This window comes from Caloenas nicobarica, chromosome 2 (assembly GCF_036013445.1).
Source record: "Caloenas nicobarica isolate bCalNic1 chromosome 2, bCalNic1.hap1, whole genome shotgun sequence".
NCBI lineage: Eukaryota > Metazoa > Chordata > Aves > Columbiformes > Columbidae > Caloenas > Caloenas nicobarica.
The window spans coordinates 119,268,824-119,340,912 of NC_088246.1; the positions used below are offsets into that span (position 1 = coordinate 119,268,824).

Genomic DNA, 72,089 nt, shown 5'->3' on the forward strand with positions numbered 1-72,089 from the left:
ATTTTTTCAAAGCTCAGGAATTCATTAATTCTTTGGAGAGTGCTAGGGAAATCTATCCGGATTACTGAATGCCTTACTATCTATCAGCCCCTTTCACTCCAGTGTCACAGGAGAAGCTTACAGGTTTTCATGGTCAAAGTCAGATTTTCCAGCCTATCTGAGCATTTTTGTCATGTAGAAGCAGTTTTCTTTCTAAATAAAAACAAATAAAAGGGAATGGAGCAGAGAATAAGGAGCTTATCTATGTAAAACAAGTATAAGTGTGAGACCACATGGAAGAGAAAGAAAAATACTGTAGAGCAGTTGGAAAAATCCTTGACATAAACAAGAGTATTAGTGGGACATGTTTATTCTTGACCTGAACACTGTAATGCTTCCAAGCAGGGAACATGCTTTCATTAAAAATAGGCATTAATTCTAATTCTTCAGAGATGAATTTCAACTGATGTGGAATTCAGATAAGCCTTAAAGTATTTACATATTTGAGGATTATCTAATTTTTTCCATAAATGGGGGTCTCATACTTCTTGGCTTCCATGAGGCTGAGGTTATTGTGTACACTACGGACTCTTTGCTCTTCTCCGGCCCCTCTCACCCTGTATGCTGGGTGACCACCCCTTCTTCTGGGTTTTGTGTGTCCTCCTTGCCCCCAAACAGCCTTATGCTATCCCTATATTAGCTATGTAACCCTACTATTTCTTCCACACCAGGATTCCTAAATATCTCTTTCTGAGGAGTTTTCAGTGACTCTGAGGAGTTTTCAGCGACTCTGTTTATTCTTTTTTTTTTTTAAAAAAAAAAAAAAGCAGGGCTTTTATGTTATTGCTCTGTGCTAAGGCTCTGTGTTGCACCACTTTCCTTGTGGCATGTATCCTACTAGCAGTCTCTGGGAGCTGCCCTGTTTCCAGCTCCTCATGGCAACTTCCCTGCTCCTTCAGAAGGCCTAGAGTTTCCCACTTACTCCTTCATGCTCATTTGAGTCACCTTGTCATTTCACATTCCCTTTTTTTTTTTTTTTGTCTGGGTTAAGTTATCCAGCTCATGAACTTCAGAGTCCCATTGCACAGAAAAGGTTTAACAACCACAGACAACACTCAATCAGTACTTGTTGGATGCTCAGCAGTTACCCATCCCCTTTTTCCTCTTCCCTGCCACAATCACAGATTTTCAGTCTCCACCAAGAGAGAATCATTCTTCTCAGCCAGCTATTCCAAATTCCTGAGCCCTCACACACATTTTATGGAAAGCACTAGCATATTGTGCTAATAGATTGAGGCTGACAAAGGAAGGAGGAAAATCGACCAAGCATTGGTTTCACTGGGCTGTAGTAACTTTAAATTAGGTTCATATGGGATTTTAATAGAATTCTGTATAAATTCTAGATGCTCCATGGCCTTCCAATCAGAGTAATAATAAAACTTTTTTTTTTTTTACCTTCTTGCTGAGTTCACTTGTATCTTAGAACTTAGGCAAATAACCTAATTATCTGCAAAATGTGTGAATGGAGATTCACAAACATACAAAGTGTAATTTCTCTTCAGAATGGTGCTCCTGCTAACAGTCAAAGCATCCCTATCTAGGCTATGTATGGGATGGTGAGAGTTGAAAAAAACAGCAAATGAAGGAGAAGAAAGAAAACAAAGCAAAACAAAACATTTGGGGTTAGAATTTTCCATGTTTTGTATTCCCTTTAAAAACTATCTGCCAAAAGGTCAATGTTATAAAAGAGGAAATTAAAATAGATAATATGGCCAGCTGAAATGTATTATCCCTGTAGACCTGATTTTTCAGAAACTGCTACCTTGCAGGAAAACCTAGGAAAAATAATTATTTTTTGAAGTAGTTCTCCTATAGGACAGTAATTTCACATGCAGGCAGGTGCCAATATCATTAGCTCCTTAGCATTATTTCCTTGCAGAACAGCTGACAGCAAATGACAGGACAGTCTACTTGCATTAGAATACAGGTAATTTCCTGATATACAAAGCTTTACTGCTTCAGATAAATATTTACAAACATGAGAGGAAAATAATGAAGTCAAATGTCAATACACAGATCTAAGAGCAGTATTTGCCTTTCCAAGATCTGAATACAACCCACAAGCACTGGATTGCAGCATGATTCGTTACTGCTGGGCACCTTGCATTGACTTTTACATGAATGCAAAGTAAGCATAGAATGCTATCTACATACCTGCTTGCTTTGCTCTAAGTGCAAAGGGCACTTTGATCCCAGTTTAGGAGATTACTGTATTATAGATTTTTTTCGAAACCTAACTTTGCCTGAAGAGAACAACTGCATAAAGCATACTGAAAGCATGAAAGCCACTGGGGAATACCATCTATGGGTTCTCTCTATGACCTTCACGGTAATCCTGTTCAAGGTAAGAAGTAAAATTGCCTTTTGTTAGAATATTGTGAAATCAGTAAAAACTAAGTGTGCCAGCTCCTGAAAATGGAAGTGTAGCCTCAGGCTGATTTAGGACATGGAGAGAAGGAAATGCCAAATAGGGCTGTTTCTTTGTCTTTCAACTAGCACAGGGTACAGTATGGATAATTTTTATGTGATGCAGCCGAAGAAACCCAGCTACACCATGCCTGCTCCCCTACTTGACATCTTCTCCCAACTTAGGCTGGGGCTGAGTTCACCCCTGAAAAACCTTTTACCAAAATGTACATTTTAGAGCATAACAAATAACATTTCCAGCATAATAAGAGTTTGGCAACTAAAACATTAGCTAGATGTTAACATAAACTCCCAGTCTATGCTAGTTGCCTTGGCTCCTTCTGGGGTACATGGAGCAAGACAAGACTCATTTCACTTTTCTGAGACCTTTATCTTCCCAAGGGGACAGATGTCTCCAGGCATCTTCCCAGTGACTAAGAGGAAATGTCAATGTCTACCTAAAGACTAGGCAAGATGAATCCTCAGGAACTTCTGGTGAGAACAGATGATGTCAAGCAGGGGAGCTGCTTGGGAATGTTTCCCAGCATGGACCATTGGCATTACTTGAGACAGACAATGCACAAGCTCCATCACCCATATACTGAGTCTGCATCTACATATAGGAACTGGTCTTCAGAAAGCACTGAATACATCGAGAAGAAACACGAACCAGGCGCAGAGAAAGCATTGGGGCATTATCATGCACAGCCTGAGGGCAAGGTAATGAAGACCTCCTAGAACTGGTTGGATTTCTGGGCAAACAAAGGTCATTTGCATTATTTTGTGGAGGCCTTTCTAAGAGTCTAATCTCCCCAGGCAAGGGTCATGTTTGTGTGCGTTACTTATTCTCTTTGCTCTAGTGATCCTGCGGTCCTTCCATTGACTGCAATGGCAGTGCTATTCATTGACTGACTTTAGGATTGGACTGTTTACTAAGCAAATAATCAGAATCAGCAGATTTGGAGTCATATGGGCACCCAATAAGCAGCCCGTTTTTTTATCGGATTGGCTATAAAATCCCAAATCCCCTCAGCTTGTAGCTGCTAGCACCGAGGCTCACTAACAGCAAACAGAATGGCCTTTCACTCTGTGCTCTTTGTTTTCTTAGCTGGACTGGTACTTTTCTCTGAAGCTGCACCACTGGTGAGTCTCTTTTTATTCAAACTCAATCATGACAAGAATGATAATCTAGATTTTCTAGATGACTAGCATCCTCCTCATCCATGAAATTCTGTAACCATTAGGCTTTTCTGGAGTGTTATTTTACTACCATTTTTTAAGTAGTTTCTTCAGAATTCTTAAAACTTTTTTTTTTCCTTTCTACTTACACATCTATTTCAGGATATTATGAAAGGGCAATGGATCTAGGACATGTGACATTTTATTTCTGTCTGTTTCTGTCAGTTCATTACTCACATCCCCTGTCTTCAATGTAGAGGTAGCTCAACCTTCTTCACCAAAAAAGAGCTTCTCTAAAGCACTAAAAAATGTTTTCAAAGTATGACTAGGGTTTCCTTATAGTAAAATGAATCTTAGGAAACTATTATTTCAGCCCTAGGAATGTCACAGGTATTTCTTCGTTGGTTTCCTAGGCTAACATACTCTGCCTGCACTTTTAATAATTTACTATTTTATTACTTTTGGCCTAATTAAGAAAGGTATACTTTATAACATTTTCCCAGGGCCATATGCAATTCTAAATATTTATCAAACAATCTGTTTGTGTGTGCAATAAAGTTATCAGCATAAACCTCTAATAGACTCTGCCTTAAGAAACAGATATTTGAAAACTAGAGTGGAATACTGTTTGCCAAAGAACTTGCTTTTAAGTCAACATTAATTCTGTAATAAGAATCCAACTTTTGTTTGAAATAAGGTTTTTGCTGAGCTAGTGAACAGCTCCTACACAACCTCTCCTGCTTTCCCCAAGGTCTCCCATGGCTCTGTTGATTCCAAATGCCCTCTCATGGTGAAAGTGCTGGATGCAGTCAGAGGAAGTCCTGCTGCTAACGTGGCTGTTAAAGTCTTTAAAAAGGCTGCAGATGGAAGCTGGCAGGACTTTGCTACTGGGTAAGTTACGTGGTCTTATGGAGCCATTTTCAAGGTGCCTCAGGCAAACAATTGAGAAATAAAAGTAATAGAGCTCTGATCATAAAAGCAATATGTTCTCTATCACGTCACACTATCACTGCTAACAGCACCTGAATTCTGGTCTAAAGTGGAACTTATCCACGACTGAAGTACATGCTAATTGCAAAAACATGTTGAGATGCTCATCTTGCCTTTGTAAGGGAATAGGTTTAATAATTAATTTTTCTCCTAGCTTCAGTACTATCTTTCCTTTCTATAAAAAGAAAAAAAAAGTTACCAGAATTTTGCAGGTAATCCAAACTAACCTACGGTCTTCATATGCAATGGATATAGAGCTTTATTTGCAGCAGTCACATACAAAATCTTCTCTGTAAGCTTTGTCTGTACACATGCAAATAATAAGCACATTAGTCATCTTTTCCTGCGTAAGAGATGTGCTGGTTGGAAGAAACTCATTGACCAGAAAGTTTTAAAGAATCTCATCATAACACAACACAGAAGCACAATCTCAGCATTTTTTGTGGTCATTACTATAGGTCTGCATGTTTTTTCTCTGGAATGACAGCTTAATACTTACAAAGCATCCTCAGAACATCACTGAGGGATGGGCAATAATACTATTCTCTTCAGTTTGAGGAAAAAGTATGGGTAACAGAGGAATACAGTTTACTAAAATTTGAATAGGCAAGGTATTCAGAATTTAAGTTTCATTGTAACAACTCATTGAATCAGATTTTTAAATATATCAAGAGAAATCTCCACTAACAGCAGGATATTCAAGCACAGAACAACAAGCATAAGCATGGACAGGAGCCACCAGAGCATCCAGCTATCTATTACTAGGATTTTTATCTCATTATTTAAAAAATCCCAAAACAAACAAACAGACAAAAATGAAACAACAAAAAACCAGAGAAGACTACAAGTAGAGAGATTCCTTTCTTTCAATCTGAAGGGTTTCTTCTTATAAAACTCAAAACACAAAATATTTTTCCTCATTGAAACGCAGCAAGAAAAGTTAGGAGATTGAAGGAGAAACAAACATCTCCACTCCTAAGTGCTGATCTAGGAACAAATGACTCTCAGAATGGATTCATATACTTTACCCAACAGAGAAGCCTCATGAAAAAGAATTACACATTGTTTTCAAGGAAAGCGAAGACCAGGATAATGTCTTGTCCTTAGTATTTCTGCCATTATTAGGAAACTCATATTATTTCAGATGTTTTATCAAGTGTTCTTAAATGTGTAATACAAAATACAGTTCACAGAGGAATAAGATAAATGCAACATCGTTGTTAAATTTCCTCACTTTTTGGGCATAACAGTGTTTTCTTGTTCAGTTTGCAACGCTGCTATCAACAAGTCTAAGGAGAAAAATCTCACCATTCTTCTTAGCCAACCTCTGTTGAGCCTCTAGTTCAGTACACCCCTAGAAAATCAAATAACTTCTTCTTAGCTATAAGTTGAGAAGATTAACCTTAGGCAAATTAGAAGTATTTTGTTGAAGGAAGGCAGCAGATAAACATAAAACCAAAATTTTTATTGCAGGTAAAGGTTTTGACCTTTCCCTTGACTTGCACTTTAACCAAGGCTGCTTTCAGCAAAACCTTTGACTTCAGCTGATGACACTTAGTTTGAACTGAGTTTGCACATGTGATTGCAATTTTTTTTTTTTTCTCTTGGGAAAACCAGTTTCTTTGTGTTAAAAAAGATGAAAAGCTGAATGAAATCAAGGAACACAATCTGTAATGATTACTGTCAGGTTAATAGTATTTTGAAGTTACAGTAACTAGCAGATGCATTTTGTACAAATATCTATAAAAGTGGGGTTTTTTTACCTTTTGGTTTGTTTTTACCTTTTGGTTTGTTTCTACTTTGCTAAAACATTTTAAGGGAATTAAGCAAATGCACCTGGAAGACATTGAATTTAGAGTAATAGTATTTAAAAAGCAGGGAGGAAACTAGCATAGTAACAGCAGACTTTATTAAGAGGCTTATTTCAAAATTAGTCTAGCCAAAAATATGTAAGAAGAGATAATTAGAGCTGAGACATACTCTGAGGAAGGCTTTGGGGCACAGAGACCTGGGAAGCATGTGATTTGAGTTCTATACGAGCTCCTCCCATGACTAGCTTTGACCTTTTTACTTATCACGTGTTTTTTGGAAATTTAAGTCTTATCACACAGTTCATGAATTGTATTCACCAAATGTAGTTCTCATGTGACCTAGGTTCTAAATCATTTAAAAAAAAAAAATCATGTTCCTGAGATATTTCCTCAGCAGTCTCCATCTGGGAGTAGGGTTTACCTCAGTGCACTATGTGTCCCAAGAGTTCATAAATGTCATTGCACAGACAGTACAGATTTAACCTGGTCACAATATATAACTAAGGTCCAGACAGTGAAAAAGGGGATCAGGATTGCAGTCTAGGCTGGAGCCTTAGTAACTTGACCAGAGGCTTGCAAATTTTTTCCTGGAAAAGCACAGCTTTTTAAACTATCCATCTTACAGCAGATACTGGCAGTCCATATCCTATTAAGAATAAGCAACCATACTATATTTATTCCCCCACTCAGACAGAAATATAAGTGCTGTTGAGAATGAATCATTGGTAGCATTTTGCTACCAGGGCTGAATGCAGGGCATCCTCTGCCTTCTGCTAATCCCACCCAGGCTCTGAATTGCACACTGTCCCGTTGGCTGTCAGAGCACCAGTAATGCTGAAGGGCTTGTTCGTGAGACTACTTGCTCTGAACTAAAATTTGGAAAGTGCCATTAGCTCTTGGTAGTGGGCAAGACTCTTCAAGTGAAGCCTTTTCCAGTTTTCCAGCTGCTCTGGATGGTTAACATCTGGGTCAGCACCCATTAGGAAAAGCAACATTCAAGCTGCATCCACACTTCTCTCTAACTAAATCTTATTTGTTTACCTGAACAAAGACTTTGAGGCAGACACCATTTTTGCCTTTAATTGGTTTGTGCCTAGACTATCCAACTTGTAAGCAGACGTATATGAATTTTAATTCGCACCCTGAACACTTCTGCAGGATCTCAGCAATTCTGTTTTCACAATTTCAAGGACACTCACTAATTAATTCTCTGCCCTTTTACCTTTTGCCTTTTATCAAGGCAATATAGGTTAAGCCAGGAAGTACTAATTAAAGCAAAAGAAAACAATGTGTACTCTTCACAAAGAGCCCGTGAGCTATGTTTCAAACAGGGCAGGTTTGGTCTACCCAGAATACAGTTGATTTCTTTTCTGCTGGACCGGTGAGACATCTGTCAGTCTTCAAAGCATTGAGTTAAAATATAAGAAAACCTGAAAATTAGCATGGGGTTTTCAATCCTGTTACTTCTTAATTTAAGCAAAGGCAAAATTTTGATTCACCACCATTAACCAAAGATGACAAATAAGATGAATGAGGAGGCAGCGGAAGGGAAATAAAAGCCGCAATAGCTCAACTGATTCTGTCTCTGATGGGCAGCGTGTTACCGCTTTCTCCCCTCCCGCTCTTCCTCCTCAGGCTTTTGTTTTCTGCCTAGACAACCACTCCTTTCCATAAGATGGGCAAGTTCTACTAGTTCTTCAAGTCAAGGCTTTCTTCATTTTTCCTTCAACTACATCACGTGGTTATGAAGTTCTATAAAGTATTTTCAGCAGAGAAAAAACAACCACCACTACCACCTGGTAAAAAAAAAAAAAAAAAAAAATCACAAGTAAAAGGAGGGAAAGGAGATAAATGGGGTTTAGGAGCTAAGTATGTAAATATTCAAACAGCTGTCATACAATGGTTGCTGCTTTTCAAATAAACAGGGTGCAATGCCAGCTATATTTGTTTCTTGCTTCTGGACTTCATTCACCCACATTTTTTTGTTGCGAGCTGCTGCAATCTCTCTGAGCTGGGAATTCCTATTGCTCATTTATATGGCACCCAGTAGAAGAGGGCCCTGCTCTTTGACCAAGGCGTTGTAATTCAAATTAATAAAATATTATGATGTTAAATTGCTGTTCCAAGACACTACCATTCAGGGTCACATAAACACACATAAAAACCTCCAATATAGGGATAAAACCTATAGCCTCAGTGATAATAACTAGATAATAAAATAATTTTCCACTAAAATCTCTCTTCTCTCTTTAATTGTAATTTAAGATTTGGCATCTTGCCTTTCATTATGATAGCCCTTTTCCTAAGCCGCTAACATCTGTTTCCAGAGGCAACTTAGCAAAAATTAAACATGATATTAAAAGAGAAGCCTTAAGTATAATCCCTGCTGTAGCAAGAGAAATCGTGAAACAAAGCCAACCAGCTTTGATTTGTGATGTAAATGGATGAGTTGGTAGCAACGACAGGCTCTGCAATATGGAAACTTACCCTATAGGAGGGAATTATTTAAGGTATTAGAAGCTGTTCGATGTAGAATTTAGTTGTGCAGCACCTCTGCTATTTAATATTCCATGTTGACTTATTTTACTGTTACAGGAAAACCACAGAGTATGGGGAGATCCATGAGCTCACAACAGAAGAGCAGTTTGTAGAAGGAATATACAGAGTTGAGTTTGACACCAGCTCTTACTGGAAGGGACTTGGCCTTTCCCCATTCCATGAATATGCCGATGTAAGTATTTGCAAAGATACTTAATAACCTATATATTGTGTAGTGGCATCAGTTGGAAAGAACAAAAAATTTGAAAATGCTCATTTTATAGGAAATGAGCTCTTCTTTAATCAGAGGGATTTCCCTCATATCACTCACCTGAAAATCCACAAATTCTAGTATGACCTGTAATTACAGGACAAAACAATTCTTTCTGATGTGCCCTTTATTTTTAAATGTTGTACAGTACTGAATTATGCAACAGAAAAAGAAGGCATAAAAATATAAAGAAATAACCTTAATAGGAAAGGAAAAGTAGGCTGTTTCATCAACACCTAAATTTCATAAGCAGGTTGGCAATATAATCCTGCCTTGCGTATCTCTTTGCTCTCAGCCCTATACTGATTTATTGTGTGCACTATTCTACCACATTTACTTAGTGCTTCCAAAAATGTTGTTTAAATTCTTCAGGCTTAACCTGCTATTAAAGTTGCCCCAAATTAAGTAGTCTGGAATGGCTACAGACTGTGTTGTAGTATACTTTAAACCACAAGTTTTTGAAGCTCTGTGGAAGACTAAAACAAATGACTGAGGCTCAGGTCCATAAAAGTCTGAGGTGTGGCTTGGGCCATCTAGGTCAAATAAACAATCCCTAAAAATATTCCCTAACCTTTTGGATGTCTGAAAGCTGCTGAGGCCTATGGAAGAACTTCACTTGAAAAGGTGCTTAAAAGCACCTAGTTAGGACTGTTCCAGCTAGGCTGTTGAAAAAGCTTTTCTTTGGTGTAATACCCTAGAGGTCAACAAATTAGCCTGGGAAATGGGCAGAGTTCACTGACTGTCTGTGTACAAGGTAACTGAAGCCAACAGACCTCACATCCCAGCAATTTAGACTTTGGCAGGACCGGGATGACATCAAGCAGAGTGATGCAGTTGACATGCCTGAGGGACAGGATGCCATCCAGAGGGATCTGGACAAGCTTGAGAAGTGGGCCAATGTAAACCTCCTGAGGTTCAACAAGGCCGAGTGCAAGGTTCTGCACCTGGATCAACTCCCAGTATCAACACAGGCTGGGAGATGAAGGGATTGAGAGCAGCACTGCAGAGAAGGACTTGGGGGTACCAGTGGATTAAAAGCTGGATGTGTCAGCAATGTGTGCTCACAGCCCAGAAAAATCAAATGAACCCTGGGCTGTCAAAAGAGGAGTGGCCAGCAGGTGGAGGGAGGTGATTCTGCCCCTCTACTCTGCTCTGGTGAGACCCCACCTGGAGTTCTGCATCCAGCTCTGGAGCCCTCAGCACAGGAAAGACATGGACCTGTTGGAGAGGGTCCAGAGGAGGCCACCAAGATGGTCAGAGTGATGGAACACCTCTCCTGTGAGGAGAACTCAGGTTGTTCAGCCTGGAGAAGAGAAGGCCCAGAGGAGACCTTATTGCAGCCTTTAAGTACTTAAAGAAAGAAGAGGGGAGACTTGTTAGTAGGGTGTGTTATGACAGGACAAGGGGTGATGGTTTTAAACTAAAAGAGGGGAGATTCAGGCTAGAAATGAGGAAGAAACTTTTTATGATAAGGGTGGTGAAACACTGGCACAGGTTGCCCAGAGAGGTAGTAGATGCTCCATCCCTGGAGATATTCAAGGCCAGGCTGGATGGGGCTCTGAGCAACCTGATCCAGTTGAAGATATCCCTGCTAGGTCCCTTCCAACCAAAACTATTATAAGATTCTTTGTGGACCTGGGTCCAAATCTCACAAATTTCTCAGTCTTCAGTGAGCATCACAAAGTAATAGGGAGCATTATGCTTCAGAAGGGTAAAATCATTGATCGAACAGAACTGGTGAAGTAGTCTGCAGAAGAAATGGAATGTGCTTGCTAATTCTTAATAAGGTAGTTTTGAAGGTACATTGTTCATCTGATCACAAGGTTTCTCTTTTCCAGGTGGTGTTCACCGCTAACGATTCTGGTCACCGCCACTATACCATTGCAGCTCTCCTCAGTCCTTTCTCTTATTCAACCACCGCTGTTGTCACTGATCCCCAGGAATAAACATGTACTGTCATTACACAAATACCCTCCTCCGCTAGAATTATTGCAGGCTTTTAGGAGAAAGGTTTTTCCTACTGCTAATGCATAAGTTTTTGCTACGTTAGGGTTCTGTTGTTTTTGGTTTTGTTTTCCATTTTGTAGCCTGGCAAACTTCAGACAAGTCATTAAAATGTTACTTCTTTAAAACAGTTTTAATTCTATCAGTGAGTTTTATTGCGTTCTAAGGTGTCATGGTTTGTGTTCAACTGCAAATGACATCTGGAAGCCATGCATGGCATATGGATGCAAATTAACATTTGTTTTGGGTCTGTTATCTTCCTCCACTGTCTTAAAAAAGTCTCACCAAATGCATTTGCTCTAAATAAGAAAGTTATAGAGTTGTGCTACCCTACAAAATTTGACTAAACACACTCAAAATAAGTCAACCATGCTACTCATAGTTTAGACACAGAAGAGACAGTCCCATATCAACTAGATCACAGGATAAACAGGAGAAATTCCAAATACCTAGCAGCAGAATAAACAATGCAGAAATACTGTTGAAATATATAGAGAGCTGAAAGAGTTAAAAATCTGTGTACTTTTACTTAAAACTTCAGGCAAACCTCAGCATTTTGTCCTTTTAAGAGGAAAGTTTGCTGATCTATCAATCTAGGAAGTTCTGAGGCAGTTTCAACTAGCACCCTTTTAACAACTTTGATCTTTAACCCAGTTGGTTACTGTATTCAAGTGCATTCCAGTTAAATCTCTAATAAGTCAAATCTCTAGCCATTCTTAAAGAAAGTCCTAAAATAGAAGCATCATCTTAATAGTCTCTTTGTATTTTTAGAAAAAAATAAAAGGTAAACCATAGAGTGACTGTGATTCAAATAATGTTGTTGATAAACTGACAAAAGAGTTTGAGGGCTTTAGCAGTCATTTATGTAGACTGATTGCCTATTACATTTATAATACCCTGAAGGAGAGGGATCGTTTTTTAATAGGATTACAGAAGCTACAGAGATTGTTACTGAAATCATGCCATTCAGAAACCATCAGCATTCATCTGCAACTGACCTTGGAGTTTATCTCTACACCTGGAGCCTGCTGGGATAACTGCATACCAAGTGAATTCACAAGTTACAAAAGCTTGCCTTTAACATTTAACTAATTGGTTGCTTTTTTCCCCCCCTGATTTCAGGACACTACCACAGTTACACAACTCTTGTAAGCAGTGCAAATAGTTCCAAAACAGTACCCACCTTAAAGCACACAGATTTCATGGGATCTTACTATTCCTAAAGCTTGAAAACCTTTAAGTTTTGTTTGCAGTGGGCTATGCCCAGCCCTCAAAATAGGACATAAATACGTCCATACAGCCGTGGTGTCGTTATAACAATAATCAAACAAAAAAACCTGCTCTGCCTGTAGTCATCCACCTGAGGCCAGGATAAGCCAAGTAAAAGACTGTATATGCATGTGTCTAAGTAAAAAGGAGAAAGACAAGGTTTAATTTCAAGAAGTAACAGTTCCTTAAAATGAAGCACAGACTTCTGGTGGGGGCTGACTTGCCATTGTACAGGGAAGGTCCTGAAACTTGCATTGAATCTCACGCACAAGTGATGTGACAGGACTTGAAACACTGACTGTGCTCCAGGAATGGGTAGGTGGGTATCTAGTTATCATGCTGGAAACCATAAGTAGCATTTTTCCCAGCTGAGTGCATAAGATAACTAGATAGCCCACACATTATCCACTTACCTTTTATCAGAGGTGGGGCTGAGGCCACCACAGAGAGAAATCTCAGATAAACATGGGTGAGTCAGTTAGGCCAAGCTATAATCAGAGAAATACTCACTGAAACTGAAATTGCTGAGTGGACAAAAAATTTGTATTTCTTCTCAACTGTATGAGATGCATACAGCCCTACTCCTCAATGAAAAGATAAAAATGAAACAGAATAGACATTTTTTCCAAGAAAACACATCACTGCAGTTGAGCTAGGCAATATTCACAATATTTCCACAGTCAATGATAGAAGAGACTTATTTTTGCAGACAAAGTTCATGTTTGTATGGGTTACTTATTTTCTCATTGTTTACCAAGTAAATAATATGAATGATCATGTCGAAATTCATATGGTTTTCTGATAAGTAGCCTCAGTTTAGTGGCCTTGATATTAAAAAACACAGATTCCACCAGTTTCTACTTGCTGACACTGAGACTTCCTAGTGGTAGGCAAAATGGCTTTTCATGCTGTATTTCTTGTTTTCTCAGCTGGCCTGGCATTTTTCTCTGACGCTGCTCCACCAGTAGGTGTCTCAGGATTAAAGTCATTCATACCGATGGAGTGCCAGCCTTTTGTTTGTTTATATTTTAATTAGTGTAAATGAAAAATAGAATATTCCATTTTATTGCAATTATTTTGATTTTATGGTATGTGTTGACTGTAGTTCTACTGCTCCTTTTTCTGGTCCTTCTTCTCTTGTGATTAGTGAGAGGGCTTTATGGTTGGAGCAGCAGCATGCGTCATTAGGCTTGGCAACTACATGAAAAACAATGTGAGAGAAGAAAGCAAAAAAAAAAATGCATCATATTCACTACACAAAAGCCTTGGGCCTGTTGAAAAGTAACTAATAGCCCTTATAACACAATGAACAAGCTCCTGCTTTGAGGGATTTCATTTGCTGTTGCGAGATCCATGCCTTCTGTAGTCCTCTCCCTTCCTGCTCTACCCACTACGGCTGTTACATGTAAGCAAGAAGGGACCTCCACACTCATTGACGCAAGCAAAGCACCAAGCTAAAGCCAGGATCCCACTTCCAGAGGGCTCACAGACTCCAGCAAAGCCAGCTAGAGACAGACACTTCAGCCTGAAATTATCCTAGGACAGACTTGTCTCTCTTTCCTCCCCTACTCATTCTTCCTCTCAAGTTCTAATTTTTGGGAAAATGAATGCATGACCAGCCTTTGTGAGGAAGCAGACTTCCACTGAGCTCCTAGGCTGCACAAGCCAGGAAAATGGCTGGTGGCACTAGAGCCCCCATTGTCAATGCCTCAGAAGATACACCCACAAGGAGCCTGTGCCTTGCAGAAAGGAGCCAGAGAAGTCATGGCCTACAGGCAGTATAGATACATGCCCATACATCCATCTGATATAGGGCAGAGTTCCTGGCCAATGCGGCAATCAGTACATTGCAGACTATGAGAGGGGAAATAAGAGAGAGTTCTTAGTTTTTAACATCTATATCATGATCCATTCCACAATGACTAAAAGGAGATCAGCGATTGCTATTTTGACATCATCCCTGATTAGCAACTTCCACAAGGCACTGTTTTCCCCCTTTTCATATACAGAATTAGGGAATGGAAGGTCAAAGCCCTAATTCAACTCTGCCTTTGAATAGGTAAACCACCAGGGCTTAACTACTGCTTGTGATGAACATTTTGGGAGTGAAACTAGTCACCTCATCTTTGAAGGAAAGTTTTCCTCTCCTATCCCTGCATAGCTGACAGGGGCTGACAAATCTGATCCAACATTGTGTTAGGAGAGAGTCCGTGTGTGGTGCTTATCAAGTTTACAGCAGAATTAAGGTAACTCTATGGCAACAAGATATTAGTGGCTCTCACATCCAGAAAATTGTGCTCAAATTGCCACTTCAAAATACAGAGGAAGGGTTGCCAGGTTTTAAACATTCCTACTACTTTTGATGATTTAATTATTTTCTCTTGAGGTCACAATTTAGTTACAACTTCATGCTGGAGATGATGTGTAGCTAGGCCACGACGAAGAGAAAACAGAGAGACGTTCTCACACGCAGCCACAGTGCCGCCTCAGCGCTCATGGCTACACTCTCCCCAACAACTCATGACATCTTCCTCGCCCGTTCCACCACATCCAGCCCCCAGAAACCTCCAGGCTACATATTTCTGCAGTATACATTGATCTTGTTGACAAAAATGGTATATTCTGCAGATCTAAAGAATAAGATTCCTTACTGCTTTATTATCCGCTGTCACTTGTCTTTCTTACAATGTAAAAATTCTCTCTTCCTACCTGAAGGGCTCTGCTGACTCTAAGCATCCTCTTTTTATAAAAATTCTGGATTCAGTCCGAGGAAGTCCAGCTCCAAATGTTACAGTTAAGTTATATAAAGAAGCAGCAAATGGATCTTGGGAGCTGTTAAATTCGAAGTAAGTCATACCAAAATAATGAGTGAAATAAGGGAAAGGCAATGGGAAGAGGCCAAATAGATGGAAAAATACTGTCACATTCTCTAACATATCTTTTTCACTCAGAGGAAAGGTAACATACTATTGAATTAATTAATTGCAGACTGTCTTTTAACTGTAATACAGTTTCAACTACATAAATGGTTTTATAATGCTTTATAATTGTGGTGAGCACAAGGAAGTATTTTAAACTATCCCTTAATTCAATCATCGCTTCTCTTCAATTTCATTACAAAAGATTATATTACTTTTTAGTACTCACCAATGAACTGCTGCATTATTACCAGAACAATCAGGCAGACTCTTCTAGTTTGCTTGAAACTAAGACTCTGGTTGAGAACCTTAACTTTATTGGCTATTTTCATTCTTTCTAAATGGATTTTCATTTCATACAACACCACGGCTTTAAAAAGAAAACATGGAACTATTTTTAACATATACCACGTCATAATTGATAGCCACCTTTGCTTTAAGAAAGAGGAATCAGCCAAAAGGAGAAAATTTGGGGATAAAGCTCTCTCATCTCCTCCCTCATAGAGAAGTAATTACATCTAAAATAAGAAAAAATCGCCTAGATATGTAAATGATGTCATGTCTTTAAAAAAAATATAATTGTGGGATTTCAAATGTAGATGGCTTTTTTTTCCAATTTTAGTACACATTAAGACTTTAAAAACTCAAAAGCATTTTTTATTTAAAGTATAATCTGAAATGAAATTGAAAAAATTCTTAGGGGGTACACAGAATTAAAGCTCTTTCTCTGTTCCACAAGCAACTTCCCACTTCCACATTTTCTCCCCATGATATTCACAAAGTCTCACCCTCTTTCCTCTGTTAGTGGTCTATTCTACCTGAAAAAGTGAAATAGGTGCTTACTTATCATCAAATTTGAGCTTAGAGACTCAGAAGATACTTATAAAGATACTTGACTGAACAGCTGGATGTTGATGGAAACCTTAAAAACATACTTAACATCTGAAACAAAGAAGAAGGTAACCTTAAGGTATGCAAAAGTCCTAATAATACTAAATCAACCTCTCCAGTCTTGTTAATTTGTAAATAACTCAATGTTAGCAAGAGATTCTGAAATAACTGTTCTCAGTTAAAGATGTTTGGTTTTAGCTGAGAAAGCTTATTAGAGAAATGAACAGTTATCTAACAATGATGAATCTATGTCAAAGAAAACATAGACATTTGAACTGATAAGTCTGATAACTGACCACAGAGCATCTTGTAAGACACAAATGGTGTTCTATGACTTCATAGTTATAAGCTACACTAAAGCACAAATTCTAAGTAATGCACTGGATAATGACAAAAAAAAAAAAATCACTCAATTCTTTATTTTTCTCTGCAATTTGAATAAAATATGTTCAGAAAAAGATTCGTCAGCTAGAACATAAAGCAGTTGTTTGTGACTACCAAAGTCGGGCACTAACAGCATTGGTATTTGTGGATAACCTATGCAATCAAAAACCTTGTATTATATAACTTATTTCACAGAAATAGGTTTCAACTGAGACATGTCTGAGAGACAGCATTCAGTATTGGTTCTGGAGCCCCAAGTTGGTTGGTGTTCAAAGGTCTCTAGCTTCATGCCGGTACTATGGCCTTGGACAGCCCTGATAGCATCTTCAAATCAAACAAAACCATCTGTTTGTGGTGGGTGAAAAATCAACTGATCGATACAGACAACAGGGAATTCCATAAGGCTACACTGTCAGCTGACTTACAGCCATTTCAAGTAGTAAATCTCAAATTTCAGATAGCCACCTGTAAAAAATATTCATACTGATAAAACAACTCAATGTATTTCAATAAGAAAACTATGGAAAAAAAGAAAAATCAAGAGTTAACCCTACTTACTACCTGCAGAATCAGTGCATCATAGAGCTTCCACTTTGCTTACAGCAGTTAAGTTCTCCCTCTGAGTAAGTTCATTTAATTAACTCCAAGAGTCTGCCAAGAGTCTATGAACAACAACGCCAGCTTTTGACTCACTCCTAAACCATGCAGAGCAGTGACATGGCAGGCAGCCGCCTGCTGTGGCAATCGTGGAAATAGCAAACACCAAGATAAGCTCTGAAGCATCCATAGTACAGATGGACATAAGCCATTCCAAATCAATAGAAGCATTCATCATATTACTTAAGTTACAACACATCACTCAAGTTCAGTTGCTAAGAACTGCATTTTTCTCAGGCTTTTAAACAAAATGTAAAAGCGCATTCTTCTGCCATCACACAGACAAACCAATGACAGAGAGCTCCATGAGCTCACAACTAAAAAACAATTTGCAACAAGACTGAGCTTGACACAGCCTCTTACTGAAAGATACGGAGCTTGAACCCCTTCCATCACCATGCTGATATGAGTATTCATCTTCTCCTGTACTTCAGTTGCAAAGAATAAAGATACCTTATATGCCTAGGCTTCGATTACTAATTGCATGTTGAACTCTTTTCACTTTAAAACATTTTTGCATTAACACTTCAAATGCACAGTCTCAAAGCTCTGTAACAACATACTCATGAGACAATCTAGTTACTGTCTTCCCCATAACTCTCAATAAGCTCTTAGATGCATTACTTATGAGGAGGCTTTCTGTCCTTCTAGCTCTACTTCAGCCTGTGATTCTTTCTGTGACTATTTCTAGACACCTGAGGGAGAACAGGCAGAGTACTCTGTTAAGTCTCCTGGGAAATGGATTTTTCTGCTTTTGGATCCAGTATTTGTATGGCTGAAGACAAAGTTTATAATTTAGATTTTTTAAGATAATGGAAGTATGAACTGCACTCTGGATGCTTGGATCCTCAGTTTACAAGAGGAAAAAAAAAATACACAACAGGCCTTTTTAGTTTGCATGGGACAGAAACTGGCTAGATGGTGGCCCTAACCTGGTACTGAGGCCAGCTCCAGGTTTGGGACTCAGTGAAGGCTGCCCCCTTCCCCGCCACAGCATCAATCCTTTCACAAGACCTTTCAGCAGCAGCAGTCCAGTGTTGGTTGTTTGCTGGACTGCGACAGATCAGTGGCACCACCAGCTGTACAGTTCACAACTGCTGCTCAAACAGCCATTCCTCATCTCCTTGGAAAAAAGGTGTAAACACCTGGGTTAAATTTTGTTTCTGCCTCCCTGAAATGGATAACATTCTAGAAAGTAATGAAGGTTAATACTGGATAGTCTTGCCTTCAGTGATAACTGAAGTAAGAGTTACAGTGCAAGATTTACAGTGCAAAAGTAAACTGGTTATACATCAAGACAATATTTAAGTCTATATCCCAGACTAGAATTTAATCCAGGCTGCGAGAACCTCCTTTCTTAAAAACAAGCCTCAGTAGGGATCACGTTTTGCTCAGTTCACTAGTTGTTTCATATGCACCTTTTTTATTAATGTTGAAAAGACGATAAGCTACGCGTCACAGAAAGTTCTTAAACTGTGTCTATTTTAAAAGTTGACACCCATCAGGTCACAACACAAAATAATCTACTCTGTAGAGGGAGAAATCAAAGGACAGGACATGAGCCGATGAGGGAAATGTTAAAACAGCTGTTGTAAATGATTCATACATAAGGCTATTATCACATTGTGGCCAAAGGACTAATGCAATCCTTCTCTATCTACAAGATATGTAAGTAGGATTAAAGAAAATAATTGCTTCATATTTTGGCCTGATGATATTTATTGCAGCACTATGTTATGCTTAATTCTATTCCTCAAAGTTCAGGACTTCATAAAAGCAAGAAAAATATTCAAATACTTGAAAGAATGCTTGCTTTTTTTTAATAAAGACAATGGGGTTCAATGTAGGTCTTCAATAGGGAAAGTCTTGTTTCCGTTAATGAGTACCAACAAGGAAACACACATTTGGATAATAATTATATTTCATAAAATTTTAAATAAGTGACATGTATGCTTTTAACAAAGGATATTTCACCTGTGGGGAAAAAAAAAATGTGAGCAGGCAGTCAGAGATCACACTGATCAAATCACCACAAGAGAAGATGTTTCTATTAGATGAAATTATCACAATGGTTCCATCTAGGCTCATATCTAGAAGACAAATGAGAAATGGTATCTATGTTTTTTTCTTTTTCCAGATGGTATTCACAGCTAATGATGTTGGTTACCGACGTTACTCCATTGCCGTCCTCCTCAGTCCCTTTTCTTACTCAACCACAGCAGCAGTTAGTGAGCCAGTGGAATAGAAGCTGACATAAAGCATGAAAATTTAGATGTGTAAATTAAAACTTCCATAAGTGAGAAGAACTTAGTTTTCAACCATATCAGCAGCTTTAGATTTCATAGTAAATAGTAACAGTGATTTATCCACTTTGTTAACTTAGGAAGAATGCGTGTTGACTTTGTTTTCAAATACTCTCCTGAATAAAAGTATTCTGTATATCTGCATTCTGTAAGTATTGCTCTACTGAATAGAAGTTTAGGTTTGAAAAACTCATCACGTTTTAAAAAAAAATGCACTGAAGCTCCATTACTGGGATTCTGAGAATAAACTGAAGTCTTCCATGAAGTTAAACTATATTCCTTCCTGCAAAGGTAATGAACCAAGCACATCTGAATGGTGTCTCATGAAAAGCAAGCACACAGGAAACACAGTCCACCACGTACCATCACCTCTACCTTATTACGGAAGCCCATAATAGCTGAAGTCACATCAGACAACTACCCAGGGCCCCACATAACCATGAGAGAAACTCACTTCTCAATTCTGATTTGTAATATATAGAAGCAAAATAAGCTTAAAAGTGACAGCAAGGTAGAACAGCATTTAAGGATGCTACACATATTTAAAATGCCTTTTTTCCTGCTTTCCGATATATTATAACTGGTAACACTTCCAAGGGGAGTCCATATCCAGTGTTGCAGAAAAGTATATCCATCAAACACACCTGAAAAAGTTTATTCATATCTCTTCATAAAATCCCACAAATACCTTTGTCCTCAAAGTGCTCCCAAAAATTACTTGTACACCTCTAACCATCAGACACGTTTGTCATGGCTATAAGATACAAAGAAAAATAAGAAGGATAACTGACAATTCCTGAGAAAACCAGCTCCCTATTTAATGCCAGAAGAAATATGAATACTTTTGTTTCCCATTCTTGTAATCCACATATAGGGAAGATTACTCCTATGCATACACATAGAGAAGAGCTATTGGGAGATTCAACAGAATAACAAACCTATCTTGCAAAATTACACAAAAATGTTGAGTCATTTAGCATAATAAAACCAAAAGCTGAAAGCATATAAATACCAAAGAAAAAACAATTTGTTAGCCTAAGACTACTTGATCCCATCACAGCCTAACCTGATGTATTTGCTGGCCAGGTTTCCCTTCCTTTTGTTGTTACTTCGGGATACCAAGCGCTACAAAAATGAGCACTCTGTCTATCGACAAAACACAAAGAAGATATATTCTCCACAGAACCTCAGAATAAACAAACCAACACAATCTTTAGAACATTATATTTCATAAAAGACAATGATAAAAAAGTACAAACATTTTCATGAACAACAAAAAAACCAAAACTATGATAGTACACAGGAAATTCCCAGCATTTGTTTCAGTGCATTTTTCATTAATCCTATCTTACATACCTCTACAAATAAAATAATCTTAAGTACACTTCTTGCCGATACGCAATGGATCCTTTTAATATTTTTAAATAACTGCTTCGTTAGTAACCCACTACAACATAGTCATTAACAAACATAATGATAGAAAAATAGACTGGCAAGTTCCAAGAAAAAGGACATTTTGCACTTTTCAATATACTGTCTATTTCAAAATGGATTTTATATTTTATATTCTCCTACTTAAATGTGAAATACAGCAAATGGGTTTAAGAGCATATCAACCAGATTCCACTGTTAATATTTCTGTAACATTTTTACTTGTTATTTTGCAAGACCTTCAGAATCTTGTAAAATACTCCCTCTTTCTTTTCTCTCCACATTCACTCCTTGAAGAGATGTCTTTAATTTGCCTTGTCATCAATGCAAAAGCCAGTGTGATTGGCTTCTCTCTACATTTTACAAGAATCATGAAAATATCAGAAGGAATGTGCACAACTCTTAGTTCTGCATCACATTTATTTCGTTGAAGGCACTGTCTATGTTAAAATTCACCATGGAATAGTACTGAGTTCAAGCAGGTAGTTTGCAAACACTATTTTTGATCTAATTTGAGATGGCAATTTTTAAAACTTCCCAAAGAGATAAAAGGTATTTAAAGAAGAATGTTGGTTAACAAGTCATAATTTAACATCCATCTCTTTGGGGCACCAAAATGCAAACTTTAAGGACTCAGCTACATGTCATAATCCATTCACATACTGGTTTAAGTCACATTTTTCTAAGATCATACATGATTAATCACTTAGAGCTGTAAAGTTATAGTAGTTCAGCATACGTGTAATACAGTATGTATATATACATACATATGCATTAGAATTTTTTTAAATTGCACGTTAATTTCACAGAATACCTAACAAATGGGCACAAACACATGCTTTGGAAAACAGTACAGACCTACAGTATCAAAGGATGTTTCATAATCGTAAGTGTTAAATTGTAGGTGAACTTGTACTGAAAACCACAAATCACTTCAAAATTACAGCAGGGATTTAAAAATTTATTCAACAGTTCTTAAAGAATTGTATTAGTCTGTTATGAAATAAGACTAATTTTATTTTGAAGATGAAACTGTTCATACAGTGTATTAATTACCTCCCCCTTATCCATATGCTTCAGGATTATCTATACACTCAATTATAGAAAAATACATCAGGAGATGATCAAACCACATAAGCATAAGAAGGATGTTTTGTTCACTTTTTGCTCACTTTTTGTTATTTTCATTCCATTACGCCATTCCTAAAGCATATTAGAGTAACTCGTAGATTTTAAGGTAATTCCAATGTGGTTTCAAATATCTCTTAAAATTGTTCTCGACAACTTAAATCATTATATTTCTACTAAATATTTGGGATGCCTACAACTAAGCTCATAACTTTACTGAAGAATGGCTAAGGGCAAAATTAGCTGCTGGGATGTCAAAAAAATAAAAGGTGTTTATGGCAAACAAATGCAAATATACAAAGCACCACACCACCTGTGGCAGCAATTTAGGAAGCCAGCACATAGTAATGAGTTCAAGTTAGTATTCTTTGCCAACTCTCTTACAGAACACTCTATGGATGAACAATCCTTATTATATACTGCTTTCCATTCTTCATGGGAGCAGAAGTCAGTCTTTGGTTCCTAAAGAGTTGAGTAACTGTGACAAACAAAACAGTTTAGTGGATCTCGGTCAGTATCTTTGCATTAACATAGAAAATAATACTAAGGAAAAGGACCAGATCATTTAAGAAAGGGTGTAAAAAAAATATTAGTAAGAGATAATAATGCTTAGCAGTAGGATACTTTTAGGTAGCATAACATTACGAGCAAACAGAAGATACGTTTTTCATTATAAGCCAAGGAAAGAGGCTAGTTACGCATACATCTAACACCACAGAAATAGAGAAACAGACAGGACCAATCCTTAGTGGTACTGCGCAACCTCAATCTCATTGAAAGTCATCGACTTGAGGATACTTAGTGCATCATAGAAGCACTCAGCACTCTACGAGAATAGACCCTTAAATAGCTATATTGATTAATATATTACGGGCGGAATTTTAAGAAGGACTTGGTATTGGCCTGCTTTCAGTTCTGCTTATGCCACCATCACCATCAGAACAGTTTGGCCAACACCATGGTTCTGAAAATCCCACACTATAAGCATTAGAACTATTAGAACTATGTTTTCTTATTTTCTTAAAAAATCTAACTTTTATATTCTTCCAAAGAAGACACATTTTTGGCTCTTCTGATTTTGGAGGAATAAAAGTGCTGTTTACTAGGAGTAAAAAAAAAATAATAAAAGAACAATACCAAAATACTGTACGCACCCAGACACATTGTTTTAGGCATTAAAATCCCTGACATTGACACTAGTGGCACACTTGGAAACAGTTAAGAGTTCCTGGAGATCATAATACGCAACAACTGCAAGATTTTCCTCAATACACATGCAATATGCATATAAATAGGATTTCAGTGACAGGCAGGGTATCATACAATTTTGCTGGCAATAAATAAAATTAAAAGCTTTCTTTCTAGCAAGTTCATATATGAAACTGATTTTTCTATATAGATATGCAGGAGGCCTAGAGCTCAAAACTAGTATAACAGTTTACAGTCATAGCTGGCCAACAATTAATATTTCCTTCATTTCACATAAGGTATAACCTTTTTTAAGCATACGTACATTTTACACTTGTTCTTTCATGCTAATGAAAACCATTCTACAGAATTCAAATGAGAACACACAAATACATACTGCAGCATAAAATATTGAGCAATTTAAAAGCAATGTACACACAATTTACATCACATATTTACAAAACACATTTTAAAAAGAAACAAAAGCATTCATTTAAATACGAGGGGGGTGGTTTAGTATAAAAAAAATCCTGGAACAGGAGGCCTCTGTCCTTACTTCCAGAGAAGCTACAAGTCTCTTTTCTGCAGTTTATTTAGTTGAGTTTTAAGATGGAGAGTATGAAGAATGAAGGCTTGAACAGTAGTCTCATGCTGTAAACATCTGAGTGGTAGCTGCTGGCTTTTCTTTCAGAACAAAGCTCACGGTACATACAATCACTTCACTTCTCATCCCAAATATGCATCATCAAGTGGTCAAAAATCTCTAAGCTGCTGTTTATTGGTTTGGTTTTGTTTTACAGTGTCTATTAGTAACTTCCAGTGTTAAAAGTCTATTCTGGAAGGGTAGCTTGTCATTCCACTTCTATCAATAGTCTCTAACAGGAGCAAGTTCTGGTATGAGATTAACAGTTATATTTTTATACAATCTACTGACAAGTATTTTAGGAGTATATATTAAATTGTTCAACCCATCAATATACTGGCGTTCTCTGGAATACCTCAGAAGTTTATATCTGCAGAGGGAGTTGGAAGAAGAAAACATGAGAGAGATTTGCAAGAAACAATTCAATTATGTTAGACATGATACTGTAAGTAATTTCATTTTGAAATACTATCTAAATTCTGAAACTACCTCTCGGACCTTTGAAATTACCAAATTACCTACCTAAGGTTTAAAAGTAAGCCACTTTCTGTTTTTATTACACTTCGATTTTATGTTCACATACACAACGTTAACATTAAGACTAAAAATGAAAGAAGCCATTTAATATGTATACTTCTCCTGGTCCCAAAATAAACTGATTTTTAAAGAACGTTCATTTCTTTCATGTTCTTTTGCTATAAAGCTCAACTATGGAGCTCAGTGAAGACTTAGGAAACTTCACTGTTCATCAATACATACTTAAATGTCTGAATTGTTTTTCATGTCATTCTTGAGACTCCTACATTTGCAAACATGTAAATTTTAGGTCATTTAAAAGAACAATTCCCCTTCCCATGCCCCAGAGTACCTATTTACTCAAGTTTACTGTATACATCTATTTAAAAACTCTAAATAAAACAGAAAATACATATGTTCCCAGAAAAAGAGACACCTATCGATAACAGAATTGAGCAGTATTTAGAATTATCTGAAAACACATACCATAAACACTTTCTTTTGCATTTCACATTCTAATTTTTAGGTGTGGCTCATCTACTGCATTCTAGTTGCTACTCTGACCTAGAGTAGCCAGAAGCTACTGGCCAGTTAAAGTGTTTTGCATTTTTGTAGCAAAAAAAGGAACCCTAAAAGTTCATGTCAATGTAAGCAAGAAATGAGAAGACCTGTATCTCAGAAAAGGAATGAAATATGATGTAAGAAACCAATCCTTGAGGAGTTTTAAAGTCTGTTTTCACAGAGGAGCCATTTCCCGTAGCTGTACTGCTTTCTTTTGTAGAATAGTCAAATTAACTAACTAATGGAGCCCTGACAGCACTAACGCCCAAACTATTACAGAACAATGGCATTCTGCATCAAAGATTATGACGAAAACATCTTCTGACACACAAACTCAGTCTCTCTCATGGCTAAATAAGAAATATCTGAACACCAAACACAGTATGTTTAAGAAAATGCAAAGTTTAGCACTAAAGAGGGAACAACACTGATAAGCACTGACTGACTATTTGTATGTGTGGAAGATTTGCATGTAAGAAGAAATATTACATCTTTAGCTCTAGTATTTGAACAGTTCTGTTTTTCTTACCGTCCTAAAAACTGGACTTCACCTCTGTGATGATGAGGAATGGATTTGTACTTCCCTAAATCTCCCTCCGGCCTTGTTACGTTGTATCCAGCATAATGAACCCTGCAGTATAATACAGAGACATCTATATGAAGAGCGTTAAGAATGTTTTTACAAGTTACAGCAAAAGTGAAAAATATGCATCAAACCTTGTAAAGCTAAGTCTTTGCATTCACTGACATTCTCTCCCAGAAGAAAACTCAAACCGCTCCTAACACAACTAAAAAAGCTGACAAAACCAATACGTTTTGAAATAATAATTTCATATTTACTATTTCCTGCTTTGTTCTTAAAGCAAACCATCAAGAAAATACAAAAATAGTAAGGAAAAATATTATAAACCAAACTCTTCCTTTAAAATATCTCTCTCTTTATAATCTCATGCAAATACTTAGTTTCAACAGCTCAGCTGGAACATTTTACAGTTGTTCACTGCCAGCTGTTAAGACAGTGAGCACTGTTGCACATTGTCCAATTTGGGACTACCAGTATATTCACAAATTAACCTCTCTCTAAAACACTGCTCCTAAGATAGAAACTATAATTAAATTAATGCTTACTCTACATGTCTGCGGGATGCTATTCCACAATGCTAGCAGCAAAAGAGGTGTAAATTAAAGTAAAAAAAGTAACGCACAGACGACGACAAGGAATGAGACTAAATACGCTTAATATTGTTATCTGTTGTTATATCTATTTTTTGTTGCAAGACCTCTCTAAAAGCCTGTAACTCTCCTCAGGCCAAGAAAAAGAGATCATCATACTTAACCCTTCAAATGGTATGCTCTGATATTTCTAAATTGAACTCTTTAGAAACATTAAAATTTGTTTATCTAAAACAAATTTTTAAGAAGGTAACAACTGAAAGAAAAAACACCTAATTACTCTCCAGGAGTGCATACGACAGAACAATGAGAAAGACAAAAGCACTGAACACTCACCTGTTCCAAAGATCATCATCTTCTCCACCCCATCCCCAAAAGGCATTTGGAAACCCATTGATCTTCTTGAATTGTTCCACGGTCAGTCCACTTACACCACCAAAGAACTCATTGTATGGAAGACTGAAAACAAAGACAAATTCTGCATTATTAGCTGAACTTTGATAGGTAGCCCCTTTCTTTGAACAGCACCTTTCAAAAAAAAGAACCCCAAACCAAGGACATGAACAGATGTTGAATGCATTCACTAATGGAAACTGGTTCACAGATCACTGGTATTGGGTAACATATAGGAAAGCTGAATAAAATGTTTGCAGTAGTGTCTGTTTTGCATGAATGGTATAAGAGTATAAGAGTATAGCTCAAATTAGTACCACCACATGAAACAAAAGTTTATCTCATATTTCAGATGGCTGATTTAGACCCAAAGGTGAAGCATAAAGTGAAGCCCTCAAACTATTTTAATGCTATTCAATGGAAATAAAACCCCTCTCTTTTGTCAACTGAAAAAAATTACAAATCAGTAATGCATCAATTCAGTAATTTAAATTCATGACTATATTCCACAGAACTGTTAAACTTGAGTGGAACAGTTTAGCAGTACATGTTAAACCACAGTGAAATACATACTTATTTAAAAAACAATTTTCCAGGTTTTATATGCTGAACTTTTGAATCAAAAGCATCTATAGGCTTTTTTGTCAGTAAGCATACAGTAATTACTAACACATATTATTAAGTAATAAGCAGCTGGACAACACAGACAGCCACTATTAGTATGTAGCATAACATACTAAGGCCCAGGAAGTATGATTTCCAGTTCTCAAAACAATTTGTTAATCTATAAAAAAAAAAAAAAAAAGGATCTCTGTATTTACTTCCATCAATATTGACTTGCACCCTCAACCCAGAAGCTGCTACAGCAAAGAGTGTTCTGCTTTCAGAAACAGCACACAATTTCACCAAATAAAAGTAATCAAAATATTTCTCAGGAGACACTTCCAAACCTGGAACCTTCAGGGAGTTAGGACTACCTACAAAGAGATTTACCAACACTTAGGACACAATTGCCACACTGAATTGCCACTCCAGAATGCAAGGGGAAAGAAAAAGAAATACAGGGTCATGTAATTTCCGATCTCTGTGGAAACACAGGATTCCAACAAATCTTAATACCTTTTGGGGAAGGTTGTTACTATATATATGCCTTGCAACATTTCAATGAAATAACAGGTGTTCTAAAAACAACAAGAAAAAACAAACAAAAACAAACCAAAACCAAACCACAAACCTCAAACAAACATTGCCTCACCATCCCCCCAAAACCCAACAACAAACCAACAAAAAAACACCCAACAACAATGCTAAAACACCCCACAAAAGAAAAATAAAAACAAATGGGGTATGACAGTTTATGGAACTGTTTGTGGTCTTTATTCATATGTATGTATGTATGTATTTGTCTGTGGTGAATGTGCCCTTTTTTGTATATATACATAAATGTAAATAGAAATATGTATTTATACAATATAAACAAACATATTTTGTAAGTACCTGTATTTAGACATTTTATAAATTCTACAGATGTATATATAAATTCATAAAGTATTTTATAAAATAAGTATAAAGATAGATTAAATATCTTACAGATTTATGTGTTTATGTACATTTAAATACATATAAACACTTCAAAGGTTTGACTGCTAATTGGCTGAAAACGTGAAGACCAAACACAAGAGTCATGTTTTCAATGCACTGCTTTTGATTTGTCAGGTTGACCAGATTGTCAAGTTTATCAACTTCACAAATAACATTTCAGGATAGCAAATACATACAAGTAGCAAACAATAAGCTACAGTTTCACATTAAGTGATTAAAAGAGTGTCATGAGACAGCAGAACGTTAAAAAGCAAGTGAAACATCATTAATGTAGAATGGCAGAAGGAAAAGAGATAACAAAACTGCAGGACCCACTGCATTCATCAAATTTCAGACACTGAACACATGACAAAATCGTCTAGCAGTAAGAAAATCCTTCATTTAAAAAGCCGTACAAAGCAGAAATAAACTGTACATTTATGAGAAAATTAAGTAAGACTTTTTTGTTGTGGTATTTTGCTGCAGATTATCTGCTTAGATTATCTGCTTATCTTTGTTAACAGCCACCGTGAAGTCTTATATAGCCAGAAAAGATTTCTAAGCAGGGTAAGACCCCGACACATGTAGTCACTTTTTTTTTTCCAACACTGAAAATGATAAATAACACCTTCAAATTAGCAACATATCAAATATAGACACTAAACTTACATCTTCCATTTAATTACTAGATATTATGTAAACAACATGGTAGGAGGCTGTTTTATTGGTTTCACCTACCATACATACCATCGCAAAATTCATACACACTTTAAGAATGTTTCTGGGTCTTTAAGAAACAATGTGAATAAGGCTGGTTACTTACATGTACATGTATTTGTCGAGCTTTGCTGCAAAATGGCGTGGCATTTCTCCACATCCATAATAATTTCGGTCATTTTCAGGTAAGTGATCCACATCATGAAATATTATGCAGTCCCAGGGAGCATCCTTCATAGCCTCTTTGAAGCCAACATTAAAGAGCATTGCACGATTAAAAGGTTGTGTACCTGTCTTCAAACAGAAAACAAAGCAGACATTGTAAGAATCAAGAAAAGAGAGACCAAGTTTAAATAGTATGAGAAATACATCCTCTACCACATGGAAAAAAAATAATAATTGACAAAGATGCCTATTACTCCTCTAGGTTAGCAGAGCAATAGCTCCAGTTAGCACCAACTACATCTACTGTGATTTTAGAAGTCTAGATGTTCTCCCCTCTTACACAAAACTTAACAGCATTAGCAACTTACAGCACTAGGAACTCTGAAGTAACTAAATATGGGTGGTTTGGATTAATACAGCATGACATTACAAGTTAAAGAAATACTGATACAAACTAAGAAAGAAATACTCAGTTTTGTTTCTTGTTAAAACAGTCAACTACTGAACAACTTCAGGTGATGTGACAATGCCTACAACTTGGTTACATGTTGTAATTAATCTTATGTTAGAACTTACTTCCAGTTTCTTAAAAAATTTAAGAGAAAGTCAGATTCAAATAACTTTTTTTATTTCCAGTACAATTTAAATCTCATTTTGAACAAACAAGACAACACAAGACCTTTTGATCTAGCAAATGCATCCTACATGCCTAGATAAACCATGAAAATTAAGTCCTGTAATTTGTTTAGGGATCTAGCTATCTACTATAGTCAACAATGGTGCAAATTCCTAAAGCTACTCATCTGAACTGCTTTATTCCTTGATTGTGGCTTGCAAAAGCCCTTTTTTTCAAAGTTTTTTTTTTACTCCATATCCATTGCTTTCTTTTTCTGAAAACACCCCTAGCCAAGGTACTAGTTGGTAATTTTATATCGTTAATGCCTCCATTATATTTTACATATATAAACTGGACAGCGTACATTTTAATACTGTTGTCTTCAGCTGGATTTCAGTGAGCGTGTGCTGTAAATTTGCCTCCTATAAATGACCATTTCCAATTCTTACACATAAAACAAAGATAATCAATTCAAAAAGGCCATGTTATCACCTATAAAATATCAGTCTGTATTTGAAGAAAAGCAACATGTAACTGGCCACTGCTCAAACTGGGGAATGAAGTTGAACTTTCCTGTTTCATTCAAAGGATTAGAACAGCAGAGTAACAATTTTAAAATTCTGGATTCAACCAAGCCTTGGTAAGAGTATGAAATCCCCTTTAGCAAGGAATCTTGAAGAGTCACTTTTCAAGTAAATGCTGTTACCTGTTCAACAACATAAAAGGCAAACTCCAGACGCTGCTTCTGTAACATGGGTATCAGATGACGGAAAAAAATTGGAAGATGCTCATGGCGATTCCGAAAAGGAATAAGGACTGCCACCTTCAAAAAATTACATATATATTAAGCTTTTATATTAGCATTTTTAAAATTTAAATGTTTCAATACAGACCAAGTCTCCCATGGATTACATAAGCTTCTCAACTTTTACATGTAAATTGGCTCAGTATTTTAGACTTTTGTTCCTGCTAGGAAAGTGTTGGAATTTTGCTCAAACAATTATAAACAGAAAAAAATTCTGAGTAAAACATGCATAAGATTTTCCTTTTATGGTCACTTGCTTCTAATTATACTTTAAGTAACATACACACAAGTTTGCATCCATATGATAAAATGTTTAGTAACAAGAGTTAATGAACCTTTAGAAGTTCTTGACAATCCATTTCAAATTTTCTTTCAAGCTTTAGTCTCTTCTTGAGCACAGATAGCATAATACATATACTGTAACATAACACCTATTACATAAAATATATGGCAGTAAAAGACTAAGTGCTTGCACCAACAAACAAACACACACCAAACAAACAAAAAACCAGCACCCACACAAACAAACAGAAAAGCAGCATCTCACCTTCCACCGTGGCTTACAGTCTTTTGGTTTCCAGTGTCCTCCTGGTTTAATGTCTAAATCTTTTGAAAACAGTTGCTGAATTTCATCAAAACTAATTTCACTCATATTAACCTCAATAAGGCCTCCTAAATAGAGGAAAAAAATATTTATTTATTTCAATTAAGACAACAAATAGTATCCGAAATTTCTATTTACACTACTGTGCTGGTTTGACCGAAAAAAAAGTTATTTTCCTTCATGCAGTTAGAAACCTTTATTTTCATAGCTAGCACAGTCATTGTTTGGACTTAGAAAAGAAGAAGATAACACCCCAGCACAGAGTTAATGTTTTTTATTGTTGATTTTGCCACGGACTTTTTCTGAGCTCTCTGCCCACAGGTGCGAGGCAGCTGGGAAGGAGGGCATAGATGGGGCAGACCTTGAGTGACATCCAGACCAATCGCTAAGAATATTCCATCCCATTCGCATCATGCTTCATATTTAAAGCAAGTCAGGATCTTCTGGCTAGCTCTTGGGCTTGGCTCAGAGCCAGGACGGAGACCTGTCTGGGGGAGTTCTGTTCAGGACTTGTCTTTAGTTTGGCCTTTCGCCATGCTGCTGTTTTGCAGAGGCCTCTGGGGCTTTCTGCCTTTTTCTCTTTTCTCTCTCTGGGGTCGGCTGTTTGGGACCAGGGTGCTGCTTCCTGAGACTGGCTGCTCAGTGAGGATGGGAGTACGTGAGGAATTGCACTGAGTATCTTTTATTTTATATTCTATTTTTTATATATATATATTTATTTTTCTTTTTACTAGTACTGTATTTTATTATTTTAGTATTTTATTAAACTGTGTTTCTCTCAATCCACAAGTTTTGCCTTCCCTTTTGATTCTCTCTCCTATTTAGGGGTGGGAGGGGAAGAGCGAGTGAGCGCCTATCATGGTTATATTTGCTAGCTCGGGTTAATCCCATGACAACCACCTATAGATAAGGGAAACAATTTATACTATTTGCAAATGGCTACTGATGAGACTGGAATTCAGTAAGACATTGAATAAAGACCACAACACGGTAGAAAAATGGTTAGTACTTCTTATGAGAAAATATTTACACTTAGCTGATAGCTAAAAGTTGTGAGTGTTAGCTTATGCACGTGTATGAAGTTCAAAACTGGAAATAATGATTCGTAGTAAATACTCTACCCCCAAAAGCAGAAGTAGAAGCAATCAAGCAAATGTGGGCAGAACAGTGTAACAATCATCAACCAGAAGCTCAAGTTGCTCTCAGCAACTACTGTACTGGATAATAAAAAAAAAAACCAACTTGCAATAACTATCTGACAGACACCATAAAAATATATATTTTTTTTGTCTAAAAATTTAAGTCTTTTGGTGAGGGCTGGAATTTTAAAGTCAATGAAAGAAATAACATCCATTTTCTCCCCTGTGCCCATACCCAAAAGATCCTATTTGTGTCCAAAAGATTGCTTCATGTTGTAACGATAAATTGACTACCTATCTAAATCTTCTGGAAATATTAAAATTTATGGAGCATATTGGAAATAACTATTGTTTTCAGAAGAAGGCAGAAGATACTGCAAGAGCTACTTTAGTTTTGGTCATGATTAAATGTAGAACTACTTGTAAATGTAGAAGGTAACGTTAAAAAAAAAAGTTATAGGAAAAAAATTATCACGAACAGCACAATGAGAAGATCTTTTAAGGGCAGATTTAAAGAAACATTTATTTATTTTAGAAGAAAAAGGAAACCAGGCAGTTGCTGAAAAAAACTGTATAAATATATACCAGAACAAACTAATCCTACAGAGCCTTAAAGAGAAAAAAAAAAAAAAAAAGCAGCCTATATGGTCATTGTGGTTGTCTGAAACTCTTAAATAACCAATAACCTGAAAAAAAAAAAATTACGAAAAACAGAAACAGGACAATAAACAAAGAACCAGTATGTTGAATATAAACATGTAGAAATTAAACTTTTTTAAAAAAAAATGAATAAATCAGTTTCAACTACCAAAGACAGAGAAGCAACAAGAAACTTTAAGTTTATTTATAGAATCTAATAGGAAAACAAAGATAAATAAAGGTCAACTAGTAGACCAGAAAAGGAAGCAAACAACACATGACGCAAAGGACTCGGGTGCCTTAGTCTTCTAAGAAAAGTTTAGATGTGATCAGATGCTTCCAGAGTTTAAATAAAAAGTAAAAATTTTAAAAATGAGGAATGGTGAAACAGTATTTATATAAGGCAGGTGTTTTTAACTTGGTAGGACATGATGAAATTCCCTCCAGACTGTTTAAAAAAATAACTACAGGGTTTACTGTAGAAATCAGCAGTATTTCCCTGTTGGGGAGGGGGGATGGGAGGAAGAAAAGGCATCTCAGTAAATATCTGGGCTTAGTATTCACTATTTCCACTACTGTCAAGCATGCTACAATAAAACATTTATACAACCTGCAAAAAAAAGAAAGCTGAGGAAGCAGAAAGCATTTTGAAGAACAGAATCAGAAGAAAAAACAACTTCAACAAACCAGGATACATACTGAAATCAATAGAGTGAAATTAATTTTAAAAAGTATGGATAGTTACTGAAGAGGCAATGAAGCATACACATACAAAACAGGAAATACCTGACTATGCTGCAATACGCAGAAAGATATTTTGATGGTTTATAATGGATTGCTTATTAACATGAGACAAACTGTATTGCAATTGCACAAAAATGGCAAGTCTCATTCTAGAACCCACTAACTACTGTTATATGAAAGATAATCACTAGTTTGTTCTGTCATCAGGGTTTTAGCCAGTTGTGATGCTTCAAAAGGAAATCAAATCAGAGAAAGTCTACATTACAAAAATGAAGAATGACAAGAGCTTTAGAAACTACGTAGTCTGGAAAGGCTGAAGCTACTTGTTTATCTACAAAGGAAGAGACTGACAAAAACAAATCTTTGCCAAGACAGAATAATTTGGTACACAGATGGTAACCAACTTTTTTCCAAGCACCAAGAAGGGTAAGGAAAAAATCCGACTAACTTGCAAGACGGAAGGAAAAAAAAAAAAAGGTAAATGCAGGTTGAGTATTAGGAAAAGCTTAACCAGGCAGTTGAATACTATAATATACTACTGCTGGAGACAACAGAACTTCCTCCACTGATGACTTTTTTAAAAATATAAAATAGATATTTCTAATATCTCTTTAAAATGGTTTAGGCATATACAACTCCAGTGTCCTGTGGTGATCAAACTAGAAGATCTGGATATTTCTTATAGCTCATTAAGAGGCAGTTCTTAGACAAACCATGAAGTGACTTGAGTAAACTGCTTATAACTTCTTAACAGGAGGGTTTTATTTCATATAATTGAAAAAAAAAAAAAAACTTATCTGCTTTCCTTTTACCTCTCAAGTCAGTATTAAAATTATGCTAATTAAATATTTTTTGTACTGCATCTATCTTGAATTAGAGGTGTCTTGCTTATGAATTAGGACAGTAGTGCTCAACCAGTGGCTTATAACCCAAAAGAGTGAGTCACACACAAAAGGCACTAGTTGGTCCTATTTAAAAGCATATGTACTTGGGACAAAACATGATTTTACCATACTCCTTCCACAATACAAACTTGGCAAGTTGATGTAAAGACGACTTTTATAAACAACCTTAGACTATTAAATAGGTCAAAATATGTGATTCAAGAAGCTTTCTTCCCTATCTCAGGACCACCTACAACATTTCATTGCATTAAACAATCTTTGTAGAAGTTTTATTTAGATTAAAATCACCATCTGTTTATGTGATTATAAAGGTATACCTGAAAACCAAAGGGTGAGACATACATCTCTTTGCTGAACAGTAACTTATCCAGTGAATAATTTTCCATTAAAATTATTATTTCTCTATTAATTTCAGCAGGACAGAATAAGTACAAAGATTACTAACAAAAGAGAGCAACAATAAGGAGACCTATATAGAAATTCTGGTAGAATTACATATAGCAAATGAAGTTGATAGCAAGGATGGCAGCATAGAATGCATCCCTACTCTGGCAATTCTAAATACCTGTCAGTCGAAACAAATCCGCATCAATGACTTAAGATAACACGCTATAAGTAGGCTGACCTACTAAGGCACCTTAGTACCTTCTAACTCGCCTCATCCCTCCACTCCTGGACAGACGACTAATACACAGGTAGAACAGGTAGCAGAAGCCAATACAGTGTTGAACTAAGTAATCCAGCAGAATTCAGCTGCCAGATCCCTTGAAAGTTTCATTAAAAATACTAATTCAGATGCTTTTTTCAATCAGCATAATCATCATTCTTGTTTCTCTGGTTATCCAGTGTTGACATTTTTCAAACTTCTCATTTGTTTCCCAAAGTAGCTAAAATACTTACTATTAGAATCATTTAGTTTTATTTGGTTACACGTGCAATATCGCAGAAAAGAACATCCACATGATTTTGAAAATAAAACCCTCTTTCTGGAGGGAAAGAGATTAAAATAAGGGTATAATCACATTGTGGCTAATTGCTACTTGGCTTAAGACAGTTTTCTACATGATTTAAATTCATAAGCAACAGCAACTGACTTATACTTTTGCCTATAGGCATGTTTGTTTATAATGCAAGAGAAATTTTAGAATTCAGAGACATTGAAAAGAAACACAAAACAAGCACTGTTACTGTACTCTTCACTGGATAAACTTCTCTGTCGAGATTAAAAAGGAAATTAGAATGGAATCTAGATTAGCCTAATAAAATCCAATATTTTTATTTTTCTTTGAAGAAACAATGATCAGCAATTCAGTTTGGCTGTCAGCAACATTGTTTGATATGATATGGATCTGAACTGCTATATTAAATGCTTAAATACTTGTTCATGCTGAATGACAGTCTACAGCTTAAGCCAGGTGTTAGACTAAAAGACAAGAGGTTAGAATACCGGACAGTGTCACAAATATCTTCAGAAATTATTTCTAATTTTCTCTCTTACAATTCAGTAGTTTACTTGTTTGATTTTAAATATAGCAAGTAAAATAAACATGTTAGCATAACAGATACTGCCAGATACTACTGAACAGTCACTTCTAGTAAAAGACCAAGGATTGCTTTCTCTACAATACAGAGGAGAACAAACAATGCCCAGAATTTTGGCTGAATCTGAAAAGTAGCAAGTTTGTAGAAAAGGGGAATTCACATGAAAATTTACAGTTCTTAACAAGAATTTTTAGGAAACAAAACTATACTTTGTCTCCAGAAAGAAGATAAAAAGGTCATACTACATCATTATATCATGGTAAGGACACTGAATTACATCAAGGAACATCTCCAATCTCAGTTTGTGTAACTGCTTTAGTTGTGCAATACCTGCTTATAAGACTTTCTACACATGCTGGGATAATACTGCTGCTGAGCACAGCTGTGGTATTACAGGTTTTAGAAAAACCCAACAAAGCAAAAAAGCAATGGTGCCAAAGTACTCAACTCAGTTTCTTATTTCTGCATGACACTCCTCTGCAACTAAACACTTTCGAACAAAATAATCAGAAGTTTTGATTCTAGGCTTAAAGATAAATAAAGTTACAGTTACCTAGCAAGTTCTGTTTAATAGCTTGAGATCTTAAACAGCTGGGTTTGAAAGCTTAATTTTAAAATTTTCTGACTTGTTATTTAAGTGCTACTTCCTCATTATGACAGGGCTTTAGCACTTTCTTACTTCCATCAATTCTCGCTCCACTTCACCATCTTGTTCAGTTTCCTATATATTGCAGTAACTGTGATTAGCTGAAGATTTTAGAACTTGTTTCTGACTCATGAATCTTTGTAATAAGAAAACCATTTCCAAAAAAGATATTTTTAACTGTTCCTCAAAATACTTTTTACAAGTATAAAATTTAATTTTTAAAATAAAATTTAACACACTTTAGATGACTAGTAAAGAGGCCAGAAGTTTTAGTAACACAATAGTTAGGGCAAAATTCTGCTAAGCATTATTGTCCATTCTCGGACGTATAATTTTATTTTGTTTTAAGTACAATCCAATTTACTAGATAAACATTAAGGTCAGTTTAAAAACTTACTCATGTAAGGCAGCTTCTCTGGACAAGCCTGGTAAGGAGAGTAAGTGAAGTTTTCTGGAAGATACATTGTTGTTTGAGCAACACAGTCACTAGAATTGTTTCCTTCTGGATAATCTTAAAAAGAGAAATTGATTTTCGTAAAAATCTGTGTTATCCACTGAATTTGTAACATATCATGCAGGTGAGAACATTAACTTTGTAAGTAACAAATTCCTAGCAGCACGATTAAAAAAAAAAAAAAGAAAAAAATCCCAAATCCAACACATTTTACTGCACTAAACAAACAAAATTTAATTATCTTTTTCACAGCTATAACAAATATGTCTTACTAAAGTGAATGGATAAATAGCAGCTATTCTGCCATCACTGCAGCTAGAAAGAAGTGGGACTTCAGTCTGGGTTTTCATAAGCAAGCTATGTCGTTAAGGTTTGGCATGTTTTGGGTTTTCATAAAGTTCTTTTTAAAATGAAATTAAATAAGAAATATTCTTACCTGTGCCATTCAGTGTAGTGTTTTTGTTAGTGTACAATCTGATCATGTGTCCTATTGTTTTCACATTTTCTTTCAACATTATACCACGAGCTTGCACCATAAAGAGATACGTGTTTGCTGATAAAACAAAAAGTAATTTTGAATTTGAATTAAAATAAGGTATTTCCAAATTATTCTAACATCGATTTATAATGTTTTCAATTTTTTTACTGTGTCTGAATCCATGGCTAGTGAACATTAGTCCTTCAAGATGAAGATCTACAGAGTGAAACCTAACAGCAACAAAACAAAATAATAAATGGATTCATAACCACAGGTCAATACAAAGACCAAAAATTAGAAAATGTCATTACACACTTTACATGACACTTCATTTCTCTTTAACTTACAAAAAGCAACTGATAGTGCCAAGAAACAACTGATGTTACCAATAAAAAGGTTTTCATACGTAGATACATCCCTCATATGCATTTACATATACATCACAGAAACATAGGACAAAGTAGTATTAAAAAATATTTTAGTCCCATAGATTAGTCCCCCTTTTTACTAATAAGTTAGCACAACTTTCAGTCAAAATGTACTGCTGTTCATTCATGCCCAACATCTGTTTCATTATACAGCTGCTACAACTCATCGCCAATCTCAAACTATTCATATTCGATAATTATATATGAAATATTTGTTGTAGGCATCAAGGGTGAGTAAATCAACATTCTGCATAATTAAGCAACTCACTAAAAACAACAGCATGAAATATTCTTCTGTCTCAGTCTTGCACTCAAAGCCCCAAATCTAATCTCAAGACAATTCTTTGTCCTAAACAGAAGAAAGTAATTTGGAAAAGAAGGTGCATTTATGTCTGAGCAAGAAAATGTCTATTCAGGACTCACAGAACTCAAAAAATCATGTAAAAAAGGACAAATTCCGCCTGCAGAATAGTTTTTACTCTAGGCCACAAAGAGGATCAAAGGGATCATCTGTCACTTCACCTATGTTAAGCATTCATTTGTCTGGCAGATACTTGGCTCGCTGTAAATAGTAACCACCCTAACCAAAAAATGCTCTGAGACTTTGGAGGAAAGACCTAAACATACCAGAAAAACGGTAGAATAGTCTCAATCTGACCTACAGACATTAAAGAAAGTTAGAATATTATCTCAGTAACTTTACTTCATCAGATGACCCAGCACTGGTAGCATGACATAAATAACTCCAGATCAGCTGATACCTTCTTACAGTCCAACACAAAGAGACTAGAGATACAGAGAACTTTTTATAAAGGACTGGGGCATTTCCAGAGGAAAATACAGCGACTAATTCCACATCAGCAAACAATACTACTGACACCCACAGAGATACAAATACCAACATAATCTTTTAAGGGAAATTATTTGCAAACCCTACAATAATGGTTTTGTTTTCAAAACAATACATAGGGGTTCCTTCTGGCTTTCAAAGAACTTACTAAAACAAGAAATATTATGACTTAAAAGACAGGTTCTGAACATGTCAAGCGCTATGCATGGTGTGTAATCTCAAACTCTTGGCCAGCATGACTAGCTGTTTTGTTTAACAAGAGTTTACAGTGTGTAAAGGTTACTCAGCTGCTAGGATCCCGAAGTTGTCTCAACACCTCCCAGACACTAAACCAGAAACAAAACAAAAAAAACTACAACCTTGGCTTGATGACACAGGTAGGAAATCCAAAAAGAATGATTCTTACTGGAATCCAAGACAACCAGATCCAAGACAACAGATGACATTCAGATTTTCTTACAGAAAACTACTGCAAAATCTTCTCAAAATTTTAACCCAATTAACTGTAAAGCAGCACTTTGGGGTTCAAAGTATTCTCTTACATTTGTAATTTTCCATTCAAATTCTGGATTTTTTAGGGTGTCTTTATTAAACATTTCAGAGAATCTGTAAAAATCTTGAGTTCATATATGAAGTTACCTACTCAAGAAACCTTTTCATTTAGGAATCAACATACAAGCAATTTGATCTGTTCCTCCAAGAACAATTCTTTACCTTCAAACAAACAATTTTGAAATTCAAAGTTTTACTTTCAGGGAAGCCAAGCGGATTTTTGCCTTTCAAATAGGACAAAATTTTCCTAATTAACAAAGAATTACTTTCTTCCAACTTTAACATATTTCAAATTGGTATCCTCGTTTCTCTTTTCCCCACATATTACTGTACAGCTTTTCTGTTTGTTATCTTTTTTAATATAAATCAGTTAGTAAATATTGATTTCAGAGAACTTCTAGAAAACTGTGTGCTATATTCTCCTTTTTAACATAATACCAAAAGCAAAAGTGACTTGCATTTTTAACACTGCAGAAGAGCAAGTTTATGGAAACAACCTTAATTCACGTAATTGGGTGTGGTGGGTTGACCCTGCTGCCAGGTAAGTCCCCACCCACTTGCTTGCTCACTCCCCTGGAGTGGGATGCGGGAAAGAATTAGAAGGGTTAAAGCGATGAAAAACAATAACAAAAAATCCCCAAACAAACTCCAACCAAACTCAGCACCAGGAGACAGATGCCCTGCCAGTCCCCAAGCAACAGCTACTTTAGGGGAAAAAAAATCCACCAGTTTTATTGCTGAGCCTCACATTACTTGGTATGGAACATCCCTGGTCACTACAGGTCAGCTGTGTCAGCTGCATCCCCTCCCAACCTCTGCCCATCTCCACCTTACTCACTGTGGGGGACAGTGGAACACAGAATAGCCTTGATGCTTTGCAAGCACTGTTTGGCAATTGATAAAAACAATGTCTTTATCAACACTAGTTTAGTCACAAATCCGAAGCATGAGTCTCTGGAGACCTATGCTTAAGATCTTTCTAATAGCCCATAAATAATTTCATCAGCTGCTGCTTCTGCCTTTATCATCTTCAAACTTCCTACAAGCCCCTATCATCTTCAAACTTCCTAAGAATGACACCACCTTTCTTAACAGGAAATATCAGCGCTTTTTCTTCTACTTACATGTTCACCAGCCTTAGGAATTTCTTTCTGGCTGCTACCAAATCACATTGATTGCAAATACTTCAGATGTTAGACAGACAGATGTCACTACACCCACAGTGACAGAAATTATGCTCACTGGCTGCACAGTATTCATATTCTCCAGCATTGCTCCTGATACGGTTGAGACGAAAGACTTGCCCCAGAAGTCATTGCAAGAAATATTAGAAAAATCTACTCACATACATTACTGTTGCAGTCTTAGGAATCTGATACAGTACAGAACTGAGACCTCCAAACAAGCCCACAAGAAAGCCAACACTGCCATGTAACTGTTCTCAGTTCCTATGGGAAAATTTATTGTAGCCCAGATGATGCAGATATAAACCTTGATAAATCACTTTCTCCAAAAGCATTTGCATCTCCCCTTTGTTGAAGAACAAGTTCCTTCTTCTGACAAAGAGGAGAAAAATTAGAACAAACACACCAGACCTTTGTGAGAGACAAAGCTAGAAAAGACATCTCTCAAACATAGGCATCCTGAAAAGGCAGAATAAAAACTAAAAAAAAAAAAAAACAACACACACCAAAACAAAACCAAACCCCACACACACCAAAAAAACCAACCAACAACAGGCAAAGTCTGCTGCCACCTTGACCTAGGTATTCAAGAGCTGCTCTTGCTAATAAGAATATCTAGCCTTGCCATGTTTTCATCAGGCTATTCTTGTAGTCTATCCCAGTCCAACACATCCTCTTCCTGGCTGATCTGCCTGTCCACTCACCATCCAGCTCTACCCAAATACATAAACTCAACGAAACATCTTCCTTTCTGTGCACTCTTTGTCCCAGCTACTGGGGTCTCTGGCACAATCACAGTTTCAAGGGGTACAAACCTGACCAGTTTATTCCACTACCATTCAACAGCTCCTTAGATAGCAGCAGATGCTTGAGTAGCCAATTAATTACTTCAGAAGCTAAAAGCATCAGGCAAAAATTGGAGATAATAATTTAGCCCTAAAAACAGATCTCATCTACTGGCACAGGTTTGTCGGCAAATACCTGTGAAAAAAAGCACAGTTCATATGTCACATCAACCAGCAGTGACAGCAACAAAGGATTCAAGATAATTCAGAACACCCAGAAGCAAAACAGAGAAATACATCTTTTCCTGCTAGAGTGGTGAGAGAACAAGACTGGCATCAGAATACCAAGGGCTGGAGCTTGGTGGCTTCCACAGCAATCCTCTTTTCAGCTCTCATTGGTACTTTAATACTGGTCACCTTCCTGAGCTTGGCATGGGTTTCCACAAACCTTACCTATGCTGTCATCAGTATGACCCGTAATGTATTTGGGTGCCCATATAGTAATGCATGCAGTATGGGGAATAAACACGATGACTTAAGAAATCTGCATGCAGTTTCAGGGCTACAGTCTTACTAGGATCACAGAGACATGGCGGGATGGCTCCCATGACTGGAATGTTACAATGGAGGGATATAGGCTGTTTATGAAGGGCAGGAAGGTAAGGTGAGGAAGGAGAGTTAACCTTTATGTGACAGAGCGGCTGGAGTGCATGGAGCTCTGCCTGGGGATGGAAGAGGAGCCAACTGGGAGCTTATGGTTTAGGATTAAAGGTGGCATTAAAGTGGGTGTCTGCTATAGGCCACCTGACCAGGAAGAACAGGTGGATCGTGACCTCTACAGACAGATGGGAAAACAGCCTCACATTCACAGGCCCTGGTCCTCATGGGGGACTTCAACGATGTTGATTATCTGCTGGAGAGACAACACAGCCAGATAAAAGCAGTCCACGAGGTTCCTGGAGAGTTTTGACGATAACTTCCTGACACAAGTGATAGAGGAGCCAACAAGGAGAGGTGCTCTGCTGGACCTCATACTACTCGCCAAAAAGCAGCTCATTGGAGATACGAAGATCAAAGGCAGCCTTGGCTGCAGTGACCATGAGATGGTGGAGTTCAGAATCCTGGGGGCAGGAAGGAGAAGGAAAAGCAAGCTCACAACCCTGGACTTTGGTGTCTTCAGAGATCTGCTCAGTAGAGTCCCATGGCATAAGAACCTGGAGGCAAGGGGGCGTGACAAGAAAGCTGGATAATATTCAAGGATCACCTCCAAGCTCAAGAGAGCTCCATCCCAATGAATATGAAGTCAGGCAAAAATGCCAGGAGGCCTGCATGGATGAACAGGGAGCTCCTAGCCAAACTCAAACATAAAAAGGAAACCTACGGAAGGTGGAAGCAAGGACAGATCATGTCAGAGGAATACAGAAACAATGTCCAAGCATCCAGGGCAAAAGAAAGGCTAGGGAAAATGTGGGCCTATTGCTCAATGAGTTGGAGGACCTGGTTACACAGGACATAGAAAAGGATGCAGTACTGAATGCCACCTTTGCTTCAGTCTTTACTAGTAAGACCAGCCTTCAGGAATCCCAGGTCTCAGAGATCAAGAGAAATGTTGGAGCAAGATGAGGTACCCTTGGTAGAAAAGGATCAGGTCAGGGAATACTTAAGCAAACTGGGCATACGTACGTATACCCTCATGGTATGCACCCACAAGTGCTGAGGGGGCTGAGAGATGTCTTTGAGAGTGCACTCTTGATAATCTTTGATCAATAATGGTGACTTGGAGAAACGCCCAAGCACTGGAAGAAAGCAAATATCATCCCTATCTTCAAGAAGAAGGACCCAGGGAACTACAGGCCAATCAGCCTCACCTCCGTCCTTGGAAAGGTGATGAAGCAGCTAACCCTGGAAACCATTCTTCAGGTACATGAGCAACAAGGAAATCATCAGGAGTAGTCAGCATGGCTTCATCAAGAGGAAGTAATGCTTGACCAACTTGATAAACTTCTACAATGAAATGACTGTCTTGATATGTGAGGAATGAGCAGTGGATATTGTCTTCTGGGATGTCAGTAAGGCCGTTCACACTGTATCCCATAAGATTGTCATAGAGAAGCTGTTGATGTACAGGTTGGATGAGCAAACAGTGAGGTGGATTGAAAACTGACTGATCAGGCGGGATTAGTGGCACGAAGTCTAGTGTGAGGACAGTGACCAGCAGTGTACGCCAGGGGTCAATACTGGGTCCAGTCCTGTTCAACATTTCATTAGTGATGATGGGGCAGAGTGTACCCTCAAAGTTTGCTTATGACACAAAACTGTGATAAGTAGCTGATATGCCAGAAGGTCATGCTACCATCCAAAGGGACCTCAACAGGCTGTAGAAATGGGCCAACAGGAACCTCATGAAGTTCAACAAGGAGGAGCACAAAGTCCTGCACCTGGGGAATAACTCCAGGCACCAATATATGGTGGGGGCCACAAGCTGGAAAGCAGCTTGTCAGAAAAAGCCTTGAAGGTCCTGGTGGACACCAAGCTGGACACTAGCCAGCAAAATGCACCTGCTGCAAAGAAGGCCAATGGCATCCTGGGTTGCATTAAGAGGAATGTTGCCAGCAGATCGAAGTGATCCTGACTCTCTACTCAGCACTGGTGAGGCCACACCTGAAGTACTGTGTCTAGTCCTGGGCTCCCCAGAAGAAAAGAGAGAGAGGCATACTGGAGAGAATCCAACAAAGGGCCATGAAGATCATGAAGGGACTGGAGCATCTCTCCTATAAGGAAAGGCTGAGAGAGCTTGGACTGTTCAGCCTGGAGAAGAGAAGGATCAGGGGGTCATATTATTCTATATAAAGGGTGGGTGTATATGTATATAATGCATATGAAAGAAGGGTGACAAGAGGACAGAGCCAGGCTCTTTTCAGTGATGCCCAATGACAGCACAAGACACAATGGCCACAAACTGCAACATCGGAGGTTTGACACAGTCCTGGGCAACTGACTTGAGGTGACCCTGCTTGAGCAGGTGGGTTGGACCAGATGACATCCAGAGGCTCCATCCAATCTCAACTATTCTGTGATTTTCTTCCACTACTGTCTGTCTGTGTTTGTATCAACCATCACTCCTGTCACAATGCAGTAATGCACAAATCGGGAAGGCAAAATTCCACATTTAACTAAAGAAAATATCTAAAAATGTAACCACCTAGAACTAGTTGAATTCGTATTCTCCTTATTTCACCATACATGGCCCATAGTGAGTAAGAAACAGCACTTCTGATACATAATCCCGACAGTCACACTGTGTACAAGGTAAGCAAATGGGAAGTGCGATGCAAGATATAAAACAGTAACACCCATATAGGACACCTTGGAATAAATACCGTACTACATGTTCTACCTAAGCAACTGCAGGGTGAGCATGAACCCATACCTAATTCAGATGGAATTTTCACTAGCAATTGATCCAGACCTATATCAGCAATCACGGACACACAGCTTCAAGTCAGTCATCAAAAGTCCTGGTTTCAGGGTATTATTTAAAATTCATTGTGATAAAGCACATTAGGGCATTAAAGGGATCATCCTGTATTTCAGAGAAGACGCTAAAGATATCAGATGGATCATTTTTTGTCTCCAGTCTTTACAGGTCACTAGTTATTAACAGTTTTATATGTTAAACTGGGGGCGGGGGAGAGGGAAGGCAAAGGGGGAAATGTAGTAATTCTTAAAATACAAAAATATCTGTAAAAATGGCTCAGTGTTTTACCTCAGGTAGTTTCCTGTTATTTAAACATTCACCTGAGAACTACTTACACCTTTTCTAAAGAAAAAAGTCCCATCCACAGATCACTCTCCATTAGGGAATCAAGCTTATTCCAAGCAGTACACCAAAAATTAAAGCACTTCTTACAATACTGCATTAATCATCCTTTAGCTTCACATAAAAAGCACAAAACTCAGTTTTATACAGAAACGTAGTAATTTATCATGCTGTACACATACACCAAAGCAAAGCCAAAACAATGTGCCATGCACTTAGAAGCAATCCAAGTAGTAAAGTATACAACAGAACAACTAAATTTAAAACTGGATTAGACCAACATTCTGAGGAACAGTAGGAAGTTAGAACTGTGATTATTTTAACAAGATAGCCAGAAAAGCATTAAGGAAATTACAAACTATGATTTCTTAAATGCCAAAAAAGAAAAGATTAACAGACTTGGAGACGACAAAATTTCATTTTAAAATGCAGCTTTTATAAAACAAAACAAAAACACACACACACACACAAAAACCCACCAACCACACAAAAACACCACACACACACACAAGAGAAAAAAACCTTACATCACTAATGCTTTCAAAGCAATTAGCAAAAGAAGTTAACACCCACACACTTAAAAAGCAAAAAGATCATCAGAGCACCTCTAGAAACATTATACACTGATCTTCCAAGAAAACAAAAATACTGAAAAGCTCAGATAGGAGATACTTCATAGAGAATAGAGTGACACTGCAAAATTCAAATGCAATAAACAGAGCTTTGCAGAAAACAGGCCTTGCCAAATGACCATTGGCCCTAACATTCATCTGAAGGTCAACACCTGTTTTCACAGGACTTCTGAAAAGCATGTTCAACACATTACACAAAAATTGACATGGATTTGAATAGGTTAATAGAAACTTCTGCACAAGTAATTGTAAATGGGTAATCATCTCATGGGGACATTTCTAGAACAAGTCCCACATGGATTTTTTCTCATCTCAAGGTTGTATGATATTCTCAGCAATATGAGAGTCATAAATATACTACTGGCAGAGTTCATACATGGCAAATTAACACAAAAGTGTTAAAAATTAAATTCTACAAACTAATCTAAATATACAGTAAGTGGAGCTCAGCTGAAGACTGCTTCTAAAACATCACAGTCACAATTTTAGGAGCTAGGAATATTTTCCATAGCTACAAGGGCTTTAGTCTGTAAAACATTCAATAAACAATTTTGCAGTGAAGTATGATACCCAAAGTAATGTAATACTACTATAAACTGTTTCCTAGTCACAAATTAATATCTACAGAGAATATAGATAAATCCTATTTACTACAGTAAATAAGTAAATCCTATTTACTATAAGTGCTCAACTTCCACAGGATTTTATTGTTACACATTAGTCGTTAATTAGAAGGTGTTTCTAAAATATATGCGACAACCAGAAAAAAGCAAAAAATTGTATGCTTTGAAACATTTTTTTTACTTGATTTGTTGTTGAATATATAATACCAGTTTTTCTAGTATTTGTAATTTAACAATAAATCTAAACCTATTTCATGGGTATGGTGAGACCGCATATGTATACCTCCTTGTAGGGAAAACACATTAGAAAGGTAATGACTTCAATCTACTGAAAATATCAACAACTACAGATATTTCTGGAGGTTAACAGGGATCATTCATATGGTGCAGATGGATGAATCTGTATCAGCTACAAGAGTCTTCAAAATTGTTTTTAGTGGTGGTGTTTTTCAATACTTGACACAATGTGCATTCACTGCCACGAAGCACATGCCAAATGGAGGAGTCCTCTGACTGCAAGTCTGAGGGTTTCAACACATGTCAGTTCAGTGCTTATTTGAGCCAGTAAAAGAGTAAATCTCATGGGTCAAGCCTCCATTTATTGGTGAAAGAAAAAAAAAAAAATCAAAATTTATTTCTCTAGCAGTATTTTTAAGCATGATACATTACACAACATTCAATATAACTTCTACTATATTTGACACTATTCTGTCCTCCAATCTCAGGCTACTAGTTGATTAATTAGCAAGTTAGAAATAATTCAATAGCTAATTCCGAAACAGCATCCTACAGAAATTAAAAAAATCAGCATTGCCGTAATCAATAAAAATGCAGTTTATATATTTATATGGGTTGTGTAGTTTATTCTCTTCTTTTTTTTCCTCTACTCAAGGTAGATTCAACCAGGAAATCAAATATTTTTACATAAATACTTTTCTTTTAATTTCTACTATTTTAGCAACGTTTCAACTCCAACTTTAAAATACTTAAACTTAATTAAAATATTGGTTCAATGAAGGCTGTTCTAGACAGGATGACTTCAGACACCAACAATTAAATGGCTTTATACTGACATTTTAAGCTTAAGTCTCATCAGTTCTTCCAGAATTTTGTTTTAATGAGTTCAGTTACTGAGAAAAATAGAAAACTGTAGGATCTTTAAATCAAATATTCCAAGTATCATCATAAATTAAATAAATAAAGAACACACACATAATAATAATGTGAAGGTAAAGAAGGACAACTGCAAATTTAAGAAGTTGGACCAACCATTGGGGATACTTTGCAAAAAGACATGTGTTGTATCTGAAAGCCCTGAAACCAATCTCTGCACTGTATTCACAGAAACATAGGACCAGATCCCACACAATGCACAGCCATTGCATGCTGCTACCCATAACATCGTTGCATTATCTGAATACAAAATGTTACCCAAAACAGAGGAAGAGCTGTAGAAAAACAAGCAAAGATAGTCACTTGCAGAAACAGTCTTAGTAAAGACAAGCCAATAGATAAGCTATCTTTCACCACAGACAGAGGTGGAAATGGTTAAAGACTGGCCTATATCAGTGAAGCACCTCAGCTCAAACAAATTTTCCCAGGGCATAGTTTCTCCCCCTCAATAGATGAGAAAAACACATTCAAATAATTGGCTAGCTTAAGTGAAAATTCATTTCACATGAGGTCTCGTAATTACTTTGTCCTTGTGAAGTTAGCTGCACACCATAAGTGCCTGTATTTTTTTTCCCCTTTTCTGACTAAAAGCAACACCACAAAACAAGTACTCCATGAAATCTTATGCAAGCAAGTTCTCTGACTAATAACTAAGGGCTTTAGGAAAAGTATCAGATAAAGATGCAAAACAACTGATTCAGAAAGAAATATGCATGTTTAGTCAAAGCTTATCTGTTGGTAAAAGTGCAAGACAGTCATGAATGACTGAACTGCAATAATTTATTCAGCATCAGATGCTAGGAATGACTGTGCTGGGCCAACATCGTGGAAAAATCTTTGCACTTCCCAGAATAAGGCAGAAAACTTACCCATGAAACTGCCCAAGCTCATCACAAGCTCAACCTATTATTCAGAATGCCAAGGAACTTCTGATCACTGGAAACCAGTGATCCAGCAGAAGAATGTGTAAGCCTCATACTCCTCTTTGGCCGGGACCAAAAAAAAAAAAAAAAAACGGGGGGGGGGGGGGGGGGGGGGCAAGACCCTTTTAATCAGAAAGTTGACTACAATGTTTCTGTTAAAGGGTGGAACTGAACTGAAAAGCTGCGCAGCAAGCAAGGAAAAGACCACTGCAGTGAATTAAATTCCTCCTGCCTCCAAATGAAACCTTGAATAACAGGTGAACCTTAATAAAGCAGCATAGTAGAAAATAGCTCGCAAACAACAACCAGGTCTGTAGTACAGACATCTCCCTGCAGAAATTATGAAACAAAGGGACAGATAAGTTTACCACTGAAGAAACTTTTAAGAGACCCATGAGAACAACTCCCTAGAAAGGGGTAAAAGAAGACAATAGCAGCAGAAAAACCATGAACATCGACCACATCAGATGATATTTCCGTGCAGCAAAGGAGGAAAGTAATAAAGGATTTGTTTTGTTTTCAACAGGCTAGCTGTATTATTCCTATTCCAGTGCAGCCCTTGAGCTGCATTAAACCTATTGCCTTGAAGACATTGGCTCTACTACAAACCCCTCAGAAAAGGTGTTGTCATCTGTGTACCACTGTGGCAAACACAGTCAACAGTATGCTGCCCTGTATCAGCAATAGCATAACTAGCATATCAATAGGAGCAATAATTCTCCGCTGTTCAGCAATTTGTGAAACCATATTTGGGGTACTGTGTTCAGTTTGGGGATCCCAGTAAGAGACAGATATTAACATACCAGAACAAGCCCAGAGGAAAGCTTCCAAGATGGAGCACATGATGTACGAGTAGAAACAGAAAGAAATGGGTTTGTTCAGTCTTAAGTAGAAATGGCTAAAGAGAGGATGAATTTTTCCACTGTCTTTAACTATGTAGTGGAAGTGTATAGAGAAGATGAAATTGAACACTTGGAGGCACACAGAGAAAAGACACGAGGCAATGAACACAAGGTGCAAGATGGGATTTTCTCACACTTGTCAAACACTGGAATAGGTTTCCCAGAGAGACTACAGAATCTCCATCCCTGGAGTTATTCGAAACTTAACTGGACGTGGCCTGAGCAATCTGATCTAGTAGGATCAGATGACTACTAGAGGCCCCTGTCAATCTAAGTTGTTCTATGATCAACCAGCAAGTCTTTAGAAATAACACAGCTGCCAAGAACAAAGAATATTAGCACAAAGGCTGTGCTTGTATCTATTGGCTCAGCACCTGGAAGCACTGACAACCATTTATCTTGCTGATAGAATTTCCAGCTCTTTCCTTCACTTCTGCACAAGTTCAAAAAGGAGTGATATCAACCTTTCCTATTAGGAAAATAATTTCCTAATAATAGAATAGGAAATAGATTGATATCAAATAGTGAGCTAAAACCAATAGAGATATTTCCATGTTCCACCTAGACTGCATAGCTGCCCTTCGGGTAGGATTGCCAGAAAAGTAGCAAAGTTTTAATAAGAGAAGCAGAAGACCAGAAGAGAGAAAACATTAGCTGTATTTTCCCCCTCAATCTTATTCCACCATTCAGGATTTCTAGTTACTGATGTCCAACTGTATCTTCCATGATTTCTGCACTGTTCCATAACCAGTTCTTATGAGAACTACAAAGATCATGCCCAAGCTGGCTACGTTAGACTGCAATTAACTAAAATATTGACAGCTCTGAGGTACTCTTCCAACTCATCTGGCAAGAAAGGAGTAACCCAGAGATGAGCAAGAGATCATTTTCTGAGATCAGTTACATTGTCCAAAGTGATGTCAGTTATAATGCTGACAGAAAAATGGGGAAAGCAAAGAAAAAAATTCTGGCAATACTCAGATTGGCTTGGCAGTGAAATAAGATCAGCAAACGTTCTCTCTTGGTCACCACTGCCTTGCTACTTTGTCTTATTCTTGTCTTTGGATCCTTTCCATGATGTAAACTTGAACCTAAATATGTGTTCTGAATAGCTGTCAGCACCAGATGTTGACTATTCAAGTCCCTTTTATCAGCACTTATCTACAACATTGAAGAACACACTGGTGCCAAAGATTCCTGCTCTCAGCTAGCTTCTTCAGTCTCTAAGTGCAGTAGACATGGATATTTGTAACTGTCAGTGAAGTTTCAGGATCACTGGGCATCTCCATCGACAAATTCAAAATCAGCAACTTTAGTTTGTAGCTTTTAATTTCATGTACCAGAGAAGGAGCACCAGATGAAGTCCTGTCAGAAAAGCAGTCTTTCTGGAGAAGCAGCATCTGCTGCCTGCCTCCATCAAATACTTGAGACTATCATGTAGAAGTATTATTTAAAGAAGATTTTTGAATTTCAAACATTTAAAATGTTTTCTACCATTTTATTTTGCTATCCTAACCCTCTAGGTTTTGCTTCAAAATATCCACTCAAACAGGGAAGATGAAAACCAGAAAAATAGTTGTTTTCTCTAATCAGCACTTGGAAATCTATTTGCTTCCATGTTTGAGCTCCTCTGACTTCTGAAAAGACCACCACAAGGTGCTGAGGTAGGGCTGTAGCCATCTCTACCCCACTCCATCTTCTGGTCTTACAGAAGAGGGGAAAGGAGGCACACGAACAACCCCAACATAATGTACAAATTCTTCTCAACCATATATGCCCTGTAGGTTTATATTATGTGGAATATTATATGTTTTAGTCTCAAAACACAGAACAGTGTCTGAAAAACTGAAATTTAAATGCTTTTCCTCTCCACATATTTTAAAATACATGGGATAACAAAGGTTTCTGTTTCTCAATGAACTAACATTCTGTGAGGCCTCTACAAAAATTTTAAAAAGTGATACACAGGTAACTGTTCTGCAAATTATAATATTTAAACATTAGATGGAAACAAAACCTGAAGATAAGTAATTATTTTTCCCTCTAAATAAACTGTCAGTATTCCAAATTGACCTGAACTGCATTTGTCACAAAATCAGCAATTTCACTAAAAAGTGCAGTAACTCGATCTTCTAACTTAGCATGAAAGACAGAGGGAATGTGATAAGGACCCCTTTGAGAATTCTCCCAGTGCTAAGAGTTTACTTGTGTAGATATCTTCCTTTAATAAGCCATGAACCGCCTGCTAGCAGGAAATTCCACTCCTATTAGCCCTTACGAATTCAAATTTTCACTCAGCTTTGACATCTGAGGAAGCCATTCTGCTACATCTTCACCCTCCCACCTTCCAGTACACTGCTGCTCCATTTGGGAGTGCAACTTCTCCCTCTCTTTTCAGTTCCTTTGACCATCAGGAAGAGAAACCAGCCAGAGAGCAGCTCCAGTTCCCTACACTACAATTAGAACTTTCCTCTTCTCTGTCCCAGTGCCTTGTAGCTTGTTGACAAATAAAGTCTCTTGATGTACCAAATATCTTCACTAAAACATGTCCGTACACATAAGTTATGACGGAATCCAACTATGACTTAACTGCAGAATATATTTCATGAAAAGCTACTAACAGACAAGGTGGCTGAACTTCCATAAGCAACCTTAACACCTCCTCCTCTCCATACACAATCAGCTTTGATTTAGATACACCTATTCCACCACACGCGACAGAAAGAAGCAAGCACATATTGCAATATGCAAATGATATCAGCATACAGCAAAGGATTATTAGACGAATCATTTGCCTATAAACTCAGGGGGTGGGATCTTACTGGGTTTTTTGCAAATCTTCCATTCTCACAACTTACATTTTCCTTAAGAATACTGAGAGGATGCCTGTTGGTTTTAAGATAATATTTGACCTTTTGTCCCTCCATTCTACACTGTAACATTTCCAGGAGCAAATTTCTGGGAAATCAGCATCACATCTGCAAGCCAACAGGCTTCGATTACCAGTGCAAAATTTTCCTACTGCACTTTGCCATTTTCTATATTCCTTCTCTCATTAAGACCAGCATAGGATGGCAGCACTTTGAACTGCCAAGAAGTGCCATAGACAAAGAATAAGGCCAATATTGTAAGGTTTTGATTTAAGCTGGATGACTTCACAGCACAACTGTATACAAAGTTAGGGCAGCATACCACTGAACAGTAGCCAAAAAGAGCTGTAATATCACAAACTAGTGTTAACATACGGACAATTTTTATATAGGTAAACCACAGCTTGAAAGGGCTAACTGCAGTATATATGCCTGAGACAGCAAGCGAGACCAATTTAAGTTAATATTATTTTTTTCCTTAAGGTTGATCAGACCTAAGTAACCTACCCCAAGAATTCTTTTCTGTGTATACTGTTGATTTCATTTTACTTCTGGTACAAACAAAACCTAACAGACATCTAAACCCCAGTAGCTAAGCAGCAAGATGAAGTCCGGAAAGTGCCATCACTAGAGGCACTGATTTTGAACAAGGTACTGCATAAGCCTTGTAAGAAGAGAAAATATTTCTAAGAAGATACCTGTTGAAGAAGAAACGTTTAAATAATGAAGTAAAACTCCAGTTGCATATGTTACACAAGATGTTAGTAGTTTCACTTACAAAGATGCAGAAAATGCACTTTTCTTTCTAAGTCATACACCAACTTGCTCGTTCTTAAAGTCTACTCTAATCTTGCACTAGTGTTTCATAGAACTAAGATGTCTAAATGGACCCTAGCAGCACCATTCTTTCACAAGACTAAATTATATCCCTTTGAGAGGGGTAAGAATGACAGACAAGAAACTCAAAAACTCCAACCCATGATATTTTCCAAAATTCTTTTTATATTTGTTTGAACTGTAATAATGATTGACAGGCACGTCAATATTGTATGAAGCGCTATAAGTATGGGAACAGTAATTGCATCTTGAAAGGGTTTACAAGCTAAATAGAAGATTGTGAACAAGAGAAAGCCAAACAGCATGAAGACATCAATCGACGGGAAACAATTCTGTATATTCAGCAGCCAAATCAATGTGGACATTTTGTGGCAATGACTGCAGTGAAGAGTTTTAAGAACTGAGGACAAAGAGCAAAATATTTTTACAGGTATTTAAGTAGCACCTGATAAGCTAGGAGAAGCATATCCCTGGATAAAAAGGCGAACATTGCCCAGCCAACACACATCCAACACAGTGAACCACCACAGAGCACCACACAGGATACTGTTTGCCTTAGCTCAGGGTAAGGCTAACCCGTTTGGAAAGCATCATCCAGTGAGAAAAAGCCTGACAGCCTCCCAGAAACAGCAGAAGAGCAAACTAATGTACACAGCATATTTTTTTTTGTCTGACCCAGACTTTCACAGTTACTTATGTAGCTTTTCTTAAAGAAATTGTTTGTCTCCCCTCTGAAGTGGTTCTTTCAAAAGTGGAAGTTAACAAACTGTAAAACCTGTGAAGAGCAATGCCACTGACAGCAATATATGACAAATATTCAAACTGGTTCTTAATCTCTGCTCACACGTGCTGTATTATTAATGCAGTTACTAATGATTAGAATTCAGGTGACCCCATCTTTCCTGGTTTCTACTTTTAATTTATAACACAATGAAACAGTGAGCTGCTTTGTTGCCTCAGTTTTCTGGGCTGGGAAGCGAGAACAGCATTTACCTACCTCGCGACGGAAGATGAATCTTCTAGAGCATTTGAAACCAACAGAACAAAGATGCGACGTTAACACCCGTTACCACCGCCGCGACGGGCCCTTGTCAGCCGCCCCGACCCTCCCTCGGCAGAGGGGCCTGCGTTCCGACCCCCGAGCCGCCCCCCGCCCGGCGTGCCGGGCCGGGGGGGGCGGGTGCGCACCGCCCAAGCCGCCCCCCGCCCTCACACTCCCCTGCCCACCCCCTCCCCCCGAGGGGGCGGCTCCCGACTCACCGATGCCGGGGGCCACATAGATGAAGTAGAGGCAGGAGGAGGAGAAGGAGAAAAAGAAGATGAAGGCGAGCATAGAACGATTGGAGACCCGCAGCACCTTCCGCAGCAGTGGCATCCTCCCTCTGCGCCGGCGGCCAGCCGCTCCGCTCAATCCCGGCGAGCCGCGGCGGCGCTCCCCAGAGGGAGGCGGCCCGTTCCTCCCATGGATCGGGCAGAGAGAAGGTGACGAGGGGGCTCCACTCGCCCCCCACCTCCCTCTCTGCCGCCGCCTCCCCGGGCGCGGGCGGGCCGGTGGGGGCCGGCAGGGGCAGCGCCGCGGCTCGAGGAGGGAGAGCGGCGGGCGCTCTGTGGCCGGCCCGGCTGCCCCCCTCGCGGGCGGCCGGAGGGGCCCTGCCTTCGCGCTGCGCCTCCGGGCGGGTTGAACCCGCCGCCGCGGCTCGCAGGTGTCGGCCGGAGCGGGGAGGGGTTCCTAGCGCTGCCGCGGGGCTCGGGCAATGTTCCCGCCGCTGCTCATGCTGCCGGGAGCCGGGGCTGCCCGCTCTCCCTCCTGCTGCCCCCTCACAAGCGGCGGCGGCGGCGGCGGCAGCAGCAGCATCCCCGCTGTCGGCGGGCAGTCACCTCCGCGCCCAGCCCAGCCCCGCCGCTCCCACCTCCTCCCGCAGCGGCGGGACCCCGCCCCGCCGAGCCCCGGCTACTGCGGCGGTTGCAGCGTGCGCGAGCCCCGGCGCGGCAGCAGCGGACTGCAGAGCTGCGGCGGGCGCGCGCTCGCCCCGCGCTCCGGCGGAGGGGGCCTGGGCGGGGGGGTGGGGGAGAGACGTCGGAGGTGCCGCCGCTATACTGCGGCGGAGGCGCGCGCGCGCACCGCCCTGCGCTGCGGAACCAATGAAAAGCCAGGGAGAAGGAAACGCGCTCTCCCAATTGGCTGGTGCGCGGGCGGGCGTCTGTAACAGCGGGGCAGGGGGAGGGGTGCGAGGCGGCCTGGCCCGGCGGGGCCGGGGTCTGGCGGGGTCCCCGCGGGCGTCACGTGAGGGCGGGGCGGGAAGGGCCGTTGGGGAGCAGCGGCGGTGGGGCCGGCTCGTCTCTCCGGGCGCTCGGGTTGTGCCCGGCCGTCAGGCAGGGGAACACCTTTTCCGTGCCGCGCCACTTCGGCCTTTTCGCGGGACACGGCGGGGAAGGGCCGGGTCCCACGGGCGGTGGCACTGGGGCGCCACTCGGGAACTCGACCTGCCCCGTCCGTGCCCGCTTTTCGGCAGTGGGGCTGGCCTCTCCCTGTCTTCCCCTTCACAGCCCGTAGTGGTCCTCTGTCAAGTGCAGCCACAGGCTTATTTCTTACTGCAGCTGCTTGTAGTGCAGAACAGTTGGAAATGGCAGTCAGGGCTAGCAGACCTAACCGTTCTCCACAGGGCAGATTAGAAAACCTTTCCCCGGCTACAGCTGTGCATTCAGATTTGCTGAACTCATATGTGGTGATCTACATGCTCCGTTAGGTGTTTGCTCTCAAGCCCGTTGCACAAAAAAAGGTATTTTAGAAGTCATTAATATAAAGCTTCACGTCAAGTAGCTGTTCCTGCTTGCTTTAGCAAGTAACCTTGGCTAGCACAAGTTGCTAGGTGACCTGGTCAAGTCGGTGATCTCTCCATGCCTCTGCAGGACGCTGTCACCGATGGGAAGATGTGCGCCAAGCGGCTGGCAGCTGCCCAGGGCGTGCTCGAGTGCACCTGAGATGGCAGCAGGATCTGGTTGCTTGAGAATCCAGGTCTGTTGTTAACGGGTGTTGAGTTTATTCAGATATAGGGTAGAAAGACTGGAGATACAGAATCATTTCCCTCCCTTCCTTCAAATATAACTTAATCTCAGTCACTATATTTGCACTATGGGTTTTTTTTGCAATAGGCGTTACTGGTCATTCTGTTTCAGTAATAATTGAGATAAAACATTTTGTTCACCCAGCACAGCTCATGGTCAAGTAAAGTTTATCCTATAGCCTGAGGGAATGACCTTATCACTTCCTTCACTTCAGTCACAGGCAAAACAAAGAGTCTGTAGGCTTCCTTATCAGTATTTTTGTATCATAAATGTAAAAAGCCTAAGTCAGTTGACATGTAAATGTCAGAGCTAGAAATACAAAATTATTGGTTGATCAGTGAAGTAGTGATGCAAAAAACTGCAGGTTTACTCAAGATCTTTTCCTTAAGCAGTCAAAACCAGGTTACTCTATGCTCCAGTCTTGCTGGATGTTGCATAGGAACATTTCTATGTACAGGAGAATACAGTACACACAGAAACTAACAATCTATAGCCACATCATGGGATTTCCTGATTATCACTTTGATGCAGAGTATAGACACAAGAATTTCCCAGTAAGGGTTTCCATAGGAGAGAAATTCTGCTCCTTCAGCTCTGAAAAAGATATCTATCCATAATATTTTGTTGGATGTTATTGCAATGGCTATCAGAGAGATGTATAGACTGAGTGATGCATTTTGTCACAAAATTGTTTCTGAATTGCCAGTAGTAGCTATGTAACTTGATGTATGTCATTTATTTTATTGAACAGAGTGTAAAACTAGCTATAAAAATACAATATTTTACTACTATATACATATATGGCTTAAATTTGGAGTCTCAGCTGACTGTAATATAGAGAGTCTATGGACATGAACTTTGGTTTATGAAGTAAAAATTTACTGTATCTTTATGGCTTGCTACTATCTCATTGAAGTAAAATTTATTTAATATGCAATGCAGTGTTATTGCTTTATTTTTACATACTAAAGCTATTGATTTACTCTATTAACTGCAATAACTGAGTTTTGACACATCTTTCTCCAGTATTCCACTTTTATTAGTGTCTTTGATATTGTTTTAGAATATTTTTTTCTATGCTGTAAACATAGAGGAGGACGTTAGAAGATCAAAACAATGACAACCTTGTCAGAGACAAGAGTGAGATCTGTGGTACATGAAATCTTAGGACCGGCCCTAACTTTTGTGTGGAGGAACATTAGGCGGTCCTGTACTCATCACGGTCTCTGAATGACCAAAAGCAAGTGCTATGTCTTCAGGTCAACGGTATTAATGTTGTTCTAATTGCTTAGACCGTTAGGTGCATTTTTGTAAGACTTTAAATGCTACTGTGATAAGCGTGAGAAAACCTGCGGGATAATATCTTAAATTTATAGAGACATTTGTGGAAGAATATCAAAATGGAATTTCAGAAGATAGATGTGTCGTGTTTAATTGAATCTCCAGCAGCAGGACGTTGAAGTAGCAGCAGCATGACTCACACACAGTTGTGGTAGATGACTAGGCACAGCTATCTGCTCTGAAAAGAATATTTGAAACATCCTCCATCTTCTCTAAATATTACTTTCTTCAGTAAAAAGATTACTGCACAATAAGTAGATAAGTTCTTTGAATAAGTCGCAATATTGCAATTTACTTATTGTAATAAAAGGAAATTCCATTGAGTATACATTGCTCTTTGCTGTTGTTCATCCTGCAATGGAATTTTTTCAGAAAAGTTTTTAAGCAATTGTAGGTTACTCTGGGAGAAGATGATATTTCACAAAAACTCCTTCTTCATTCCTGTTTTCAGTCTAACCATCCAAAAGTGAATTTTCTATGGATCAGCAAACATGAAATCAAACAAGGTCTCACCAGAACAACAAGTGCAAAACCATCAACATCTCCAAAGCTACAATAATCAACACATCTGTCAGTCGTTCCAAAAAGTAATATATTTCATCAAATCCAACAAGCACTGCCCTAGGAAGTACATGTGTGAAACTAAACGTGCTTCCCATGTTGCATTGGCACAATTCTTCATGATGATGTTTTGTTAACAAAATCAGGGCGCTGATCCGATGGAGAAAAGTAACAGTGCTTTTTTGGATAGGGGGTGAGGGAAAGGTTTGATGATTTTTCATCTGGGTCACTTCTGGAATCCATTTGAAGGAGTGAAACCCACAACCATTGTGTCTTTATAATTGTGGACATAGGGTGTTGTGAGACAATGGCAGGAGGGGGCAGGCAGGAAGGCCAGAAGAGCTTCAGGGAAGCAAAAGTATCTTAAACTACTGTAGTCACCAACAGTAGGACCTGAGCCTGAACACAAATGTCACTGAAGCTGTGTCAGAGGTCCCACTATGAAAGGAGGCAGAAGGTGGTATCCTGCTTAAATCAGTTGTTAGAGCTGGGGGTTAAAACAATACAGGTATGAATGTGCTGTCCATAGAACACACAGTCTGACAATCTACAATACTAACTTAAAATCTCACATTTTTTTCTCCAGGTCGTTTACTGCTGCATGCTTATGTTATTATTGCTCATACCCAGTCTTTGAATCAGGTGTAGTAAACTATTGTTTAACTAGCTGTTTTTTCTCTTTTGTGTAATGATCTGTCTTGAGTCTGTCTTTCCTCCAGTTAATACTCCTCTATGCAATGTCAAGTTGTGTTTTACCTGGCAGCCTCCATATTCTGTATTGTTTGGGCAGAAAGACTCTGTTACAACTTTTCTTGTCATTTATCTTTTTAAAACACTTTTAACCAACAATAAAATACTACATAAATCTTGCAACTTTTGCACTGTTGTCTTTGTTTCTGCAAGTTTAATCATTAGCACCAACGTCATTGTATCTTCTCTACATCTTGCCTTCATATTCCAATACATTCATGTTTATTTAGTCTCTGAGTGCTGGCTGTCACTTTGTCTTCACTTTCAGCTAAGCCAGCCCAACTGTCTTGTTTAGGCTGTAGTTAATAGCTCATCAAGCAGAACAATTCTTTCACAGTCTTTTTGCAATAACTCTCTCCCACTCACAGCACCTGTTCCCCAAACAAGCCTGGTGAACTGCAGCCAAGTCACAAACCTCCCTTGGTTCCAAGCGACCCCCTGAGCCACAGGCAAAAGTACATGATCAGCTCTCTCCTCACCACGGGGAATTCCATGAAATCTTCCCCATGGCTTGACTTCTTCAATCGTTTGCCATCGCTGCTTCCGTTTTCTTCCTTGCCTTTTCTGTTTTCCTAAATGATAGTAATAAAAAATTGGTAAATGAGAGTAAAGTGATTTCATCATTAATCCTACATGTAGCAGTTGCTTTTTTGGTGTTGTTCATAAGAACCGTTGGGGTTTTATTTACTTGGATAAGCAGCTTGATTTTTATTAATAACACTTTTTTATATAGGGCAGCTACATTTTAGGATCTTGTAAAATAACTGATATGTGATCCATCTTGGGAGGTCAGTACGGAGTTAAAATGCTTTGGGTTATAAAGCTCAGGGTAAGAAGCATGAGAACAGGCCTGACAGTTCCAAGAAAATGCAGAGTCTTTGTAAGCTTTTTAAAGATGAAGATTTTTAAGATAAATATTAATTACAATTTTTAAAGATTAAATAAAGTTGTATCAGGGTGGTCTAGACTGTAATTTAGCAAGGAAAGCTAGTGTCCCTCAATGTGAAACAGAACACATAAAACTTACATCAATAAATACTGAGAACTACAGAAATGTACTTAAGTGTGAGGTCACGTGACTTCACTACATCAGCTATAATCCCATTATTGAATCAAATGCCAAATTGAAAGTGTCTTGAGAATGTTTTGGATTTTTCTGGTGGTAGGACTTTGAACCTGAAACTTAATTTTAATAACTGCAGTCTCTGATTTCTACATTCAAAAATAAGTTTGTGTGTTGTTGCCACCATAAAAGAGCATTATCCAACAAGAAGTGTTGTGAACCTGTCACAGGTGGAATGAAAAAACTGAAACATTAGGTAAGGCCTTTTATTCTTCATTTTCAGCATTCCTCCCATGTTTCCCAGGCTGCGATGTTTTGCAAAATCATACTCTTTTATCTTCAATTAAGTTAATAGATAACAACTAGGTTCACATTTCACTCACATGTAACTTTTCTAGCTGCTACTGCTTTTTTTTTGTTTGTTTGAAGTAGATCCAGATGCCATTTGTTATAAAAAGCCTCAATTAGTAATTTAGGAAAGATTCTTTCCATGGAAAAAAGGCAAATTTTTCTAAGGCTAATCTTGAATCTATAGATCACAAGCCATGTCCATTCTAGAGCTAACCCATGCAACATAGAGAAGGGGGAGGAAAGCTGTTAGTTTTCATGAAGAGGCTCACCCTAGGATCTCGTGTTGTTTTAGCACTTCAGATAACCCAAAATAAAGTCATTTCTCTCAGTAACAGTTAAAACAAAATTCAGAAAAAAATATTTTGGAAGGGAGGGTTTCTTTTGAAATTTTAATGTTAAATGTTAGAAAGTTACTTCTATTAACATAATTTACTAGCCATTATATATCTGTCTACCAATAACTATAAAAGATGCAAAACTTCTCAGCCAAGTTGTAACACACAGTTTTATAAAGTCAAGAGACAGGAATATATAATAAACTATTATATGCCATATTAATATTTTTATCACAGAAAATAGAGCATGGGGGAGTAAGTTTTAAAGTCAACAAATGAAGTTAAAATATTCCTATTTAAGAATTTTTCAAGATTTTTCTGCCAGCAGAAGGCCAGTTCATTGAAACCAAAATATTGAAACATACCAGATTAGATGAAACTTTTCTTGGAAAATGTGTCTGAAGTTCAGAATGCCAGTTCAGAGGATTTCAGTCCTTATTATCCCTAATTTCAGACAAGTACGTGTTCTATTACAGAACGAGAACATGTGCAGACCCTTGCTTCTGCAGGGCTGGAGTTTGGTGCCCTGTGACTTTTATCATTTTTATACTTTGATTAAATCTATCATGAAAAGGAAAACTTATCTGTCTTATCTTTCCAATGATAGAGCACTGGTGTTCAATCAATTTACCCAAGTCAGTTTGGAGCAGTTAGTAGTTCTTATCACTAACAAACTTTGTATTAATAGTACTGCACAGAACAAATAAAGGGAGACAGAGTAAATAAAAGAATTAACCATAACCTTTGGGTTTACAGATGATCCTTTTAGCAAAATCAGTAGGAGCAAGGGATTGACATTTCAGAGTATCATACAATCAAACAAACGATTATCATGTCATTACATATCAGCAAACTGTGGCTGAGTATGTCTCACGTTTTCCCCTGGAGAACAGATCAGAGCCACAGAACACGTCTTCTTGTATAGTCCTTTATTGATATTAGTTAAAGAGAGTGAAGAGAGATAGACAGAGGAGATAATATGGTCACATAACTTCAGACTTTCTCACATAATCAATCAAGCGAAAGAAGGACCTCATCTACATTTTACAGACCCCGCAGTTGGCATAAGGAGCCTCAGTTAACTTGGTGGTGTGATTTTTCCCCATGTTATCAGAGCTACATGAGATATCCAGAATCACAAATAATCAGTCATTACTGTGGGAAAACACCCATTGTCTTAAACAGTGCTGTCATGTATCTTTAAAAGAGTGAATTTAATAAGGATGATCATATTGAGATTAGGCAATTTATAATTTTGTATGTCATGGATATTTGCTATGCCATAACATTATAAGCATCTTATGTGGAAAAGACAGTATCTTGCATTAGATCATGTACGGATTCCTTTAAAATGGTGAGTGCCTAGTTGTTTGAAATCTACAAAGCAAGGATAATATGCCAGTAAAAATGTTTTAATTGCTGTAAAAGTGCAGTATGAAGAGATATTGATAAAATAATAGGTTTACTGTTTGAATATAATCAGAGTTATTTCACTGTAACTTGTACAGGTGAAAAATAAATGCAAAAGGAGACAAAATCACCACTAACTAACATCAAATATTTTTACAGAAAGCAGAATTTAAATGGCCTGAATTACTGGCATCAGAACTAGTCTGAAACCTCTATTTGCCACATTTGGAGTAATAGCTGTTCTTTAAAACATTTCTGAATAAGGAGTGTGACTAAGAAATCCTGAGAGCATACTGCAGGCTAAGCTTACACTCTTGGACTGCTTCCCTAACCTCACTTTTGGAGATTTCATTCCAGTCTTAAAAATCAGTGTACAAAACTAAATCATGCAGTTTGGCTGTTAATCGCTTCAGTGGTAAAATAAATTAATACAGGACTTTGTGGAAGGCTTGAAGACTTTTGGTTTGCTTTGTTTTTCATGGCTAAAATCTTATCCTCTGAGACACAATTCCTTTGCATATATAAATAGAAACAATCTGTTCCTGCTCTTTCTACTGCAATTAGGAAAAAAGCAATCAGAATTTGTTAAACAGACTTCAGAGAGAGTAGAGTCTTACATCTTAGAAGACAGATGTTTTCTGATTAAGCTTTCCATTGCCATCTCATTTAGAAATTGCACAAGTCACAGATAACTTTAGCAAAGGTTAAAGTTGGTGCAATTCCACTGCTCTATACAGTTCTCAGTATCAGCTTTATTTAGTTTGTGAGATAGCGTTTAAATAGTTTGAATCTCCTTAAGAGCTGAAGCGAAGCTTCTGTCCCCAAAAAAACTCTGGTATACTGCAGACCTAAATAATAGAGTCTAAAGTTTTCCTGAAGTGTAATATTGCTGCTTTTCTGATTGTGCTATGGAAAAAGGGAGTGCTAAAAATGAATAAATGTATTTTCGTGAATATAATCTCATTTACACAGAGAGTCACGTACTGACAGTTGCGAAGAGATGGTGATGCTGACCATAATTTTTGTTGCTCCTGCTACAAAATCTCGGTTTATTTGCTTGTAATTTAAGTAGCCATTAATTTGTTAAGATAAAAAATTGTATGTAAAGTGTCTTTCCTAGGTTGAACTTTTCCCAAACCTAGGAAAAAATTCTCTATGTAGAAAAAACAGAAAGCAAAAATCTACCAAACTCTTCACCTCTCATACTCCCCAAGAGAAAAACAGCAAGACCATTTGGTCATAATTTAAATTATCTATATTTTGAAAGAGAAATAGTGGCCTTTTAAACCATCTGTTTGCTCAGTCATGGGCATGAACACCTTCCCAAATGTTGCCAAATAGTAAGCATTTGAAAAAATGCTGCTTTTTTTTTAGAACAGGTGAAATCCTAAAGAATCTGCTCCCACCAAGCATGTGCCAACCTCTCAGAGTTTCAAGAGCTAACAATGAAAGTATGTTTGGCAAAAAGATTAAAGATATAACAGCATTGCAGTTACCCCTTGGAGAAGTGAGACATTCTGGGAGGAAAGGATAATATTTGTAATATATTATACCTGATACAACAAACACCCAGTCTTTGAAATTCTAGAAATAGTTACAAATTCCAGTGAATGTTCCAGACAGCATAAGAAGAACACCAAACTAGAAGGGTTGGGTTGTTTGGTTTTGTTTTTTTAAATAATATTTAGGTCTAGATTTAAAATCGATTTGGTGTCATGATTCTAGCTTACCTTTGTTAGAGTTAGCTAAAAACTCCTTAACTCTGTGGCTAAAATAGCCTTTGGCATAACCTACGGCAACCTGAGACCTAATCTAGGGCTGTACCACTATCTGAGGGTCTCCAAGGTTCACTACAGTTGCTTTTTTCTACTAGTGATATGCTTCCTTTCCCAAAGAAAACAAATAGCAAGTATCCTACACAACTCTGAGGCAGTCTTAGGATAGCCATCTATTCCCATTATTTATTACTGGTATTGTAATGGAGCCTAAAAGTCCCAGTCACAGAAGAGAACCCTGGGATTGTCCTATGGTCTGTATAAATGAAAAATGAAAATAAACCCTACATCAGGAATTTATGTGTGTCCTACTTTCAGCGTCTGGTGCTTCCATGATAGATATTTATACACACACAAACACAGAAATGTCTACAAGTTGCAAAACTGTAAGTCTTTTCATCTACTTCTCAAAGCCAGTAATTTGTCTTGATCTGAAACACAATGACAAAAATGAAGTTCATGGAGCTCCATATGCTTAATAAGAACAAGCAAAAACTGCTGTGGAAATCAGTCTGCCAAAAACTGATTTGATGCTCTAATTGCGTATCATTGCTCAGAGAGTTTTTCACTAGGGAAAACTTGGTAAGATTATTTTTTCTGACTTCCTGTGGTAAAAGCAGTAAGAAATACTGAATTCTTTTGAGCTGTGGTTATGAAATTATTTTTTGTGTTCTCAAATATAACCAGCAACAGCCAGGTCTTAAATATATTAAAATGTATTTAGGAATAAAGGTTAAAAAAAAAACCAAACTAAAGCAAGAACAGCATCTTAGAGAAATTCTTGATTCTGAACTTTTTCTGAGCAAGTGTCTACTTTTTTCCCCAAGATCCTTTGGCAGAACGACATTATGAGCATTTAAATACAAACTCAGAAGAAGAGAAAATGAAAGGATACGAAGGAAAGAGGTTCTGTGTTTCGGTACACTTTTTAAGATAATCAAACAGACCAAAGAATGAGTATGAAATTTTATTTAAATTGAAGATTAGTGACATGACATCAAATGTGCATGCGAGCAGATACAGGCAATCTGGAAAGTATGTTTTGTGATATTTTCTGTTAGGATAACATGGGCATTTGGTTTATTTTGAAGTTACCACTTTCTTTCTCTGTTTGTCATGAGGTTTTCTGCTGCTACCCTTTTCGTATCGCTGGGTACCCTCCCCACAGTTTCCAGCTGATTGGCCCAATAAAAGGTTCAAATTCACTTCTCTCAAGGGAAAAAAAAATGCAGCTTAATTTCTGTGGAAAGCAAACAAAAAGTCACAGGAAAACTTTGTATTGAAGAAACTATGCCCAAAGCAACCAACCAATATTGAGTTACCCAACATCTATGTGGTCTGTTAGTATAAGTTTCTAGTTGTTTTCCTTTTATTTTTTTTGCCCTAGTTTTGTTATTTAAGTGTTTTTCAGTGTACTTGCTGTGATATTTGTGCTTTCACTAATTGTATTTAAATTGCCTTACTTTCTTCCATGATCTCTATTTTGTTTTCTTCATTTCCTGTTTCTTGTTTCTTTTACTGTAGTTTCAGTAAATACAGAAGTTCACAAATAAATATGTGAACAAAAGAAACATTTAAAAATAAATAGTCCTGTAACACAAAATAAAATTAGAAATTTAAAATACTTGTGGTTCAACAGAAAGTATTTTATGTTAGAAAATCATATGTGCATTTTGATTATTCCTTTATTCAGTGTGGCTTAGTTCAAAGTCCTTAGCTGATGATTTTAGAGGTCTTTATGTTCAGCTAAGTCTAGAAAGAGTTTAAATGAGCCAAATGCTGTAAGAGGTGACACTAAACTGTCAAATTTCTCATTATCCTAGATGCATAGGGGATTTGCAGAAGGTGGAGATGAAATATCCAGAAAATATGCTGTTGCAGACCTGCAGGGAACTTTATGATGTTTATGTCCACACAGGTTTCATTGATGGATCAGGAATTAAGCAGGAAATGCGTTTTTTAGAGTGTTGTATAAAAAATTTCTCTTTTTCAATAGACGAATTAATAGTTGTGATTCTGATCATTGCACCTCTAAAAAGATAAAAGGGTACAAGGAAAAGTGAAAAAAAGATGGGCAGAGCTGTGGGCGGCTTTTGTACAAGCAGAACTTAAAGGGTCAGGACACTTCAGTTTCAAATCAGACAGCTAGAACAAGGTAATTAGTGAATGATTATTAATTTTTTTCCTCCAAACACAGAAACTGGGAATCCTTCAACTAAATGATCAGGCTGCGAGTTTAAAGCATACAAAAATAAGTATATTTTCCTTGAATGCAAAATTATATTTTAGAGCTGGCTGCTACAGGGACTTATAGGGGGCAAATGTTAATGTGGTTTGAGAAAAATGAGTCAAACTCAAAGGAGATACATTTAATAATTACTGATGAACTCAATGGTTTCATCTGAATTTCTGGTTCCAGTAACTCCCAACCTGCTGATCGCAGAAGCGGAGGAGTTTCTGAGTCATGGAGAGGCAAATGTGTTCACCCTCTTTCTTGACATAGTCATTCTGTCTGGGGCAGCACAGTGAGCTAAAGGAATCATGGCCGTTATGGACATATAAACATTTTGCAGTATAAACAATCACAGCAGGTTAAACAGGCAAACAAACTCTCTGTTAATGGAATGCAGTAAAACACCATTCTAGCACTGAACCTAAATTTGTGAACTATTTACTGCTTTTGGCATAATAGAGTTCTTTCACACATACAGGAGCCACATTGCAAAGCTCTCGTGCCCCACAGATCTGGATTATGGAGAGCCAAAGTTTCAGTGGAAGTTATCAGAGAACCTGCCCCCAGAGCAGAACAGCGAGGATGAAACAGGGCTAAATAACTTGCAAATTTATTACCCGGCATTATTTATGCTCTCGTAATCCATGAGCCATGCTGTGGCTTCTGTGATTAGATCAGTTCCATGTTCATTTTAAAATACTCTTCTTTGAAAGGATCAGCAACTAAGAATCTGTATTACCTACAGCTATAATTATTGTAGCTTTACTGAATATAATGGAGATTAAAGATTACAGTTCATATTGAACTATTATGTTTAGCACACACACGAAACAATACGAAAGGTAATAACTCCGAATGATGAGGATGCTTGTAAAAGAACAGCTTAACAAGAGGAGCTATGTCTAAGGCTCAGACTTATAATCCATATGTCTGATTTTGTAACTGACTGGACATTAGGAGGTCTCAGAGTGACTGAATACATATGCATTCTTAGCCCCAGCAAATGCAAAACAGTAAGTAGGTTTGCATAGGAAGTCTAAGCCAAGGCACATGGTTGCTGTTGCCTGGTCCTGCTCTGTGTTCCATGCAGCTGAGAAAAAAAAGTAGGTCAGTGCATTTTGTTGTTCAGAAATCATTTTGAGTGGCAAAGCTCAGATTCATGATCTCCCCCTTATTCTTGGGTCACCTTTGTGTCTAGAGACTGCTCCTTCTTCCAAGTCTATTGGTATATGTGAATATGCATGCTGAAGTCAGGATATTGCAGAGCAGAAAGGAAGGTGGCATCTCCTTTTCCTAAAGAATGGGGATCAGAAGAAGAAAACCTTCCAAATTCCTGTCACAGAAGAGTTTGTCTCTCTCCACTTCCAATTCTCTCCTTTTGTCTCCTGTGAAAAAAAGATGCTCAGACCTGCCTCATCGCTTCACTTACAGCAGTTTGACCACCCTCTGGCTCTTCTTCCTCTAGGCTGGGAGGTCTGCCCCATCACCTTAGTGAAGGCCACACACAGAAATAGCATGCAAGTACCCACAGCATCTAGGCATCCATTCTGTTCCACCCTTACTTAACTAAGCTGCTGAGGTTACATCTCCTGACTTAGGCTAAGTCAGCGCAATAACTTTTCACGTGTAATTGTGGTTGGTTTTCCCAGCTTTCGTAAAATAACATAGGAACTTCCCATACCTGAATACAGAAATGCTAGCTACACAATATAGATTAACAGGTTTAAAAGGCCTACTCTTTGTTTCAAGAGGTTCTACTGACTCATTTGATGGTATGTTTTTGTTTGTCTTAGGATCTATGGTTAGAATAGTGTGCTGTAAGGTGGTATGCCTTACCAGCATCACAAACTGATCATCTCTCACCACAGTCAAGAAAGGGCCACTGGCATATTAGCACCTTCTTCCCCTTTCCCCCTTCTCTCCCCTTCCTGCTTGTTCATTAGCCATGACCGTGCTTCCAAACTTTTATTCATGTATCTGTTGCTATAAAAACTGCTATATAGTGCTATGTAGATCTATAAAAAAAGCCCTGCACTAATAGGCAAATGTCACTGAAATAAAGCGATGGTAAGGCTTTTTAATAATTTTTGGAATTTTCAGCTCTCAAGTTTCACTTGTAATGCATTCGGATTTTCTTATTGGGATACAAACGGAGCACGTCAGCCTTGCTGGTGATTCAAGTCTCATTTATTCTGTTCTAGGTGGCCTGCCCAGGCAAGAGAAGGACAGATAGCTTTGGATGTTTCCATGGCAGGAACTAGCAAGGGAGCAGATTTTCTCCTGCATGTGCTTTGCTTTTCTAATTTGCCTTTTTCCTAGAAACAGTCTTTGTTGCTGCATGACCAGTTAGGTGACAGTAAGTGTTCATTTAGTCCATTGCCATTCTAAAGGACAGACTTTATGTCTCAGATAATGATTGAAATGTCTGTAACAATCACAGTCTCTCAGATTAGTTGTTTTGTTCTTTGAGAAGATTATATTCCAGTCATTAAAAAGGTATATGTGGTAGAGGAAGAAACAAAAACATTTATATCCAATTTATTTTTTTCTTTTTAAATCCTACTAGCCAATCAACTTCTTCCTGCCAGGAGTGCAGTCTTATCTGTGACAGTTAACTCAGTGAGGTTAGCACTTCTAAAAGCTATTCCAGAATTCTTATTCATAAAAAAAATGCAGAACTAGTAAGATCTCAAGGTTTTCATTTTAATGATTTCACTACCATCCTGTTATTTTATTACAACTATGTTATTTTATTACAATAAATTCAAGCCGTAACTCAACAGTGCTGTTTTTCCTGGACATAAGTGAAATCTGGACTTGTGTTCATCATAAGTTAGCGTGAAGTGCTACGAAAGTGCCCATCAAACTCTGAGTTACAACTGCCACATCTTCATAATCCAATGAAGCTTTAAATCTGTTCCTCAGACATTAATTGTAGGGTAATTAGTTAATCCTTGCATGATTAGTTCAGCCTTCATTGGCTCCTTTTGCAGGCCACTACCTTCTGGCCTGCAAATTGGACATCATGGCGTTGCACACAGAGATCTTCTGATATAAAGGCATGGTACTAATATTTCTAAATGTTTTATCAGATGGTGTTTAGCTGTCATTTCCTAAATTATATAGTAAGTGTTGGATTATTTTCTGCACACATTGCATTTTGAGATATTTCCTAGGTATACAGCGTTAGCTTTTCTGTCAGGAAACCAGAAATCGGACTCAAGACTCTCTCAGCTGCTGTATGGTGTCACAGTTCCAGTAAGCCAAAGATCGATCAGCCTATTCAGCAAATTATAGAAGACAAACAAAAATGCACTCTTTAGCAAGGGTCAATATTTGCCGTTGCCTCAGTTAATAAAACAATAAAACCTCATAGTGTCTGAATAGAAGGGAATGGCCTTTCAAAATAAGAAGAGGGAAAAAAGAAAGAAAAAAGAGGTACTGTACAGAAAAAAAGGAGGGTGGGTTCTTAAAGGGAATAGTTGTACATATACTTCTGTAGTTTCCAACAGAGATAAACAGAACATTTTACAGCAAAGCATCAGGATAAATATGATATCCATCTTTCAATCTGTGGAAATTGACTGATTTCTTATATTAAAATAGTATCTGAATAACCAGCAAAAATGTAGGAAAAAGCCCTTGGTTAATGGAGAACTGAAAAGAGAGCTGAAGGAGAGAAAAGCACCTGATTTCTCCAGGGTGCCAAAAGCTAGAAATTATTTAGTGGTGAGTAATCAGTGTGAAACCAGCAGCCTGTCTCCATTACCATATGCCATGCAGGTCAACAAGAAAGACAGACACAGAGACAAGTATTTAAATTACAGATTATTTTCACTCAGCTTGCATAAATGCAAATCATACTTACGTTATTTGCCTTTTCCATGATCAAGACAATGAAGTTTCACATTTCTGGCTTTAGAATTCTGAAGTACTTTATCTAACTTAGAATGAGATAAATAGCCTTAAGAAAATGTCTGGGGTTGGTTTGTTTTCTCTCTCTGTCTTTCTACTCACTGTAAAGCCCAGAAAACTTGTTTAAACTTTAGCAATTTAATCCCATCTTCAGAGTTTAGGATTTTTAGACTTTTCTAATAGACAGCCAGGGAACATCAGACTCTTCAGAAAGACTGAGGTGAGGATGAAGGAAAATTAAAATTGGCCAAAATGAATTGTATGTATAGTACTTGAAAATGGCTGTATGTTGACTGAAGTTCATTTTAGGGCCAATCCAATCAGCAGAATGAGGACTTTGTTTCACAGCATCTTCTTCTGATCCTATCACTGTCATAACCCAGCTATCTTGCAGGGTTATGCATTGGCAAACGTTCAGGCTGCTGAAGACAGATCTGAGTCACAGTAGCACCCACATTCCTCCTCTGCTGTCTTACTTCTGCCCACCTGTTTAAAGTGAGTATATGTACATTATGGATGTCCATAGAATGATATTTGCAAATAGTAAATGAACGAAAAGCACCCTGGACTCCAGTAGGAAGGATAACAAACCAAGCAAACATCGGAATTACCAAATTCTGGTTTATTAGAGTATCTAAATACTTGTGGAAGCTTATTATGTTAGATCTAACGTAGTAAAGTATTCAAATGTTCGTGCATAAAAACATTTATGAACCTGATAGCAACAAGAATAATGATGATACAGATAACACAATTGCGATTAAGGCAGCTGGCAGTGTCATGGGGTCAGGTGTCCCTTGCTGAGAGGATGTCATTGTGCTAGTGAGAGCCGCAGCTGGTTTTGTCCTAACATCAGCTTTTATAGTTGTTTTATCTACACTCAATTACTTAACGCTGTGATCCGAAAACAAAACCGCAAACCATCTGTCAAAGAGACTGATTCCTTTTTCTCAGAGTACAAGAGCAAAACTGCAAAAGGAGGAGGTGGAATTGGTCACCACAATCACCTCCATCAATTGCTTTAAGTTGGCCTTTCTCACCTACATTAGCATACTGCAGTACCATTTCTAAAAGTGTGTTTCATTTGCCACATGTATTTTGTTGCATTTCAATTTCATGTTGCAGAGATCCTGTGAAAGAACATTGAATTCACAGTCACAGGTCACACTTCATAACCTCATGACACTCTTTAATAGACTGCAAAGTGACTAAAGCATAAAAGACACTCTAAAAGCACTTTATGGGAGTTATTTGCAGCAAGTGTCAATTGTTAATGACCCAACACAAAATGTCATCTAGATTTCACATATTAATGATCCCTTGTAACCTAGGTAACTCATTTTAATTGCATTTGCAAAAACAGAAAAGCCAGCTCTTTAAAATGAACTGCTAAGGTGGTGTTCTTAGTAATAAGCCAGCCTAGAAATTAAATATAAACTCCAACAAGAGAAAACTGACCTGAAAATTTGGAGCTTCTACTTCAGTTCTATGTCAAATATTGTCCTTATTATAGTAATTTATTTTCATGAAAATAAAATTCTCCAAATGAAAATTATTACCAGATAATGGATACATCATCCTTAAAAATTGCAAAAGTAAAAAAAAATATGCTTATGCCTGGTTTTGTCTTTAGAAATCTCAGATACATAGTTTGGTAGATTAAAGTCCTTTGAAATATTGTGATATAATAAGACATTAGGAGAGGAGGTTATTTGAATTGAATTACAAAGGAATTATGTGGCTTGCCTTGTAAGCTGACCAAAAAATTATCTCTTATCAACATATACTAGAATCGTGTTGCTAGTCCTAACTCCATGGATCTCAATGAGACTTTTGGAACACTTAGTTTATTTGTCATTTAGATATCATTGCATTAAAATATGCTTATACATCCACCCACATGTATGTTTGTTTTTAGTAAAGATCAGGTAAGTAGCTGGATATACTATGTACTCTGAGAAGTAAGCAAGTTGTTAAATTCA

The 72,089-nt window shown here is 37.9% G+C and overlaps 2 protein-coding genes and 1 pseudogene across 2 annotated transcripts; 2 read left to right on the forward strand and 1 right to left on the reverse strand.

The window, feature by feature from the left end:
• The first annotated feature begins 3,508 nt into the window (after nt 1-3,508).
• Nucleotides 3,509-11,331, forward strand: LOC135985787 (transthyretin). The gene is made up of 4 exons (XM_065629400.1): nt 3,509-3,588; nt 4,376-4,515; nt 9,021-9,156; nt 11,073-11,331. Exons 1-4 carry the CDS (start codon nt 3,520-3,522, stop codon nt 11,178-11,180), a joined length of 453 nt encoding a protein of 150 aa, XP_065485472.1. The 5' UTR covers nt 3,509-3,519; the 3' UTR covers nt 11,181-11,331.
• A 2,071-nt stretch (nt 11,332-13,402) lies between these two features.
• On the forward strand, nt 13,403-19,602 carry LOC135985028 (transthyretin-like; annotated as a pseudogene).
• Nucleotides 19,603-24,272: 4,670 nt separating this feature from the next.
• Nucleotides 24,273-54,682, reverse strand: B4GALT6 (beta-1,4-galactosyltransferase 6). The gene is made up of 9 exons (XM_065629455.1): nt 54,568-54,682; nt 37,687-37,803; nt 37,194-37,307; nt 31,125-31,249; nt 30,479-30,595; nt 29,098-29,285; nt 26,637-26,759; nt 25,657-25,758; nt 24,273-24,420 (listed from the first exon to the last, which is right to left on the reverse strand). The coding sequence occupies exons 1-9, from the start codon at nt 54,680-54,682 to the stop codon at nt 24,273-24,275; spliced, it is 1,149 nt and encodes a 382-aa protein (XP_065485527.1).
• Nucleotides 54,683-72,089: the final 17,407 nt, after the last annotated feature.

Bases quoted from the DNA above. Each gene is read 5' to 3' on its own strand.
- LOC135985787 (XM_065629400.1), top strand. From the start codon at position 3,520: ATGGCCTTTCACTCTGTGCTCTTTGTTTTCTTAGCTGGACTGGTACTT. The intron at 3,589-4,375 runs GTGAGTCTCTTT...GCTTTCCCCAAG, and splicing joins TCTCTGAAGCTGCACCACTG to GTCTCCCATGGCTCTGTTGA. The intron at 9,157-11,072 runs GTAAGTATTTGC...TCTCTTTTCCAG, and splicing joins CATTCCATGAATATGCCGAT to GTGGTGTTCACCGCTAACGA.
- B4GALT6 (XM_065629455.1), bottom strand. From the start codon at position 54,682: ATGCCACTGCTGCGGAAGGTGCTGCGGGTCTCCAATCGTTCTATGCTC. The intron at 25,759-26,636 runs GTGAGTGTTCAG...ATTATACTGCAG, and splicing joins GATGATGATCTTTGGAACAG to GGTTCATTATGCTGGATACA. The intron at 24,421-25,656 runs GTAAGAAAAACA...CTCCCTCTGCAG, and splicing joins GAAGTCCAGTTTTTAGGACG to ATATAAACTTCTGAGGTATT.